The following is a 54,284-nucleotide window of genomic DNA, read 5'->3' as shown; positions in this document are numbered from 1 at the left end:
GGGGGTTTTTATGTAAGACTGATGTTAATTTGTCAAGTTGTGTAGCCTCAAAATAGTTCTTCTAATAGGTTAGGGCTCCAGCAAGGAGGCATGCTGCCTTTGAAGGGAAAGCAATAAGCAGAGCCAGAAGTAGGCAGAGACCAGAGGGCTCCAGACTTTAGACCGCCTTTTGCAAGGTCTAGACGGTAGAGTCCAACCTTTTCATGTTGTACGTGACATTGTCATCTGCAAATGTGCTGGGTCATATTCCTAGCAAGACCCGTGGGCCTCCAAGATGGACATGTCTGGACTAGCACACAATCGGTCTCAATGCAGGAAATCTCATTATTCAGCTGAACTGACTGTTGGAGTTAAGTAGTGTTCCCGAGTGTGGTTATGGGTTCTTACACACCTTACCTGCCTGAGAGGGGATGTCTTGGGGCCCTCTTTGCTAGTCTGCCGAGCACAGGACACAAAGGAAATTTACATAACACACTCCGCCCACTACCCTTGGGTTCACACAGCTTCTCGAGAAGCTTTGGGAGCACAGTAAAGAAAAAGAAGCTGAGTATAGAGGTGGGGCCTATAGCGACTGGCAGGAGCGTATTTAGAGAGCTGGTGTTAGCGAGTAGTGCCCCCTGCTGGAGGGAGGTCGCCAGACTTTGCATGAGGTGGTTTATCTGGTTTGGAGGCAATTCTTACCTTTGGGCTATTCAACATTTTTCTCCCAGCATAACATTTTTATCATTGGAGTATTTTACATCATGTACCCCAAACACACTCACTTCCCAGTCCATCCAGGTGCACCCCTCCTTTTGTGGCTCCCCCCCCCCCAAGATAATAATAATAAAAAAAAACAGTTCAATTTATGTTGTCCATACCAAACTCTCAGTGGCCAGCCCCTTAAAGAAAACTGAATTTGTATTGGTGTCCATGTCCCGTGTTGCTCTGGAGGCCATGTTGATGTCCTTGGCCTGTGCTCCGCTGAGGGCTATGATGTCATTCATTGTTGTGACTAATGCTTAGAGAACATTAATGGCCCCTGAGGAGTAGGGATGTCCAGAGCTACTCTATAAAGGGCCACCTACTAACCATGCCAGCTCTGTCATGACATAACAAACGAGAGTGGCTGTATTCAGGTAATCTGTTCGACTTTCAGAGGTGACAAGATGGACACCATATCCACTCAACTTATCACAAAATATTATTCTCTCTTGGACTTTTCTTCCCCAACCACTTAAAAACGGAAAACTTATTTCTAAGTCACAGGCTATACGAAAGGTGGTAGTGAGTGGGTGTGACTTGAGGATATACTATGTCTCCTCCAGAGTACAGACAGTGGGGTTTGGAGGGCTTCCTGCTATAGTTAATGATGGGATATGAGAATCATGAGCATGGGCCATGTTTAATAAGATACAATGGGATGCACTCACTGGTTTACCAACTCCTCATGGGCATCCATTTACTCCCTTCAATGGCAATGAGCAGTCAATCCTGTATTTGAGGTTCTGGCCCTGGCAGCTTATGTTGGTCTGTACTCTGAAGACCGCCTAAGTCAAACAGCTTAATGTAGGTCTAGGAGCTGAGTACCTCTTGCCTTCAAAGACAAAGGTGATACGACTCTGCTTTTTGGTTCAGATAACAAAAACCTACAAATACAGGATGAGGGCCATAGTGGGTTCGGGGTCTCTGTGGACTCAGTATGAGCCTGTGGTATGTGGCAGCTGAATTAAAGGTGGCACCCTTGTAAGCTAGGATAACAGAAGTAAAGGATGCAAAGGAAAGTGTGTGGTCTTCCATTTCCTCCCTGGACTGGTCAGGCTCTGTCTTAGGAATGAGTAGGTCCCTCATCTAATACCCATGCCCTGAGAGTTTTCTTTGATTGCATGAGAGGGAGGGGTGGTTTCTCGGAGACGATGTAGCAGCTCAGGCTGGCTTGCTGTCAGAGACCACTCCTAAGCTTATGATGCTGCGGTAGGAGTGAGAGGACAAAGCCAATTCAGGAGATTTGAAAGAGCGCGTGGTTGCAGAACCACAGAAGGCTCCAAAAGCATCAAGCCACGGCTGGATGAAAGGGACTATTAGAAGCCCTGTGTCCCTGGACCATAGATATTGACAACAGAATACAAAGCCATGTGGGTTCCTGGGAGGTTTTAGGCAATTCTTATTTTGTGATGAGAATCCTCAAGATGCCTGTATTATTCGCTAATGGAACTATTCATTATTTGGGAATTGCTTATGCCCATGGTATAGAGGACAATGCTTATGACTGTGACCTTGAGTCACTGAATGTGCCACTAAAGAACAAATAATGTTATTGTTGTCCTGGCACAAAGGGCATGCTGCTGTGTTGCAATTGTTTCAAAGCAGAACCATTGACATACATGTAACTTTCTGTTGAGCAGAATATTGTATTACCAAGCATCCATTGAGTCTCCAGCCAACTTAGGCGAATGGATGACATTTTTCTTCTATGTGGCTGCGGAGTGACTGGGGGAATAAGTAAAGATGGCATCTCTTTCCTCAGAACATCTGCTATTAATTTCATACCCACATCTTCTAAAAGGACCAGCAAAGTACGTGATTAAACCCCAGCTACCTGGAGACCCGGTGCATCTGACCAGCTCATAGATACTCACCTCTCTCCACGTCGGCGTTTTTGAATTCTTGTTATCTTTTCCCAAACTGTGTAGCCATTGGTTCTTTAGTCGCCCCCATCTCCCTCCCTTTCATCTCCACCCTTCTTTTCATATAAAAATTTCCCATTACTAGTATTTCACGTTTTATGAGACTTAGCAGTCATATGGCACAGCTCAATATATTGGTCGATGATAAACCACACATAGGACAGTTGTCTTGTAAGTTTACCATGAAGTCAGAAAACTCCTGTTGCCTCGTGACATTGTAGTCGACAGGCCTTCATATCCTAGCACATGACTCAAGGGCCTGTGGTAGTGTTGGCGTCAGCAAACCCACCATGCTGGCAGTTGTATAAAAGTATACTGGGTACAATTACTTAGAGAATATATTTCTTGACAGGGATAGGGGGCCACTGTGTTCCTGGGCTATGTACTAATTATACCATCCTTTTATTACTTTAGAGAAATTTTCTACTAATAAAAAAATAATTATAGGTCTGAAGAGATAGGAAGCTACAAGATCCTATGCTCTTGAAGAGGACCCTAGTTTGGTCCCCAGCACCCATGGAGTGGCTCACAACTGTTTGTTACCCCAGTTCTTGGTGATCCAACACTCTCGTCTGGCCTCTGTAGACACTACACACTTGCAGTGCACACAAACTCATGCAGGCAAACACCCATACACACAGATTAAATAAACAAACCATTTACTGTAAAGCTGGGTACCATGGGAGTGTGGGAGCATCTTGACCATTCTCATGGAGTTGATTTGATCTTTTGTCATTTGGTTCACCATAGTCCCTGGAGCAGCACATATATGAATAAATGTATGCACATATATGGGCATATGTGGAAGGCAGGAAGTTAAACAAATAGTTACACCATTCCCTGATAGACATACTATAATTTTAAAAATTGTGAGCTAGGAAAAGTATGTGTGTGTGTGTGCCAGACACATGTATACAGGCATTCATCATTATAGCCCTATATGCACAGTATCCAGGCCATCTAGGACTCTACCATGGATGTTCATACAATACAGAAATTGCCTAATGACTCATTTTTCAGAAAGTCTCCCTGTAGCTATATTTTAATGTAAACCATTCTCTCTGTGTGTGTGTGTCTGTGTGTGTGTGTGCGCGCGCGCGCACGCGCATATCTCTGTCTTCTTGTCTCTTTTCTTTCTGTCTTTCTCTGCTCTGTTTATTTCTTTCTCTTCATCCCTCTCTGTTTCTGTCTGTCTGTCTCTGTCCCTCTCTGTCTTTCTGTCTGTGGCTGTCTGTCTGTCTCTGCCTCTCTCTGTTTCTTTTTCTGTCTCTCTCTGTCTCTGTCTCTCATGCTGAGGATGGAGTCCAGGGCTTTACATGTGCCAGGTGCTCTAACATCACCCCTCATTCCTACCCTACCATTCTAGCCTTCACAAGACCCATTTAGATGACTTGGGGGCAGGGGGAGATGCAAGTTCAATTGCCCCCTTCTGGTCCAAGTCAAAATGATAATACTCTTTTACATAGAGGTTGCTTTTTCCATCTTCTATGAAAACATGATTAAGAGTGTCTTTATTTCTATTTTCTCAGGGCAAACCTCTAAGAGTAACAGCATGTGCCGATGTGCAGATCCAACCTAGAGAAGAGACTTCATGTCCATTCAAGCTAGGGTGCTGACAGAACCTCTGGGAGGGGAACCGGCATTGCTGTTCCAAAAGAGAGGGCGCTTACCTCAGTGCACCTTTGCCTTTCCTCTTGTGGTGCAGCCTCCAAGTCTCAGGCTCTGACTGGCATGCTTCCTTGCAATAGATGCTTGAGGCCTGATGCAAGTCTATTTTTATTTTGATCAAGCGTTTTGTTTGTTTCAGTTGCCAACTCAGACTCACTAAAGTTGAGTTCCTAGCTACTCTGTCAATCAAGGCCACGAGGGTTAGCCTGTACTAGGTCTAGGAGTGCAGAGACCCCATCCTTCTCCTTCCCTCCCCAGGAAGGACCACTCCACATCTTACTCCTAACACATCTTCCTTGTGACTCTCATTCTGGCTTGTTCTTTTCAGAGTTCAAAGTCTCTCTTCCAGGGTTATGGAAGCCTGGTGATAGATGATGGTGCCCTTGGTGGGTTCAGCTCTCTCCTAGTAGCCACCAAGCCACAGTCCTCAATTTCATTTGGCCCAAAGGGCTGGGGTTCTAAGTATGTGGCATTTCTCTGGAAGGTCTGGGTGACAAAGCCTGCATGGTCAGAGCTCATGGCGAGTGAGGAATGTTGGCAGGCTCCCTGAGGCACTTCGATTTTTCCATCCTGTTCTTTCTCTCTCAGCATTCGAGGTGGTTTTGGACACTTTAACCACCACCCTTTCTTCTCTGCATCTTTGGTGGAGAGATCTGTGTAGGGAGAAGTGTAAGAAGTGATACAATCCGTGGAAAGTTCCGTTTAACTGTAGCTTCTACAACCTTCACAGTCTGGTCTGGGACAAGCCACTTTCATCTGTCAGAGCCTTGCACTTCAATATGCTGCAAGGCAGCTCTGCATAGTTACAAACACAGAGGATAAAACTTGTGGTGGAGTCAGAATGAGATACTAGTATGTGTGTGTGTGGGGGGGGGGCGCGTGTGCTAACATGTGCACACGAGCATGTGGCTGCCTTTGTGTGTGTGTACCTGTGTGTACATGCCTGCATATGTGTGTATATATATATGTGCCTGCCTGCCTTTCTGTGTGTCTGTGCCTGACTCTGTATGTGTGTATGTGTGCCTGCCTCTGTGAGTGTGCCTGTGTGTGCCTGCCTCTATGTGTATGTGTGGGGGTGGGTGTATGTTTACACATGCAGATGTGTATGCAGGGGGCTCTGGAGGTTGGAGCTCTATGTTGGGTATCTTCTTCAGCTGTTCTCCAACTAATTTTTTGAGACAGGGTCTAACTGAACCTAGAAGTCATTGATTGGCTTGACTGCAGACCAGCAAGGCCCAGGGATCCACTTGTCTGCCCTCTGTCCCTGGCACTAGGCTTATGGATGCTCACCATGGGTACTAGGGATCCAAATTAGGTTCTTCTGTACAGCAAGCAGCTTTCCTGAGTCACCTCCCCAGGCCATCATGTAAGCCCTCGTGGGTGGCCAGTCAGTACTTCTCACTGGATGAAGGATGCCTGGTACCCTTCCTCTCGCCACAAAACACTGGGTAGGTGTTAATTTCTTCACCCTTCTCAAGACACTGTGGCCACCCTAGTCTGAGGACACACTTAGCCTAAAGAGCTCTGGCAATAACCTCAGAGACCATACAGCAGCCTGGATACACAGTCAGATGCATAGACACTGTCTGCCTTAAAACTTTCTAAGGAAATATTTCTAAATTATCTAAAATTTCCATAAATTACCCCACTCCTTCTCCTCCCTGCTTCCTTTCTTCCCCTTCCCTCTCTCCTCTTTCCCCTTCCTTCCTCCCTGCCTCCCTCCTCCCCCTCTCTCCTCCTTCTTCCTCCTTTCTTTCCTCCTTTATTACTTCACACCTTTGGCAAAAATCCTTTCATCCCAGGAACCCTTTATCTCCTTGTAATAAATAGTTTATGAACTCTTACTTTAATACTTATCCATAAAAGTCATATTTGTTTTAAAAATGCTTTAACCATCTCCCAAGCATAATAAAAACAATATCCAAATTCCTACTTGTCAAAGCTAGTCTTGCTGTAATTATTTTAATCTAATATTCTACATTAGTTTGTAAGATATATATATATATATATATATATATATATATATATACACATACATACTTTGGGAACTAAGTGACTGCCCAAGGGAGAGACTGGCAAAGATTTTAGTAAATGTGCAGCTAGTATTCAGGCCTTTCATACCATGGGGTTAATTTGCCTGTGGGAGTACTTAAACCAGCACTTGCCTTGCAAAACCTCAGTGGCCATAGATAGTGTGGAAACCAGGGGACACAGACAAATTTCAATAAACTTTATTTACTGTCTAGAATGTGGATGCCCTGAGTTCAGTTAAAAGAAAAAAAAAAAAACTAAACGAGGACTACAGTGTTAACTTTGTAAATTCTTATTTCATTGTTTGCCACCGTGTTCCCAGACCTTCCTTGGAACCAGACAAGAAATGGATTCCTATTCTTCCATGGAGGTCTTAGCCTTGCTTGTATAGGCCCACCTAGGACTGAGTCAGGGAATGGCCTGGCATCTCCATCAGTCAGACAGTCTGCAGCCTGTAGTACTCCAGGGATGCTGCTGCAGCACTTGTGCATATACACGTCAGCTCTGTTCACACATGGTACAGGGCCTTACTTGTGCTCACACTGGCCTTTGCCAGACAATCACTAATTTTTGCCTCAAGTCAGTGAAGTAGCACAGAGGAGCCCAGCAAAGGAAGGAGGCAGGGGGATTTGTCCAACTGTCTTCTCAGCTAATTTCTCCACTACTTAGGGGTTGGGTGCCACGGCCAAAACTCAGTTAAATCTACTTGGCAAGTTCTAGCCTGGTGAGAGAATCTCTCAAAAAAAAAAAAAAAAAAAAAAAAGAATGTGGATGATACCTGAGGTATAAGAGCTGAGGCTGGCCTCTGGCTTTTGCTCTGCATGCATCCACACAGATGTGCATGTGAGCCCCACACAGTGCATATCTTCTCCCTGCCCCCGTAAAACACACGCAAAGGATGCTCAGCAAGAATGCTGCAAAGAGTGCAAAGAGTTCACACACACACACACACACACACACAAGCAAAAACAGGGAGGGTGTGGTAGTGCACACCTATAATAACAGGAGGTTTAGGAGTTCAAGATCAATCTTAGCCATATAGTAAGTTCAAGGCTAGCCTGAGTCACATGGAACCCTGTTTCAAAAATCTAACAACACTCCCCACACACCAAAACTCCAGTACAAACAAACCCCCAACATGTTAGCTTTCCTCGAGACAGGACGACAGCCTTGAGTGACCACATGTTCTCCAGGCTGTCATGAACTGTTCCCCTTTGGCACCAGGAGTATCTCTAAGCATGTGGTGCCATTCAACCAACTGTAGTATTGAGTAAAACTCCCAGCTAGGCTTTCCAAATGTAACTGGAGATGTGGTTCCTTTTTTTTTTTTTCCAGCCTGTATCAGGGCTGTGTCAAATTCTCTGGCTGTGAACTTCAACTTATTTATAATTTATTGCCCGTGAGGAGGATTTAACTCAGGGGTTATTATACTTTGTCTTGAAAGTGATATTAAAGCAAGGAGCAGACTCCCGGCCCACCCACTCTAGGTTTGCCAAGGATAGATTCAGTTCTTACCCTTCGCACGTGTGCAGGGGTTTTAGAGGGGAGACGGCGAATGCCGGTAGAAAAATGTTAACTTAATAAAGCAGATGAAGATCAGATTTCATTCTCTGGATGCCTCTCACCCTGAATCCCTTGGTTGACTTCTTGAGACTTCCTATGATTTATACAACCCACTCCTGTAGGCCCAAGGCCTTTTGATTAAGAAGCAAACCTCAGATCCAAATCACAGGGCCAGCTGCTGTGTGAAAGAAAGGCTCAGCACATTTCCTACCATTTTTCCTGTGTGAAGAAGATACCATCTCTTTTTCTAAAAAAAAAAAAACAACAACAACAAAAAAAAAAAAACAAAAAACAAATTGTATGTGTGCGTGCATGTTAGTGTATATGTGTGCACTATGGGTGTTGATCATGGGTCCTCAGGCTTGCACACTCTATCCATGGAGCCTCTCTCCAACCTAAAACACAGGCAGGCACTCCATAGCTCTAGACAGCCCTCAACCATCACCCTTCCCCCATTTTTCTCCACATTTTGAGCCACTGAATTCTTGAGAAAGAAACTCTTTGGTCTTCTTGAATGGGAGGGAAAGTAGGTATTCTAGATTTCTTCCCATCCCAAATTAAATGTTTAAGACTCTGCAGTCTTGCTGATCATATCTTTACTTATTAGAGCTCTGATTTTTTTTAGTTTTGGCAACTACATTGAGGTCTGTGACCCTCAACCATATTAAATCTTGGAGCTAGTTGAGATGGCTCAACAGGTAAAGGCACTTGCTGCCAAGTCTGATGATCCAAGTTCCAACCCTGGATCCTCTATGGTGGAAGGAGAGAACTGCCTCCCACAAGTTGTCCCTCTGACGAAAGGGATGGTGAAGCCATCGTCCCTGCTGCTTGTCAGGCGTTCCATGGAATTTCACTTTCAAAAGGCATTGAACAAAACTAAGACATTTTCATTATCGAAGGGGAAAAGATGATGAAGGAAAGATGGAGAGAGGCCATCTAAAAGACAACCAGGCCACATGCCACAGGGAGGGGCAATGTTCAAATGTGCCTGAGAGTCTCAGGGCCTAGGTTGCCAGAAGTACCAGTACTGGAGGCCTTTCTTAGACAGACCACACATCTATGAGGCCCAGTAAATAACCCTGTCCCATTAGGAAGGGAAGACACATCAAAGCCCCACCACCTAGGGATATAAGAAGGGCATCGTGTGACCACTGAGCTTAGAAAGAAGAGCAGGCAATGTGGGGCATAGGGTAAGTGGATTGTGCTAGAGCACTGTCTGATAAATGCAACTGGTGAGTCTGGACCGTTGTCCACTGTCAATTTATGCCAAGAAAGTTGTATTGGAGTGTAGCTACATTTGTTTGTATATTTCTATGACTGCTTGGTGTTGCAGTGACATCGTTGGTTAATCAAACAGAAGCTGTATAACACTTAAACTGATGGCATTTAGTCTTTGCCTTTTAGAGAAGGATTTCCAAATGGCCCTTGAGAGGAAACAATGCGCACATTTAAACACACAGATGCCCTTTGCTGGGATGGGAAGAGGGCAGAAGAGTGTTTAGTTTGCCCACTGCTTTCCATATTGTTGAATTCTGCCATCTGAGTTTCTGTGGTTTTACCATATCATGGTGTAAGAAGATCATGGCAGTTGGCATGAAGACTGGGTACACATTTTCCCCTTGTCTGTGGACCCACACACTGGGTCAAGTGAACATGGAATCCCACATGAAACGTGTACAAAACCCTGTGTTTGAAACGACCATGGTGATGGACAGGGATGGATTCTTGCATGAGATGCTTGAGGTACTGGACCATTCTGATGCAAACAGACTGGAAAGCATCTCAGAGCTGGGCTGTTCTACAGCCACCATGTGAAAGACCGAGCACCAGCTTCATGCACACACTCACCTGCTCCCCAGCAATCCCCTGGGAGGAAGTCACCATGGCATAGCAGGAGGGTACTGCTTGGCAGCCCTGATGCGAGCTGTTTCCGAGATGGATCTCCTTGAGAGTTTGCTGTGTCCTTGGATAACGTGAGACAGGATCTTCTCACAGGTACAGCCCTCACATGTAGAATCCTGGATTGTTCTCTCCAGTGATGCTCACCCTTTTGTCAGTAGGCCTACTCCTGATACCCAGCCACACTGCAGGAGAACGAACAATCACCATGGCAACAAGAATGGAGGCTCTTGGTACAACTGTGCTCACTGGGACAAAAAAGAAATTTTACAACAAGCTCCCCTTCCCGACTGAATGACTTGGTCTCTCTTGCACCAGAAGGGGCACAGAGTGATCCCTGCTGACTTCTTTCAGGTCTTTCTACCTCCATGTTGAGGTGAATCAGCCCAGAGCTCACTTTCCATCTCATCAGGGTGACGAGGAGGAGTTCCCAGACCTTAGCTGGCCATATCTGCCAGGGCAGGTGGTAAGAGTTGGGCAGATGTGTACTTTACCAGTAACTTGTTCTCCAAACTGTATGGCCTGTGTTTGCCCTTCCTTTAAAACAGAAACCGTGTGTCCATCCACAGAAGAAAGTCAATTCTCTGAAGTCATGCCAGTGGGTTTGGAGCCTCTGGACCATCTACAGAGTTCCAACGTGTTTGCTTCCTGCCTGACAGATTGTCTTTGGTAGTGGGGGAAGGGGTAGTCATCAGCCATATATTTTGGGTCATCTTTGATCCTTGGCTCCAGGATGCCTTGGGAATGACTATCCTCTACCTGGATTTAGTCCTCACACTTATCTCCAGACCAGGGGAAGTTGCCACAGACTGGAGGACTTGCATCTTACTCTTCTTTCCCATGTTCCTGTGGGGACCATGCCATCTAGATTCCTCTGTCTCAGTAGTCTTCAAGTCTGGTATATACCCAGCAGTCCCCATACAGCGCTCCCAGGCACGCAACATGGTGATAACTACGAGTTTCTCGGCCAACAGATTAACAGCTACTTCCTCTGGAGGTCCAGGTCCCAACCTTCATCATTTAGAGTGAGCTGTGCTTGTGTTGTCTGAGAAGTGGAGATTTAAATTCCTGTCTGCCTTTTCAGGAGCACTGATGGGTGAACAACCTCCGGGGACCCCTAGAAAGATGCATAACGCTTCATGGCGGTTGTAAGTGAAGCTAGCCTGGGAGATAAGATGCAGGCTGCGAGGAGGGAGGTACAGGGCAGGAGCCAGATGCTGCTGCGTGAGTGAGGTCATCACTTCTCAGAAGACGAGGGCTATCTAGTCAAGCGCAATTGGGCAGAACAGGGAACAGGTGCTCTCTGGCGCTTTTATTGTTTTGTTATGTGTGTAATACACTTCAGCCAGAGCAAAATAAACTCATACTCTGGTTATTTAATAACAAGGCAACGGCCATACGCTAAATCAGGGTGAAAAGACAAACAGGAGGACTCTGAATCCTGTCCCTTGGCAGGTGGCAGGTACTAAGAGGCACTGGGTCCGGGGGGGGATTAAGGTAAAGCGGTTATGGGATTACGGTGAGGGGTTTAGTTGCAATAAGGAACTTTCTGGAATAGAGGTGTGACGCTGAAGGCCCGGCTGTGTGTGGAACTTCTCCTATCTTCTAACTGTTTTAAAGGTAAACAAGTCTACCTATAAGAGGGGGAGGGATCAAAGCAATGGTAGGCCCAGCTGCCTTGTGGGACAGGTGGCCTCCATCTAGTGGATAGGGGAAGGTTCAAGTAAGCTGTCAATTAGGAGAGGGTTAGAGGGCCCCTCCCAGTCACAGGGGTCATGCGTTATAAAGGGGTGCTCTTAGCTTCAAGGAATTGAGGTGAGTCAGGAGACAACAGGTGGAGCCTAGAGAGAAGGCAGCCATAAACAGGCCCGCCTGTCACCTCTTACCCCAGTCTTTTATGGGCCAGCTGTCTGTTGAGTGATAAGCAACAGGCAGAATGTCTAGGGCTGAGGTCTGTGGTCTCCACATCCATAGAGGTCACCAGGCCCTGTACATTTGCCTTGGGGTTGTCACCTGGCCTGATAAAAAGCTTTTCTTGGTGGAAACATCCCTGCCACGCCCCCCTCTCCGAAGTGGTTTGATTGACTGCTTTCTGTTTTGTGATTTGGATGATTTTAAAGACTAGTTATACTTCAAGCTCTTTTAGAGGCATATGGCTGAGGTGCCAATCATGTGTTCTTCCTGTGTGCTTAGTGACAGCGACTGGACAGAGTGATTTTCAGTCCACGGACACAGCCCTGTGTTCATCTGGTCCTCTCCTCCCCGTCACTCAAATCTCCCTAGATCCCCCACCCTTGCTTGCTCTGTAAAGTGGTTCAGAAGTTCTAGGCAGGTACATACGTGACTTCAGAGGTATGTATGAAAGGCTTCTTCATGGAACCAGAAACAATTGCTGCTAGATGAGGATAGATGCACAGAGAGATAGACACACCGATTGTCTGGCCCATCTGTGTAGCTAGAGGCTGAAGTTCCAAGAAGGCAAGACCTCTTCCCAGCGTGGAGCAGAGTATGAGAAATGCCTGAGCCAGTTCTCACTGTGGAGGCTCACACCTTCCCCATTGTGTGGCAACGTGAATAAGTGAGCCAGGGGTTCTGTGGAGAAAGGGCTGTCACTGCCATCAGTGAGCACTCTTCAAGAGTGCTCTAGAGGGTGGCTGCGACCCCAGGGACAACCCTAGTCTATATCTTATTGCTGTAATTAAATCCACAAGGCAGGATACTTTCTGAAGAAAGGCTTTCCATGGCTCAGAAGAAGAGCTGAACGTCCACAATCGAGGAGAATCGTGGGGTGAGAACTTTCTGCATTGATTCATGGCAGGTGAGATCACATGGTAGGAATGTATGTGGCAAATCACATGACAAAACAGGAAATGAGTGACTGAGAAGAGCTGGATGTTATTTTGCACCAACTGTGAAAAATGACACAGTTGAAGCCTGCAACCATCTTCGTATACCCATGACCTGCCATGACCTGCCTTTTAAGGTTCACAACTGGGGCTGAAGAGAAGACTGTAGTTAAGTGTACTGGGTGCTCTTCCAAAGGATCCAGGTTCAATTCCCAGGATCTACACTATGGTTTTTAACTAATGCCATTTAGGGGAATCCACATCCTCTTCCAGCCTCTGTGGGCATCAGGCACATACATGGTGCACATACATGGTGCACATACATGGTACACATACATGGTGCACATACATGGTGCACATACATGGTGTATTCAGATAAATACTCTTACACATAAAGGTTTAATATTTTAAAAATATTTCTTTTTAAGATTTATTTTATTTTTAATTATATGTCCTTGTTGTATGTCCGTGTGTGGCTACGTAAACGTATGTTCAGATACCTGAAGAGACCAGGAAGACTGGATCCCCTGGAGCTGGAGTTAATAGGCAGTTGTGAGCCACTTGACATGGGTGCTGGGAACTGAACTTTGGTCCTCTGGAAGAGCAGTATATGCAATTAACTGCTGAGCCAGCTCTTCAGCTCCACAGCTGATCTCTTTTAAAAGCATCTCCATCTTCATCTCTGGGTGCAGACAAAATGCAGACAAATGATTTTCCTGCACATAACACAGGTGGTCTCTAGTCCAATTTTGGATAAAAGACCATGTTTCCACCAGAAACTTTGTTATACTAGCCTTCACTGTCTGCATTTCTGAGACACTTCTGGTCTTTGGCACCGACCAGAACTTCCCACTAAGCTCTAATCATAACTTTTTAGGGCTTTTCTAATCTTAATCTCTCAACTTACCCGAATTCCTCTCACAAACTACATCTAGATGCTAAAGAACCACATAATCATATTTAATCGGAGTAGCAATCCTGTTTTTTCTCTGGCACCAGTTTATTTGATATCTCTGTGACCAAATAACAGGGAAAGCTTTGGCTCACGGTTTCAGAGGCCTTAGCCCACTGTGGCTCAACTCCATGTGCTCAGGCAGAGCATCATGGTAATGAAAGAATGCAAATGAGGAGGCTGCTCTCCTGGAGGACAACAAGCAGAGTGTGGAAAGGACCAGGCACCAGGCAGAACTTTATGAGGCACACTCTCAGTGATGGCCCACTTCTTCTGCGTGGGTCCCAGCTCTTAAAGTTTCCAGAATCTTCCCACATAGCACAACCAGCTGTGGGGGAGGGACGAACATGTGGCATGTGAACCTGGGCGAAGATTTCATATTCAAATCGTAAGAGGAACTCTATTTTACATATAGATGGAAAACATTTTGTGTATGCTTTAAATATGTATAGACTTCTGAAGGAAAGCAGATAACTGAGCACAATGATGGACTGTGACAGGACGGGGTCTTATTCAGAGTCTTCCTCTATCGTTCACTATTGCTGAAACTTAGGTCATCCACAGTTAAAGTGTTTACACATTCTGAGTTCCCCAAACAACATCCCCAAGGAGTCTTTATCTATAGCTATGAAAATGAAGTGATTACACTCTCTCTCCCTCCTCAACCGCTCTCAGCTTGCTTAAAATACTAGATATGAAACAAAGGTACCAATAGTTACTTAGTTGTCTTAGGCTTTGTCCTTTTTCTTTTTCCTGTGATAAAACACATTGACCCAAAACAATTCAGGGAGGAAATGGTTTTATTTAGCTTACAGGTCATTGGCTGTCACTGGGGAAAGCCAAGACAGGAACTTAAACAGGGCAGAAACCTGAAGGCAGGAATTGAAGCAGGGGCCATAGAGGAATGCTGCTTATGGGCTTGCTCCTCATATCTTGCTCAGCTTGCTTATACAACCCAGGAGCAACTGCCCAGGAGTGGCCCCACCCACTGTGGGCTGGGCCTTCACACATCATTCATCAATCAACCAAAGGCCCCACAGACATGCCCACAGGCCAAATTGAAGGAGGCAATCCCTCAGGTGAGGCTCCCTCTTCTTAGCTTATGTTAGATTCCAGTTTATGTTAACAAAAACTAACTGGCATACCAATTTATTTAAAATAATTATATGTAAGATTCTGGTTATTCACTCCATTTCGAGAGTAGGTGTAGCACGCACTTATATACTGAAATGGGGCAAGATGGCTTATTGGAAAGGGATGCTTGCTGCAAGCCAGTCTGAGTTCTATCCCTAGAACCCAAATGGAGAAAGATGAAAACCAGAACTGACTCCTGCAAGTTATCCTCTGACTGCCACCTGTGCATCAAGGCATGTGTGTACACATTTACACACATACAACATAAGTGAAAAATTAAAAATCTCTAAACCATCCAACTTTTTCTCTGTATGTATTTTATATTTGAAGCATGTAATTCACTTAACTTTTAAAATTCCATGTCTAGTTGTGTTACAGACCTACAAAATCCATTTCACTTGAAGAATAGGTTATCATGAAGTAGTTATTTTAAGAAAACAGTGCTGTGCACAGCTGGGCCAGGAGCCATCTGTTCCCTGAGCCTCACTGTTGCCTGACTCTCCTGTCTGGTCTGTCTGTCAGCACAGTAGCCCTGGCTCAGACTGTTTACCACGCTGGTGATTAATATTTGCGCTAAGACCTCATGGGGAGCCAGTGTCTTCAGTTTGGTTTAGCACAGGTATTATTTCCTCTGTGGTTAGAAATCAACCTTTTCAGAAATCCATGTCTCTCCATGCATCACAACCTTGAGTCCTTTGCTGAGCCCCATACTGGCTGGTGGCACTGCCACCCAGGAATGAGAAGTGACCTCTTCCAGTTATTGTTTGGGGATGGGACAGAAGAGCTCACCTGATCATTTTTTCAATTCCTGGGCTAAGAGATTCCCACTCCAGAAGGAGGTAGAATTATTGATTCATTGTGCCCCTTCTAAATCTCCGCATTCATTCCATGGTGCCGTACTGTGGAACCAGGAGAAATCACAGCTCCTCTGACACTGGAGAGGATAATGGAGCCCTTGATCATTCAAAGACACCTTTAGATTCTCTCTTGCCAGCATTGCCCAGTGAAAGGCAGCCCCCTCAAGGAATCTGCTGCCCCATCATGCCCTCCTAACACTGCACTTTGACCTTTGACCTCATAGTCCTGTGGCCAAATGTCACCAATTGTCCATTTCCATCCCAACCCTGCTTCACTGTGCAGAGTCATGCATGAGTCCCCACATGTGTGCACGGAGATGGGGCTGAGCTGAGAAGGGTGGTGTGAATGAGAGCTCTGCGTGCCAAGAACACATCCCCAAGTAGCTTCCTGCCCCCATATCTGGGGGACTAACACCCACTGGAAGGTGAATCTACTTCTGAGCTTCTGTCAGCCCCACTCTGTTTATCTGCTGCGGAGGCAGAGGTGGAGGAGTCTCCAGCCCTCTCTTCTTTCCCTCGCTCCCACTTCCATTCACCATGGGTCAAGGAAGCCCTTCCTGGAGGCGCTGTGTTGTGGGTTCATGTGCTCTATATAACTGGCATCTCTTCATGTGTGCTCACTCGCTTTTCATTCATTCACTCTACAAGAGTTTGTTAGTGTCAACCCGTGCTACATTCCTCCCTACACTCTGGGGATGCAAATCTGGGGATCAGCAAAACCACCGTTTCTTCTATAGCATCTTCCAAGTAAGTGCAAATGGTGTGAAACTTACAGAAAGTAGTGGAGAGAAGGAAGTCTGACTGAGACTAGGTGATTCAGGTGGCCATCGCCAAGGAGATGACACTAGGTTGGAGAGCTAGAAGTTGAAAATATTCCAGACAGCCAAGGAATTAGAGAAAGCACCACGAACAGAGGAGTACCAAAGGGCTCAAAGGTGCAAGGACTTGGACTCAAAGGGATCAGTGGGCCGGCCATGGTTTACCCAAGAAAAACAAAGGGATTGGGGTCTCAGAAAGTAGGTATGGAACAGGATGTGTAAAACCTGTGCTGTTTTCAATCTTGATTATTTTTAAATTCTTTAAAAATTATTTTTACGTGTGTGGATGTGTCCATTTTATGTGTATATGTGTTTGAGTATGTATGTAGCATATGTGTGTATATGTGTGCATGTGCACAGGTGTGTGCAACCATCCATACACATCCATGCTTAGACTCCAGAGGAAGATGCCAAGTGTACTGCTCTGTCACTCTTCATCATATTCCCATGAGACAGGGTCTCTCCCTGAACCTGGAGGTAGGCTGGCAGCCAGCAAGCCCCATCAATCTTCACTCACCAAAGCCCCGGGGTTGTAAATGTGCATGGCTATGCATAGTTACTCTACATTGATGATCACCCCTCAAAAGGTGAATCCTGTTTCCCTTTCCCTAAGAGAGCAGCCTGTACTGAATAAGTAGGGTGTGCTGGAAGCAATGGTATATATGTTTGAGGTTAGACAGTTCCGAGTGGAGGGACACTCTGATGTTCTCTTCTTTGGATCATTTGCTCTGGCAGGAGCCAGTGGCCATGTGGTAAAGAAACCACGCAACCCTGTGCAAAAGTACACAGTTAAGACCTTTCACTCACCAACATTTCAGAATTTGACATTAGAAACAGACCTTGCATCTCCAGTCAAATCCCAGACAGCATTCTGATTTCAGTGTCAAGGGTGACCCCAAGTCAAAAGCAGAGTGCCTGGCTCCAGAGTCCTTCACTCCCGGGAACTGTGAGATAACACAGGATTGGTGTTTTAAACTGCTAAGATTTGGGAATAATTTGTTACACCGCGTTCTCTGACCACCGCACTGGGGTTATGTCACGCTTAGAAGCATCAGCTTTTCAAGTAGAAAGGGAAGCTGCTGAGTTTATGAGGGCAACAGCATCCTGAGATTTCTTCCCACAAAGGGCTCACTTTGCTTTTTAATGTACAAAGGACCATTTGAAGAGAGCCAGAAGTTGAAGCGAGGGACACTTCTGAGATAGAAGCAGTCAGAACACACAGGGCTACATGAACCTGGACTTCCTAAGCAAAGTTTATCTGAAGAAAAAGCCCATTAAGTATTTCACCTTGTAAGAGGTCTGGGTATAAGAAGGTCCAAGGTGCAATTAATTCCATGCTAATATCCTGAGGACCCTACCTCTTTGTCCTTGCTTTGCTTGACTTACAGTATTGACTTAGTTCTCAGGATAACTTGTCTCATGGAGACCTGATGGCTGTCATGACTGCAGGTGCGACTTCCAGGAATGACAAAATCGGCTGAAGCAATGCCGACCTTTTCTTAGGATCACGGCCGTTCCTCTGAAGTTCTCAGCAAGTGCTTTCTTATACATTATTAACCCAAATTGTATTCCATGTGTTACCCAAGCATGGTGAGGGTGGAGGGGCTCTCCAGCGTAGTTCAGGCTGGGTGCCACGACAGTGTGGAGTAGGGTGGTGACAGAGACAGGAAGAAAGGGAGGCTTTAGATGTGCTACAAACATGGAGAAGACTCTCGTGCGGCTCTTAGCATTGAAGCATGAGCCAACATGGCTCTACAAGCACAGTGTTCTCAGAGGAGACACCTCGGGGGAGGCAGCTGTGGGCGATGTGGTCCGTAAAGACTTGGCTATTTTGTGTAGGCGGGACTCATCCCATTTGGCTAAGTTTACTAATTATTATCCGCACTAGCTACTCACTTTGTTGCTGTGCCAAAGCACCTGCAAGAACAACTTTAGGAAGGAGAGGTTCACTTTGGCTCCCAGTTGGGAGGTACAGTCCATCATGGTGTCGAGGGCTTGAGACAGCTGGTCACATGACATCCACTGTCAGAAAATAAGGTGAAAATTGCTGGCCATCCTTTTTATTCATTCCAGGCCCTCCGCCCAAGGCATTGCATCACTCATATTTCATGAGTGATATTTCACATAACATTGTTCTGCCTCAGTTAACCTATTCTAGCTAATCCTTCATGGGCAATGCCCAACTGTCTCTTCAATGACTAGACACTGTCAAGTTGACAATCCAGGTTAACCATCACATTATCATACACTTGAGGATACAGTACCGGGACTTCACAGATGGATCCCCTGATGATAAAGGTGTAGAGGCCAGGGGCTAGCAAGAGGAACTTTTAGTGAGGGAGACATGTTAACAGCCACCAAGCCTGTGTGACATCTTCTATGTCAGGCTTGCTTTAATTCTCTATGTTAAGGAAGGTGATCCATAGCATGAACTGTGGCTAAGATGTCAGTGGGTGTCCTTGTGCCATTTTGCAGTGAACACTCTCAGTAGCTCTCTTGGTGGCTAGATGCATGACTGTATTACTTCCATGAAGAAGAGTGACACAAGGTTTTACCTCCAGGATAAACTTTCTATTTTAAAAGCCCTTTGTCTCATTAGTAGATAGCTCCATAAACACAGAGGAGCTACAAAGGACACCCTCACCACATTTTCATATCTAATATCATGTTAAATGTGGGCAAGCCTAATGCCCCATGCAACCACTTAGTTTAACATTATTAAACATCTGTGATTCACTGAGCTCTGGCCTAGGTGCTGAGATTACAAGAACCATAGCTGGTGTTCAATTAATAGTTGACAGCTGGGACAATAAGTCTACACTTGTCAAGGAGGAGACAAAGGGGACCCATGATCCATGAAAAATGTCAGGTTTTCCTTTTTGGCATAATTTCTTCTTTCCTAAAGTAGTGGAAGAAAATGAGATTAGTCTTTGAGCCCTGAGATTTTTAAAGAAATCAACAACATGGAAGCCTGATTGGATCTTTACAACATGTTTAGATTTACATTGTGTGTGTATTTTGCCTGCACGCATGCCTGGTTCCTAACAGAGACCAGAAGACGGTATCAGATCCTCTTGGACTAGATTCACAGATGGTTGCTAATCACCATGTGGGGTCTGGGAATTGAACCTGGGTCTTCTAGAAGAGCAGCCAGTGCTCTTAACCACTAAACCATCTTTCCAGCCCCCGTAACTGAATCTTCTTAGCTACAAGTCTTATTCATGTGTAGGGTGAAATATTGCTTCTTCCCAAGGCATAGAATCTTCAATGGGTTAAGACTTGGGACCTTAAGAGTTGTGTAACCCTGAGCATAAGTTGTAATGGCCTTGAATTTGCCTAGGTGGATGTGTGGTTAAGTATGTAGATCAGCCAAACACATCCTTCCAATTTAGATATTTTTCAATTAAAGTTTTCTGAATTTATCTCTAACAATTTGAAGTACACTTATGTGCCTGCTTTTACTTTTTTTCTGTCTGGTTCATACTGGTTTACTTTGAGCACCGTGTGGCATGGTGAATGAGCTTACACATGGACGTAAGAACCCACTTGCACCTGGAGTTTTTCTGACTCTTGCCCTCTTTCCCCTGGATTTCAGTAACTTGGGATGTTGCATAGTAAGTTTTTGTTTCAGAGTTAACTACTTAAAGATGGCAATCCCAGCTTATACCAGACTCTAAGCTCTTTCCAGCCAGGGACCACATCTGAAACTTCTCTTGAAGCCAACCTCTCAAGCTAGGATGAAGGAACTCGTTGGTTGAGATAGGAGTTTGGAGACAAGGGCGATGGCACAGCTGGGAGAGTGTTTGCAAGCATAAGGAGTGGAATTCAACTCTCAAAATACATGGAAAATAAGTCAAGTGTGGTGGCACACACTCTTGTAACCCCAGTGCTGGGTGCTTGGAGACAGGCAAATCTCTGGGTGTTTCTGGCTGGCCAGGCTAGCCTGGTTGGTAACTTTCAGGCCAGAGAAAGAATCTGTCTTTAAAAACAATGAGTGGATGGCACCGGCGGTGCATAGCAGCTGGGGTTGTCCTCTGGCCTTTACATGATGCCCTCATAAGAGCACATCCAGGCACACACACCCACATTCATGCACACACACACACACACACACACACACACACACACACACACACTAGAAGGTAGGCCCAAATTCAGGAAGGACCCTCTTCCACCTATCCAGTTCCCAGTAATAGCAGAGTCATGTATCTCAGGAAGAGAAAGACATGTCTTATTTCCAAAACACAACTCAGAAACCGTGAGGTTGCTTAGTTTCTAGGCAGTGACACTTGGTACTATTTCTAATGCAGTTGTGTGCAATTGTCATTACATCATTGGCTATGTGAGTGGCTCCCACTTTATACCCATGTGAAGTACATTGTGGACTCAGGTGTGTGTGTGTGTGTGTGTGTGTGTGTGCTTTGTGAAAAAAAAACCCTCAAAGAGATAGAGAATTAAAGTGATGGCACTTGCTCTCCATCCTTGAAGGATGAAAGCGATGACACTGGGCTTGCTGGGTAGGCACAGTTGGAGGCAGGATTGCAGACAGACCTGTGTAGCCTAGTTCTGCCTGCTTTTCCCTTGAAGCTCTGTGAAATGAGTCTGGATCATTGTGATCAAAATGAAGGAGATGTGTTTGTTATTGAAGATCTCTGGGATTATTTGGCTCTCACTTTCTGTATTCAGTGTGAGACAGTGCTGACATTGTCTCCAAGGAAGCACTAAGCTCAAACACTGTTTGCAATAGATGTGCTGGCCAGAAGGCACAGCAGTTCCTAATAGCTGGATTGTCAGAAAACTGGCAAGGTCAGAATGTGGTCTGGGGGTCTCATGGATCCCACTCCCTAAAGAGACACTCAATGGAACAAGAGCCAGCATGGAGAAAAACCCTGGCTGTCTCTCAGGCAAGCTAACTCAGGCTTGGAGGAGCCCAGACAACTGTCACAATGGCTCCAGGGGTATTTTAATTTTTTAAAACTGGTTTTAGACTTTCTGAAACGTTGCTAAATTGTACAGAATTTTGACATATCCCTCATCTACTGTCTCCTGAAGTTAGCAAATTATATACATACTGTATAATGGTTAGAAGAGGACAGTAAGTGTTCATTGGCAAAGTGTAAATTCATATCCAGTTCTGCTAGTTTTTCATAGAAGGAGTAAACATTGCCCTTAGTTATTTTCCCTGAATGTTTGTCAAATTGTAACAGTCCCTCCCCTCCCCTTTCCTTCCCTTCCCCTCTCCTTCTTTCCTTTCCCCTCCTCCCTCCCTTTCTCCTATCTTCCTTCCTCTCTTCTTCTCACCCCTCCCTCCCCTTCCTTTCAGAGTTGTCTTCCTCTTGCCTCTGCCTCCAGAGAGCTGGGGTTAGAAGTGTGCACCATCATACCTGGTGATCTTGGTAATTTTGAAAATCACCAGTCAGCTGTTTTCAAGACAGTCTTTAGGCTCATCTGATAGCTTCTTATGGTGCAGTAGGGCGACACACATTTGCCAAGAATACTACAGAAACAGTTCTGTGTACCTCTCTGGGTTGCTGGTGCCTGTTATACATGAACTCGACCTTGACCTGATGGCTAAAATGTCTGCCAGTTTTCTCTGCTGTGGAGGTACTGTTCTTTCTCTTGGAGTCAGTAGATGTTTAGGGAGATAACGTGATACTAAGCAAATTCTGTTTCTCTTCTAGGGTTCTGCTATAATTTTAGCACCTACAAGGGGAGATCTGCAAAAAGTATTACTGTAGACACTGCCCATTCTTAGCACGAGTTTCCTGGTTCCCCCTCCCTCCCTACATTTTTTTCCTAATGAAATTCCCAGGAAGATCTAATAACAAGCATACTTATGAACATCAGAAAGGCAATGTGAACCCAAGGATAGTTATTTTATTGGATGAGTTATAGTCCAGTATTGTCATCACTTATTTTGTGCCTCAAGTTGCTCCTATGTTAGCTTCTAGGAGCTCCTGTGGTCTGGGTGTCCTGCTTCTTAAACAGTCTTACCATTTAAAAAAATAATCTTAAAATTTGTCATTATATAGAATTACATTATTTCTCCCTTCCTCTCTCCAATCCCTCTCTCCCCAACTCCCTCTCAAATACATGGCCACTTTTTCTTTAATTAGTATTTACACACACACACATATGTATATGTATATGTATATGTATATGTATATGTATACATACACACACAAGCACATATATTCATAAACATATAAGCAGAGCCTTCTTGGCCCGTGTGTATGTATGTGTATGCCTTTGGTGATCACCACTTGAAATTGGATAACCAATTAGGGGACTCATCCCTGGAGCTGAGCAATGCTCCCACTCTCAGCAGGCATTTGCTGTCTGGAGCCTCTGTCCAGGGATGGGCCCCCTGAGACTTCCCTCTTCCATGATAGCTTGGCTATTAATGTCGTCATATTTGAGTCTTATTTAGGCAGTGATGTTGTGGTGGGCATGACTTACCTGTCATTTTTTTTTTTTTTTACAAGACACAATTGTTCAGCAGACTTTCTGTTTCTTGGCTCTTACAGATTTTCTGACCTCTCTCCTGAGATGGTTCCCTAAGCCTCAGATACAGCAAGAGTTGTGATGGACCAGTGGGCTCCTGCAATCAGTTCCTCTCTGTATTTCGTCCAGCAGTGGCTTTCTGTGGCTGTTTCCATCTGCTGCAAAGAGAAGGTTCTTTGATGAGGAATGGGAGCTGCATTTATCATTGGGTGTAAAGATAAGTATTTAGGACGCAGATAGGTGTTATACTGGTCTACTGTCAGATGTGGGTCCTCCTCTAATCCCCATTACCTCACCACCTGTGAGTAATTGGCTGGGGTTCTAGTACCAGGCATGATTCTCCTTTTGAGCAGGCCTTACATCCAAACAGCCATTGGTTACTATCAGGTTCCGAGGGCCTCTGTCACACCTTTTTCTCTTCCCTTGGCAGGCTGGTCGCTGTTATGGTTTAGAGGCACGACAGTCGTGCAGAACTGTTGGCTACCTCCCTCCGTTGCCGCTTGCATAACACCTTCTGGTACTGTGAAAGCCAGTCCTCAGAGAGGAGGTTTTTGATGAGATCGAGCTAGAACCTGCTGAGTTCTGTGTCCCAAGTACAAGGTGTCTTCAGCAATACTTGCTTATCTTCAATCCCTGGGTGGCAACCAAGGACAATTACAATAGCTCATATTTGTTTTGGGAGTCATTTGGATGTCTCTGACCAAAAACTCAAAAGGAGAAATCTTAAGTTTGCTGCTGAAATGGTTGTCAAATGGTCTCTTCATTTAAGATTCTCTCTCTCTCTCTCTCTCTCTCTCTCTCTCTCTCTCTCTCTCTCTCTCCCACACACACACACACACACACACTTCAATGCACTGTGTGTAATTTTAGGTAAATATAAGGAATACTTCTGAGAAAACTCTGATTTTCTGTAGCCACAAAATGTTCTTGGCTTTTAAATGGTAATTATGGAATACCAGTTATCATACCTTAAGTTTCAGATCCAGTTTAGTTAGAAACCAGTGAACCCACATGAGGCTGGAAGGCCTTTTGTATGGCACCTGTATGCTATTATGAAGTATATCAAAAGATAACAATGTCCTTAAGACCATGTACCTACGTGTGAAGATTGGAGATATTTCTTAATACAGATGACAAGCCATGTCCTGGGACGATCCGAGGGAGCAATCAAGTGCCCAATGAGAGGACCTTTCTACCAGCCACAGCTTGTGTCCTCACCCAGGACTCCCTGTGACTTCTTACAGTGAACAAATTAGACACCATCTAGGCTTACAGATTCACTGCATGGATCAAATGAGCCTTGTTTGAAAATGCTTTCAAGTCTATGCATTATACAACCTGTGAAATGTTAGCGTTATGGCTTCTATAAACACTTGTTCATCAGACTGAGGCTCGCTTTAGAATGGGCCTGGCAGCCCATCCCATTTAATACCTATGTTTTGCAGGAAGTGAGGCAGACATGTTGTAGACATGTTGCTTAATGTGCCCACAGCATCAAGGGAAGTAGACCTGGCTAGATTCAATGTCCTCTAACTCCTGCAGAGGTGCTCCATTCATTACAGCAGCCACTGTTTAAGCAACGTTTTAATCACTAAGTCCGGGAACAATAGTATTATTAGAGAAAAATAATAACCTACTCTTAAAATAGAATTTAGGTAGATAAGAGTGGTGTAAAGTCAATTTTCCTTTCAGAAAATGCTGTTACTCTAAGCTTCTGTGTGTGCATTTGTATGTACATGCATGTGTGTGTGTGTTGGTCAGAGGTCAACCTCAGAAGTTATCCCCCAGGCTCTATCCACTTTGAGGGGTTTGTTTCTTTAACATATTTTAAACCTTTATTATTATTTTTTTTATGTGTATAAGTGTTTTGCCAGCCTGAATGTCTATGTACCACATGCACATGTTGGCAGTGCCAACAGAAGCCAGAAGAGGGAGTCATGCGCTCTGGGACTGGAATTGTAGCCAGATGCAAGTCATTATGTGGATACTGAGAATGAAACCCTGGTCATCTGGAAGAACAGCCAGTGCTCTTAACTGCTGGGCCATCTCTCCCTGATTTTGACACAGGGTCTTTTGCTGGCCTGGAGCTCACCAAAGAAGGCTAAGCTAACTGGCCAGAAAGCCCCAGGGATCCTCTTGGGTCTGCCTCCCCAGTGCTGAGTGCAGACCTGAACCACCACAGCTGGCTTTTTATGTGGCTTGTGGGAGACTGAAGTCAGGTCCTCGTGTTTCCCCTGTGGTAAGTAGTTGACCCACTGGGCCCTTTCTGCAGTCTCTACTCTAAGCTTTTTGTGTGTTCATTTTTACCCTTATTCTTGGGTTACTAATTAAAGCAGAGCTAATTCATTTCTGTAAGAAACAGCGCACGATAAGGTATCTCTGTTCCCAGAAAGTCGCTCTCTGAACCTGGTTCTTGGAAGTCATTCCATGTCTGTTCCTGATGATGGGGACACCCACACATGCAGTAATGCTAGACTGGTGCCAAACGTCTGGATATTTGGAGATGACAGAGACTTGCCTTCCACGCCTTCCTTTTCTCTTGCAGATGTTTGAAATCATGGATACAAAGTCTCTGTGTCCAGAGTCTCATGGGAGAAAGGTTTTATTCAAGACAAGACATGAGCATTTTCATATTACTAAGTTCTAGGCCTCCCCATATCTGAGCTGGAGGATTTATTGGAAAAGACAGGGGCTTCCAGAAGTGCATGGGCTGGGGACATGGCCCAGTTGGGAAAGGGCTCGTCATACAATCACAAGGACCAGAGCTCAGATCCTGAGCACCCAGGCAGTAAGCCAGGTGTAGTGGCATGTACCCATAAGCCTCATGTTTGGGAAGCAAAATTGGGAAGGTCCCTGAGGCTTGTTGGCCAGCCCCTTAGCCTTCTTGGTAAGATCCAGGGCAATGAGAGACACACACATGGTGCTCGAGAAGGAGCTGAGAGTTGTGCATCTTGATCTGACTGCATCCAGGAGAGACTATCTCCTAGGCAGCTAGGAGGAGGGTCTCATTGCCCACCCCCATAATGACACACTTCCTCCAACAAAGCCACATGTTCTCTAACAAGGCCATACCTCCCAATAGTGCCATTCCTTGGGCCAAACCTATTCAAACCACCACACACACACACACACATACACACACCACATACACTTATGAAAAAAAAAAGCAGTGTGCACTTCACAGGGTCCTGATTCCCAACTCTTTCTGCTGAGTCTGCTGAGGCACCTATCATAAATCTGTGTTCAGAACTCTCCTCACTATTGGTCAGTTGCCTTCTCAGGGCCTGTAGTGCTATAGGGGGTGGGGTGGAGATGGATAGAGCAGTTGTGACATCCACTTTGCCCTCTGCATGCAGAAACTAGCAAATGACAGAGCCTTTCCCATTTTGGCTTCTCATCTTTGCTCACAGTAAATGATATCCCTGAGCTGGTCTCTAGGAGTCTATAATCAAGCAACCAATTTGTATAGCAAACTGGAATAGACTTACTGCTCTTCAGTTACAAGAGTCTTGACTCATGCCAGCTCCCGTTCTCAGTGACCGTCCATTTTTGCCTGTCTAAAACACAGCTCTGGGTTTGGCCTTAAAGGTGACCAATAAATGCATCTTGAATAAGCAAGAGCCCAGGGAACAAATGAACTGTTTTTCTTCTGTTCAAGTATGAGTCTGTAGGCTTCAACTTTTTTGTTTCAATGGCGATTTATCAAAGTACTGGAGACAAGTTGGGGATGGAGAGTCTATTTTTGAATTATCAAACAGGCAGGGGTATTACTCAAAGGAATTTTAAAAAAAGAGACAGGCCAAGCAAGGATCTGAATAATTCACCAAGTGGATAATTAGCCTGGATGGTTATCGCTAGCAGAAATTGCACAGCTCAGGATCCTTTTGTCCAGCCAATAGCCATGATCTGTCTCATTTCATTACATCAGATTTTTAATGAGAAGGGAGAGGCCCTCATTTGTTAAGAGCCTTCCTGTGTCTCTGACACTCTGCTGGGCAGTGAGGCCAGCTTTGTGGGCACCAGACGTGAGTCCTCCAAGACTCTGTGCTGAGGAGGCCCCGAGCTGACGTCAGTGTTCCACTGTCATCACGTGAAATGCTTCAGAACTTTGAAACAAGGGTCTTCATTTATGCTTTTTTATATGGCCGTGAGAGTTTGCTAAACCAACACTGCTGGCCAGTTTGTGTTCTCCCTCTATTAAGTCCTCGAATGAGGGCAAGTACATCAGAGAATTACCCGCCTCTCTCCAGAAGGAGAACCTGGTTGACTGGTCAGCCTAGGGTCACATCAGAGAACCTGGAGCTGGGCTCATGTCTGTTTGCTTGGAAAGCCTCTGGCTCTCCTTCCCTGCCTGAAACAGGCACAGGACGCAGGCCTGGGTAGGAAACCTTTCAAGTCTGCTCTTCATTTATTGGGTCAGTAGTTGGTGAAGAGGGATCCGTGGGGTTTTGCCCAACACTTTGCATGCGTTTATTCATTCAACAATAGACCTTTATCAAGCTCCTGCTCAGCCTCAAGTCTGGTTTGAGGCTCTAGACAAGGAGTAAGGACAGCAAGATTTTGGCATTCATAGAGGTCACTGTTGAGTGTGTGTGTGTGTGTGTGTGTGTGTGTGTGTGTCTGTCTGTCTGTGTATGCATTGTTAGAAAACAAGAATTGATGATAAGTTATCCAACAAACTGGATGATTTAGGGTGTTATAAGTAGAATACAAGAAATATATAAAGTGCCCATTTGATCTGGGTCAGCAAAATATTCTTCTCTCCAAAGAAGCCGCTGGGGCCAGAAGAATTCAGCCACAGGGAAAGCACAGTCAGCAGCATCCTTAGGGGAGGAGCATGGATGAAGGCAAAACTCCAGGGGCTGCAAACAATCGAGCCGGTAGCACAGATCCTCAGTTCGCTCTTGGAAGCTCCGACTCATCTACGTTTTACAGATGAGAAAACTGAGACGTGAGAAGAAAAGAAACCCGGCAGAGTTTCAGCTGGTGGGGGACGGGGGTGGTGGGTGGTGGCTTTGTTGGAGGAAGTGTGTTAAACTCTATTTCTGGGGCTAATGTTACTCCACCCTGGCCTCCTTGGCATCACAATCTGATGAAGAAATTTGGTTTAGATTTCGATTGATTCCAAATTGAGACATCCCTGATCGTATAAACACACACTGCCAGTTCTTGTTATGGTTTCCATCCTGAGTTTTCTTTCCCCTTCCCCTCCCTAGTACAATTTGTATTCTATGGAGCTCACGGGTCCTAGCAGAAGCCGATGGTTTGCCTTGCGGATGGGCATTAGCACCAAGTGAAGGTGTTTCAGGCAGAATGGTGTTCTATCTCCCCTAATGAGAGGCTCTTCGCTTTGAATTTGAGAGGCTCAGCATCCCAGGAGACAAGAAGTGTTTCCTCATCTGGATGGCCAGAGTCAGCTTTGTACTAGCTGCCTCTGTTGGGGTGCTCATAGAATCCAGCTTTGAGGGGCTTGCAAGGATACATCCCATCTAGGCCATTGCCTTAGAAAGGTCCTTTCCTAGGCATGCAATGGGTAAGGAAGCTGATGGAAGACTGTAGATGGGACAATCCCATGTCTGTGTTTTAGGATTCCCCAAGTGCCATCTTGCTCTGGGTCTTGGGGGAAAAGGAAACCTTTGCATTATTCATTGCTCTGTCTGAAATGATTTGGCCCATATTTTAAAACTGGAAATAATAACTGTTATCATTACAAATATAGAAATTTAAATAAAAGAAACATTGAGCTACAGTCTTGGTGACTGTTGTCATCAAGACAATAAGGGGAGTCAATGTGCATTTACTTCTATTGCAGTTAAATACATAAAAATGGGCGTCAGTGCTTATTTCTAGCTGTGGATTTCAATGCATTATAGTTAACTTCTGGGCCCGGTCATTGCTTTATTATTCTTGGCTATTAGATTTATTAAGTGAAGCTTGAATAAATGTGATTTTTTAAAAAAAAGTCAGCTCTAAAGCTCCAGATATTGAAAAGCTAGACTGAATTTCTTCACAGAAGAATGCTGACTTTCAAGAGCTTCAGCAAACTCACTGTCTGTGATATTTCACACTCCGATGCAGCATAAACAGCGGTAGTTCCACCCTCTTGCTTCTGACTTTTGAGATAGCAAAGGTTGAAGACTAAACTATGCCTACCAGGAAGCAGTTGGTCTCTTCTGGCTTTCTCCTGGGTGAATATTAATTGGAATGTTCTTTGCAGAGTATTGAATGTGACTGCAGATCTGAGGTTCAGCTGGGAAGAGAGAGTGGTGTTCAGAACAGCCTCAGCTTGACTGATTCATCAACGTTCAGTCTGTGGCCCTCCCTCGAAGTGAGGGGACACTGTGAAGTTGTACTATCTCAGCCTTTGCTCTATTGAGACAGGTGAATGTGGGCTTGGGGACTGGGTGGTGTGTGTGTGTGTGTGTGTGTGTGTGTGTGTGTGTTTGTGTAGTATTAGTAGTTCTATTAGTGTAATTCCTCCACTGTGACATAAACATGATTATTATCAGAGAGTTTGCTTTGCATGTAGATATCTGGTCTATGCCAAAAGGAGATTACATAAACCTTATTTCTTAGTGAAAGTACCTGGCGCCAGTATCTCTGTGACTTCAGTCAATTAAAGAGTGATGTCCCCCGGCTGACCACTGTCTTGTTATTTTCTCCCCTCCCTACCTCATTTGGCTCTTCTCTAGCCTTAAGAACCTTTCTTTTATTTCATCTTATGTGCTGAGCTGTGGACTCACTCTTACTTTTTTCCATGGCGACAGTCATGAGAACCACTTCCAAGTACCCACCCCCCCCCCCTGAACTATGTTCAGGGTAATCGGGCTCTTTGTGGCTATAGTTCCAGGCTCACACCAGACAACTCCCCTGCTCGAGGTCCTTTATTGTTTCTATTTGTGAGAAATTCCTACTTGCTGGTTTTCTGTAAGATTAGGCTCCTCGACCTCAGTATCAACCCACAGCCTGGCTATTATAAACCAAAGGAAATCTGAGATGTGTCACTGGCTCTTCGCTGGCCTGAGGGAGTGCGCACAGGGGCTCTGGACTCAGCCCCTGTCAGAACCTGGAAAGTTCTGCTGAGCTGGCCCAATTAGCCTCTTCATGGAGCAAGGTGCCAACAACCACAGATTGGGTTAAAAGTAATTTCCCTGCGAGATTCTTGAGTTGCCTTCTTCTGTTTCCCAGATAAATGAGGGAAGACTTGTAATAAAAAGTGGCTGTTATTTTCACAAGCACACCTGCTCTCTCATCACACAGGCTCCAGAAATGCTGTGCTCAGCCTCCTCGGTCAGATTGCAGATGCCACGCACGCACGGGCTTTGGGGTCCTGATGAGATGTCTCCGTTCACTCTCTTCGTGGAGTTCACGTCTGAGTTACACCCACAGCAATGCTTTCCCATGGGTCCTGGTGTTTCTGGAAGAGGCCTGGTCCCACCACATGGCATCAGATAAAGGTCACTGCCTCTTGCTGTCCAAGTGCTGACGGTACCCGCATGCTTTCTGCTCCAGAGAGAACAGTTTGTTCGGATTAAATCACATTCCCTTGGGCCTCCACGTAGGTAGGCCATGGAGGAGGGGAGAGCAGCAGAGGGTCCATGGCTCTGGGTCAGTGGATGGTATCTTTTATTTGCCATGCTTGGCAGGCACCCTTGGGTAGCTACAGGAGCATAGATGTATTTGGTAATTGCAGGAAGAGCTGAAGCAATCTGTTATCGGCTTCAGCATCGCTGAGTGCACCATGTGCCTAGAGTGGCCATCTTGAATTGATTGTTCTGGCTCTCCAAGTCAGCAGCGAACTCTGTGCCAATCGCCTATGCCAGCAGATGGCTCCAAATGAGGTCATTGTTTTGACAGTTTCACAAAAGAGCCCCAAACAGACTGAAACAAGCCTCACACATGTTGGATCGCCCTGAACAGTTACGAGATAAAAAATGAACTTGGACCAAACCTTTGGGAACCTTTGGGAAAAGTAAAACACTCCGGAGGGTCCTTCATGGAGGGTCCTTCATTGACTGCTCACATCTGTGACTGTCCCTGGGGCAAGCTGGGACAGATTTGCCTCACCCCCTCTGTTCGCCTCCTGTCTCCCCTCTGCCCTGGGTGTTGGAACTGCCTGGGTGGCAGTGATTATCTCATTAGGGAGAAGACAATTATTTCAAACCTTGGTGATTACAAGCTCCATGTAGAAGCATCTTGGCAGTCTGGGGGCTGATGTTCTTGGAATAATCTCTGTCTTTTACCAACTCCCAAAGTATATGTGTAGTAAGTCACATAGCCTCAAAGAAGCATTGGCAATTCATAGAATTAGACTGTCCTCCGGGACCTCTTATCATTGGGTTGGGAAATTAAACAGGCTTTGTGTCTTGGCTTCCAGAGTATGCACTGCCACATAGCATGATCCCTTGATGGGAACTCTAGGGTCTCAAACACTACTCTCCTTTAGCTGAGGTTCTCAAGCTCAGTATAAAACAGGAAGTTATTTTCTGCTCCTTGTTTCCAATGTGGTCTCCCATCAGTGCTGGGCTTAACAGCAGGCACATTGCCCTCCTTCTTCTCAAGGCAGCAGAGAGAGCTCTGAGGTGGAGGTATATCCTCTGATGAGATGTCTCCGTTCACTCTCTTCGTGGAGTTCACGTCTGAGTGGAGGTATATCCTCTGCCCTCACATTCTAGTTCTGGAACCTCATGAAAGTGTTCTCCAAGCTTCACATCATATTAGTTCCCTAACAGAACCACAAAGTGATTGGCATGTGCACATGTGCAAGCACACACACACACATAAGTACACACACATACATATACACATATATACACATCTACACAAATGCATGTACAATATACACATCTACACAAATGCATGTACAGACACACACACACAGACACACAAGAATTGTGGAAAAGGATTTTCCCGTGGCTTAGGAGGCTGGAAGTCTGATGTCAGAGTTTCACTAGTTCTGGTTTTCCCCTGAAGGCTGACTGGCAGTTCTGTTCCAGGACCCTGTCCTTGTGTTTGCTGCTTGCTGCTGATCATGGTATTACTGAATTATAGCATCACCTCCAAACTCTGCTTCTGTCTTCCTTAGGGTTTAGGTTAGGCCCCACCCCACTCAGTGATGACCTCATCTTACTAATTATACCTGTAAAGACCCTATTCTAAAATAAAGCCACATTCACATATACCACATGTCAAGACGTGAACATATCTTCTTTTTAAAATATATTTTTCATTTTTTGATATTATAACGTAATTACATCATTTCTTCTCCTTCCCATTCTTCCTTCCAACCCTATCCGTGCAATCCTCCCCCCTTTATTCTCCTTCAAATTCATGGCCTCTTTTTAAAAAAAATCATTGCTATATATGTACACATATAAAAATCTAAATATGCAAATGCAAGCTGCTCAGTCTATATAATGTTACTTGTTAGTTGTTTTCTGGGCTGACCATTTGGTATTGGATAAGCAATTGGCGAGCTCCTCCCCGGGGAAGACCGTCCCTCCCGCTGCCAACCTTCCTTAGTTACCTGTAGTACTCTATCTAGAGCTGAGGCCTTGTGAGCAGTCTCCCTTCTGTGTCAACATGTCCTAGTGCTGTCATTGCTTAGGCCTTGTGTAGGCAGCCATGTTGGTGGTAGTTCATGGGTGTAGCTTCTGATGTTTTCAGGGGACACAGTCCCACAGCTACCTTCTGTTCCCTTGGCTCTGACAATCATCCTACCCGCTCTTCTGCAGTGATCCCTGGGCCTTAAGCTCAGGAATTATGTTGTAGATGTATCAATTGGGAATGGACTCCGTGACTCTGAATTTTTATTGGATGTGGTTTCCTTTAACGGTCTCTGTTTCTGTTGCAAAGAGAAATTTCTGGATGAGGGGAACAGACCTTCCTAAGAGAGACATGATGAAACTCCCACAAGCCGGGTTCCCGAGTTCATCCCTTCTCCTGGACACGACTCGCCTTATGTGGGCCTTTGGCAGATCAAAGGCATCCCAGGCGTTAGTTTCTTGTCTGTGGAATGAGAACACTTTGGAGAAGCTTGGGTGTGACATGGTCTTGTGTGGCATTTCTGGATATGCTCCATCACCCACCATGTGTGGGTAGGGGAGAGGGTGTTTGTGCAGAGCTCCAAAGACAGCCTTGTTTGTGGACATAGTCTATGTGCCTTAGTGTCACCAGTAGACTAAGCTGGTGGACAGTGAGCCCCAGGGATCTGCCCATCTCTCCCGCCTCAGGGCAAGGGTTACAAACATATGTCATTCTGTCCAACTGTTTTTGCTTTTGTTTTTATATAGGTTTTGGACATAGAGCTCAGGTGTTGCTTGTAAGGCAAGCACCAACCCTGTCTCCTCCCCAGCCTACCAAGTCATCTTTATCTGTGTGGACTAAATAAAGGCCAGTCCAGGAGCGACCTGTGTTTGAAATCCAGGTGCAAGTCCTTTTACACTTTTGTTCCAGAAACCAGGCCATTTGGTGGATTGAATCTTAAGCTGAAAGTCACAAGCACTGAGTTCTCAGCACCGTTCACCGGGAGACTTACTTTAGGCATTAATGGCGTGACATTTTATGAGGTGGCACACAAATGGCTTTCATTTCACTCACTGAAATGGAGTGTTTAAAGAAAAAAAAACCCACACCTCAGCAGTCATAAAGAGAGGGGTGGAGATGCTAGCTCGAACATAATCCTCACAGGCCTCCTGGGTGATGCTCAGGGAGAAAGTGGGAACTGAGAGTTGCTCGGTGGATTAAAGCTTGTGGTGAGCGACCTAGGATCCTGAACTGAAGGTCTGCCTTCTCACTCTGTGAAGCGAGGCGTCGGAAGCTTCTGCTCCAACTTTTGCTGTGCCTGCATTTTGCTCTGCAGTTTGAGAACAGAAGTGACCTACCTAGTATCTCCTCAAATGATGTCATCTCAAGAGCTTGTTTCCATGCCATCCACCCCATCCTCAGGAGTTGTCGACTCTGGATACTTCATTAAATCTAGAAGTGACTACTCAGGGTGCATATTGGCTAAGCCTACCATGCTAGCTAGATACCAGCTATACACAAAGCAATGACTGATCTGCGAGATTGAAGGAGCTGACTGTCAAAAAGGTGATAATCAGAGTACAAGATACCCAAAGCAAGGACAGAATTGTGTCTGACAGTTAGGGCAGCCCATCCTAGGTCCAGGAAGAGCCATGGGAGATGACAAATGACTTAGGGGACAAGAGAAATGATAAACAGGGTTGTTAGAATGGAAATGTATCCCACTCAGGGAAGAGAAGTGAGCGAAAGCGCGGCCAGGCCCTCAAGCTAAGTGTTGGTGGGTCTCCATGGTGCTGGAGTGCTGCCCTGTGTGGTCCAGCGGGTGGCAGGTGGCATCTTGGGCAGTTCACGGAATGCATCTTCTTTCCATTGCTTGCTTCTTGGAGAAGAAGTTTCCCAGCAAGCTAACTGCAGATCAGATGTCAGGCTAGCCTCTGTCTTGGAGTGGTCTGCTCTGATCAGTCACAGCCTTGAAGAGCCTGGCTGGGCTCACTTTAGACAGGGACAGCCTGTGGCGGGTAGGAGGCTTCACATAATGACTCTAGCCTGCCTGGGGATGACCAGAGTGCCCTGATTTCTTGGATACACAGCTCTGGGAGCAGTTTTCTTAGAAGGAATGTGCTGGCTATGCCCTTCCTACTTTCTCACCTTATCCTTGATCTTGGCAGGGACTAAATCTTGGAACTTTCCACCAGAGGGCTTTGTCTCCTTGGCAGAATGTGGAACTACAGCCTGTCCTTGACCCTACCTGCCTCCCCCACCCCACCCCCAGTCCACTACTCCTACCCGTGGAAATCCCCTTTCCTTAGAAGAAACCTTATGGTTGGCTAAGGCTCTACTCTACCCACGGATCCTTTGTGAATCTCTCCAAAAGCTTCCTGGCAGAAATTAACATGCATACCTGCGTTTAATATTCTCTCTGTGGTTTGCAGATGATGATAATGATGATGATATCAGAAAATTGGCAAGTCTGACCAAATAGCTCCTCTGATATCACTGTAGTAAGTACACACATATTCTCTGGTTATTTCCTGTCCTGCCTTCATGCAGGGAACATCATTTCTGCCGTGCTTCAGATTTACCACTCCTGGAAGCTCTCAGCCAATAACAAAGTTGCCAGAGATGCTAACGCTGAGGAATGGGGGACTGCTCTGCAAGTGGTGTTGGGCCAGGGTGCCCAAGGTTCCCAGAGAGTGTCTTAGAACTTCCAGCAGGTTGAGACTCTACGTGCTCTCTCCATCTACAACCCCTGCTCCGGTCTTCTGCATGGGTCAGATGCAGCTGGGATGGGGTGTCTTTCAAAGAGCCTTCTGCTCTCTACCCACCCTCCTCCAGGAGTTCTCATGAACAGTAATCTCCTATGTCTGCCTCTCCCGAATCCAAAACCTGCAGTAGCACTCTCCTGTCCATAACCCCATAGGACCCTAGGATTCCTGAGTGGCTCCGTCGGGAAGCTCAGTCTTTCCATCTGCCTAGCCATCTTCTCCTTCGGCTTTTGTTCCTCTTGACACTTTCCTAGCTTTCCCTGTTATTACAGTAGACCCGGGGCCTTTCAGGGCCCTTGTCATCTTAGTTACTCTTCTCACAGCAGTGACAAAATGCCTGACCAAAATAGCATCTAACAGAAGGCATGGCTTATTTTGGCTCAATGTATGAAGGTCTGGTCCATCATATAAGGAGTAGCATGGTAGTGGACATGAAGAGGCAGGTGGTCACATTGCATCTGCAGCTAAAAGGCATGGTGGGGCAAGCCTGTGTTCAGTCAGCTTTATCCCCAAGCTGGGACCCCAGCCCACAGAATGATACCGTCAACATTCAGCAGGGAGTCTACCCTCCTCTATCAATCTAATCTAGAAACTCCCTCACAAACATGCCTGTAGGTTTTCTTCCTAGACAATTCTAGGGTCTATCATATTAACAATGCCAATGGTCACAAAAGCTCCATTCCTAGCTCCTTGCTCTTCTGACTGAGTACCCAGTCACTGCTTTCTGAAGAAATGCCTCCTAATGCCTAGTCAGCCGGTCTTTTTAGATCTTGCATCTTGTGGGAAACAATGTCTTGTTCCCTTTGCCTATAGAGACTTCTCTGTGTGGCTTCCCTGTAGCCTTGTGGCCCATGTCCTGTGGGGCTTTACTGTTCCCTAGCCAACCTCTCTGTTCTGCTCCTATGTCCTCCAGTTGTCCCTGCTGACATTGTTTCAAAAGGCAGAGATGGCTAATATTGTTTATGGCATTCCTTCATACCCAGCACAGTTGAAGACATGGCTGGCATTGGGTCAGAAGGCTCTGGTTGTACTGGGTTACAGGATGCTTTCCCTTTGTCCCCAGCCCTGCTGCGGTGAGGATACTTGGACTTCAAGATGAAGTCTGTCAGCCCCCGGTGTCTGTCTATGATTTGAGGACAGAAGTTCTTAAATTTACAACCTCTTCTTGCCTGAGAAATTTTTACATGGTCCTAGGTAGACGATTCAAACATTTGCTAGTAATAAACCATAAAGAAATTCAATTGAAAACAACGCCAAGATTCACCCAGATTCAGCTCACTTAGTAAATAAAGTTCTTGTGGTTTAAGTATAAGGACCCAATTAAATCTTCAGAGTCCACAATTAAAACAAAACAAAACAAAACAAAACAAAACAAAACAAAACAAAACAAAACAAAACTGGATGTGGTTGGTGGTTTATGCTAAATCCCACACTGGAGATCCAGAGAAGTGGATCCCTGGGGCTCACTAGCCAGCGAACCTACCCTAACTAGAGAAGCCTAGGGCAACTAGAGACCTTCAAAAACAAGCAAGAGATCCAAGGTGGACTGCATCTGAAGAACAAGTCCTGTGGTTGACCCCTGACCTCTACAAGCGTGCTCATGTACTTGCATCTCTGCACACTCACACATATCCCACACACATGAAACCAAACCAGTTGTTTGGTATACATATAATCTTGCCATTTGTAAAAAGCAATTTTTTCATGCTAATGACGTGTATGTGCTTGTTTTTACATAAAGAATTAAATATTGGCTGAACGATGCTGCAGGATATAGAGCCTCTTGAACACTTTTCAGAGTTGACTGATATTTTGATTTTATAATCGCCAGTGCTGAGCATTCTCCTTTGCATTAAATACATCGTGTAAAATGGCAGATGTGTGTTTAGGACCATTTCAGAAATTGCTGGATATTCTATCCTAATCTCTAGTCAAAATTCATCTAATTTTTGGGTGTGTGTGAAATTTAAGCCGGCAACTGAAACCGTAATTTTTAAAAGAAAATATTTTACACAAGACATTCTAAGTACATACTAATCTGATACTGCTATGCTCAAACATGTCAATTTATTGAATTTTTGTTTGTCATCATTAAATCATTGTGTTTCTTTTCTTTTTTGTTAAACAGATAAATGGTGTAATTTATTTCTAATATATATTAAATTAAAATATAACTACATAATTTCTTCCTTCTCTTTCTCCCTCCTGCCCCTTCATGTCCCCCTTTTCTAACCCCTCCCAGGTTACCCCATTCGCAATGTGCTCAATTTGATAATTTCTTTTTCCTTGATTATATATATATATGTATATATATATATATATATATATATATATATATATATGCACATTTACATTTTTGTTGTTTGTATATGGTTTGCAACAGGTGACCAATTTGTATTTGATAGCCAATCCACGGGAGAGGCTAACACTTCCTCCTTAGCAGTCACTAGTTCATTTTCTGTGGCTGGGACCCCATGAGGCTTCCCCTTCCATGTAAGCTATCAATGGTCTATCAATGGTCTACCAATGGTGTCCATTGTTTATGTAGCCATTTCGGGGGGGGAGGGGGATAAAATGACAGTTGGCAATCTTTATTAATTTATCTTTATTCAATAAATAATCTATCAAGCCATTACATTAAAGTACAGTGTGCGAATGGTGATTATAATTGGGGAAGTTTTAAAATGTTTGCTTTAAATGACTGGGCTCCCCACCCAGTAGTAGCTGATCTTCGTGGAAACTCCACTCACCCCATTTTCAACCTGGAGAACTGCACCAACATTATATGATGCTGATTTCATGTAGGCTTCCTGGAGTGGCTCAAATTCAAGCATCATCTTGAGTATTTAGAACCATTAACCTTATGGTTGTGTTATAGGAGAGACATCAGAGCAAAGTCTGGAGTTTAGGCAAAATAGTATCATGAAAAGAAATGCCTAAAGAGCTTATTTTAGGTTCCAACTGACTTTAGGAAATGACTACTGATAAACTGAGGGGCTGGGGGCCCCATTCTGCAAGGAAGGGTGGGGTTTGTGTTGTAACATGAACGATATGCCAACTGCATGCTCACGGTTCTCCTTAAATCATGCTTTGGGGTGGGAGGTTATGGCTTGTTGGCCGGGCTTGTGTTTGTCACTTTTTGTCCCTGTAATACAATCTCCTAGGAAAACAATTTACAGACTTTGAGATTCTTGGATCACAGAGAGGTTTCAGTCTGTGCTTGGCTGGCTCACTGCTTCAAGCCCTGTGGCCTGGATAAGGCTGTTCAAAGGGCTGTAAATATAAGCACCAACAAGCAATACATCCTTCCCTATTGTGAGTCATTCTGCCCACACTTATGGTCCTGCAGGCAATCTTAGCTTATGGATGCAAGTGAGTATTGTGATTTTAATTGGATATATAAAACTTAAAAGCCCAAGCCTTTGTAGATGGCTTCTCTGTTCCCATGTATACACATACTGGAAAACCCCACACTGTTGGTGCTGGGAGTTGGTCCCACTCTTAGTGGGCCTGAGTGTGGCATAGTCACTTGTAACTTCAAATGACAGCTTTTTTAACACGCGCATGCACACACACACATGCACATACACGTGGGGACCAGAAGACAATGTTAAATGTCACACTCCATTGTCTTTCATCTTAGTTTTTGAGACAGGGTTTGTCACTGCACCTGGAACTTATCATTTCAGGCAGGCTGGCTAGCCTGCAAGCTCCCAGGATCTGCCTGTGCCAACTACCCGGTGATGGAGTTAAGAGAGTGTGCAACCAGGCCCAGCTTTTTATGTGGATGTTAGGTACCCAATCCCAGGCCTTCATGGTGGTACAGCAAGCATTTTACTCACTGAGCTATCTCCTCAGCTTCCAAAGCCAATGTAGTCACATATCAATCACCTATCAATCATGTCCAGTGATGGTGGATGGGAGGATGGGGGCGGGGTGCACAGAAGCACATCTGTGTGCTTAACATCTAGCCAGGCAGTTACACACAGTAGCTGGATAACTAAGCCTATCCTTGAAGTCTGCCTCAGATTCAATGCTGGGCTTCTGGTGATGATGTAAATTTGGTTAGGAAAATGCAGCCTTCTAGGTTATCCCTAGAATTAATGGTCTTATTTGACCATTAATCTAGGGTGAGGGCTTCTATGAGCTAAAGTTGCAGAGGTCAGGGAGTTGCTGCAGTAAGCCCAGGAAGCTACAACCTCAAGGATGGGGGAAGTCAATACAGACCTCATGGTCTCAAGAGCTGCCAAGGAAACTGCTGTAGTTCTCAACACATCTTCACGACAACTCCCTCCAGCTGGCTTGGTGGCCATGTGGGTGATTCAAAGGCTCTGGCTAGGAAGGCTCTGTGTGGCTCACATGTGCTCACAGAGGGTAGCCTCTGTTCCTGGCCCACCCCAAGGTCACACTGGAAAACAGACTTGAAACTGTGCAGTGCAAGGGATTATGGGAACTGTAGAGAAGGTGCAGAGGCTGATAACAATTTTTAAAGAAAACCCATAGGGGTGGTCCCTAAAGTACTTCTCAGCCATCTTCAAGTTAGCCTTTGATACCATTTTTGTTGTTGTTTTTAGAGAAACCTATACACAGACACAGGTCTGGGAAGCTGCTCTTTCACATCTGTCTTCTTTGCCCCTGTGTTTTCCCGAGAACTCTTTTCCTGCCTTCTCAGTCCAGCCCACATCTATCTGTCTTGGTTTTCGCTTCTGTCTTTGGTCTGAAATGGTGGTGCTGGGTAGCTATCTCCTGGGATGGAGCCTCCGGGTCATTGCTTTCTTTTGGGAAGATGCTTACTGAGTCTGGGGACTCATCAAGTGCCAGACACACAGTAAGTCCTCGGTAAAAGTCAGTTTCTTTCTTACCTAGGGTATAGAGTGGACCTATTCATAGGCACTCCCATTTCCCAGAACATCTCCTTGCACCTTGGGAACCATCCCTGTGTCACTCTGTGTCCATGTGTCCTGTCAGCATGGGTTGGCTCCACTTTCCCCTTCCTACATACTCCTGCACCTGCCTCAGGAGTGGTCCCATGACTAAGACGTATTTCTCTTCCCTCTGTGCATAATGGTGGACTGAGAGGTAAACGCCTGGTCATTAGGACAAGGAGAATCATACCCAAGGTTGGATGGGTTCTGAGAGAAAGAAGAGCTCAGTTTTAGACAGGGTGGCTGGGGTGGTGGAATGTGAGCCTAGAGATACCTGTGACCTCTCTGTCTCTGGCAATGAAGATCCTGCCTAAGGAGAGCCTCACACAGGAAGAACAGTCTAGAGATAGTCATGGAGTGTAACTTTATGGGCCCCTCGACTTAGAAGGGTTTAAGGCCTTCGCACAGCAACACCCCACATAACACCTTCATTCTTGATTCTCGAACTGTAGATCAGAACAGGGATCAGAGGCAGCAAATGCATTCTGAGACAGGCAAAGGCAGAGATGCAAACACAGGGTGATACACTGGCTTCTGTCACCAGGAGGAAGGGCAGGGCCATGGGAAGTTGGTCCAGACCCAAAGGGCCTGCACTAAGGCTATCATCATTTTGATTTGATCTTTCCAGAATCTTCTGAGTCTGAACTTAAAGTCTTTAACTACCTTTTACTCTTGCTTTAGTAAAATTCTTTTACTTAAAACTTGGACATTTAAAACCAGTAAAACACTATGTTCAATATTTTTGTTCTTATAATTAACGGTGTAGGAACAAGCTGGGAAATGATCTGCATCCAGGAAGACAGTGGAGGTTCTCTGTGGTTAAATGGCTCTTCTGTGCTTAAAAATGTAACTGGGGGAAAAATAGAACTCTACTACTTCTTAATGACATTTTCTATATTATAACAAGCAAAATATATTTCTTTCTCACATATTTAAGTTTATCTCTCGGGGCTATCAGAGGTCACACGTATGCCATAGAGCAGAGAGTCAGTTCTCTACCTTTAAGCTGGTCCTAGGCATTGAACCCAGGTCATCAGGCTGTTGTGCAAATCACTCTATCTGCAGAGCCATCCTGTTGCAGTCACTTTGGCCATTTGAAGTGATTATAACAAGTGTTTATTATTATATTTCTATTAATGACTTGTTTTCAAATAACTGGCCTTACGAGTAAATTTTTAGAGCCAGGCTTCTAGAATCCTGAAGAAATGCTTCTCTAGCTCAGCATTTGCTATCAGAGAGGACTCTTAATCTGGACTCAAAAGAATTTAACTTCAGAGGTTAAAGAGATAGCTCATTTGTTAAGAGCACTTGTTGTGCAAGCATGAAGACCTGAGTTCAAATCCCCAGCACCTACAAGATAATCCAGGTGTGGCTGCACATGCCTGTATCCCAAGTACTGTTGGAAGGTGGTGCCAGGAAGGTTGCTGGAGCTTGTTGGCTACTGGCATAGCTGCAGGTTTGATGAAGGAGCATTGTTTCAAAGCACCAAGTATTAGAATGACAGGGCACTTGCTTTCTTGCCCTGGCCTCTGTAAATTCACACACAGGTTTCTGCATCCCCTCACCCTAGTCCCCCACCCCCCACCCTCATACAGAGGAGGAAATAAAACTTCAAAACTTCAGTGTTTAGAAAAGTGACTGCAAAAACCCAGAGTGAGCATGTTTGTGAGATCTTATAGCGAAAGTACAGTGTTGGGCTCAGTGTGAGTGACCAACCTATGCTGGCCAGGCCACACAGAGTCCCCAGAGCACAGTCAACTGACTACACCATCCAATCATAAGTTGGGATTCTGCCATGGAACTAAATTCTAAGGACATTGATCAGCTACAGCAGTCTGGGAGGCAGTAGCAGGTTATTGGGTCATAGAGAGCCCTAGGAAACAGTGGAGGACCCACAGGGTTTAGTCTGGAGCTTGGAGAGCTGATTAAGAATAAGATCACCTAGTGGGTGACAAATCACCTTATTCTATTGGTTCTGAATGCAGAATAATACCCACAAGTGGAAGACAGAACTCCCCCTGGCCTGGCCTCCAGGAGGCTCAGAAGAATAGGATGTATCTGACCCTGAGATGGGTCATCATTTTTAAATGGACACAGTGAAGTTCCTTCTACACAGAATTATTAAAGGGGATAGCAGAAGAGAATGGAAAGTCCTCAAGGGTAGGGCTCACAGTGGGCGTGGTGCACACTCCTCAGCACCAGGTGTAGAAGAGACACTCTGTTGTTGTTTGTTGATGCCTGAATGAAAGCAGTGAATACCTCACCCCTAAAAACTCATCCATCTTTGAGTCTAGTGTCCTACTTAAAAAGGCAACATTTGGGATGGCAATATGACTCAGCAGGTAATGGTGCCTTCTGCCAAGCCTGGTAACCTGAGTTTGACCCCTGGGACCCATATGTTAAAAGGAGAGAATCAAGTTTTACAAGTTGTCTTCTGCCTTCTACACACATGTGCATGACCATGCACAACCATGCAATAAATGGATAAATACAATAATAAAAAAGAACCATATTTGCTTTTTATTTGATATATAATTACTCTATGACTTTTATGATTAAGATATGTATATATTTATATATCATATATATATATATATATATATATATATATATTTACCTATCTATATGTCATCTGTAGCTATTTATACCTATATCTTAAGAAGTGAGAAGACAGGATCCTTCTGGTTTCCACCTGCACCTGAAGCTGATCTTGTGCCAGAGTGCTCCATACCCAAATACTGCCTGGAGAGAGCTGGTCTCCCAGGAGTGCAGACATGCCAGTGAGCACAGGTAAGACTACCACTTCTGCTCAGAGGGACATGTCTGGAGCACTCAGGACACAGGAACCCAGGTTTGCAATAGGATTCTTCCTGTTTCCCTCTGTGCCCAGAGCTGATCCTGTGCCACAGCTTTCCATACCCAAATCCCTCCCAGAGAGGAACTGGTCTCCCAGGAGGTAAGACCACCACTTCTACTCAAATTCCTGGCCCAAGACGGACCTGCCCAGAGCCATCAGAACACAGGAACCAAGGAACAGCTGGGGATAGGATCCTTCCAGTTTCCATCTGCACCCTGGAGCTGACCCTGTGCTACAACTCTCCATACCCAAATCCTCCCAGAGAGAACTGGTCTCCCAGGAGTACTGACACACAGGCTTGCAGGAGGGACAAGCCATAGTCAAAGACAGCAAGACCAGCTTACACTAGAGATAACCAGATGGCGAGAAGCAGGGGCAAGAACATAAGCAACAGAAACCAAGACTACTTGGCATCATCAGAACTCAGTTCTCCCAATACAACGAGCCCTGGATATCCCAACACACCAGAAAAGCAAGACTCTGATTTAAAATCCCATCTCATGATGATGATACAGGACTTTAAAAAGGACATAAATAACTCCCTTAAAGAAATACAGGAGAATACAGGTAAGCAGGTAGAAGCCCTTAAAGAGGAAACATAAAAATCCCTTAAAGAATTACAGGAAAACATAACCAAACAGGTGAAGGAATTGAACAAAACCATTCAGGATCTAAAAATTGAAGTAGAAAAAATAAAGAAATCACAAAGGGAGACAACCCTGGAGATAGAAAATCTAGGAAAGAGATCAGGAGTCATAGATGCAAGCATCACCAACAGAATACAAGAGTTAGAAGAATATCAGGTACAGAAGATACTATAGAAAACATTGACACAGAGTCAAAGAAAATGAAAAATGCAAAAAGCTCCTAACCCAAAACATCCAGAAAATCCAGCATACAATGAGAAGACCAAACTTAAGGATAATAGGTATAGAAGAGAGCGAAGACTCCCAACTTAAAGGGCCAGTAAATATCTTCAACAAAATTATAGAATAAAACTTCTCTACCCTAAAGAGAGAGATGCCCATAAACATACAAGAAGCCTACAGAACTCCAAATAGACTGGACCAGGAAAGAAATTCTTTCTGTCACACAATAGTCTAAACACCAAAAGCACAAAACAAAGAAAGAATATTAAAAGCAGTAAGGGAAAAAGGTCAAGTACTATGTAAGTGCAGACCTATCAGAATTACACCAGAGACTAGAGACTTCACTAGAAGACTTCTCACTAGAGACTAACAAAGCTAGAAGATCAGCTAGCTTTGATAATCAGTCATCAAACAGGCCTTAACAGATACAAGAAGATTGAAATAACCCCATGCATCCTATCAGATCACCATGGACTAAGGCTGGTCTTCAATAGCAACAAAATCAACAGAAAGCCCACATACATATGGAAGTGGAACAATGCCCTACTCAATGATAACTTGGTCAAGGAAGAAATAAAGAAAGAAATTAAAGACTTTATAATTTAATGAAAATGAAGGCACAACATACCCAAACTTATGGGGCATGATGAAAGCAGTGCTAAGAGGAAAACTCATAGCTCTGAGTGCCTTCAAAAAGAAACTGGAGAGAGCATACACTAGCAGCTTAAGAGCACATCTGCAAGCTCTAGAATGAAAAGAAGCAACTACATCCAAGAGGAATAGTCAACAGGAAATAATCAAACTCAGGGCTGAAATAAGCCAATTAGAAACAAAAAGAACTATACAAAGAATCAACAAAACCAGGAGCTGGTTCTTTGAGAAAAATTAACAAGATTAACTCTTAGCCAGACTAACCAGAGGGTACAGAGAAAGTATTCAAATTAACAAAATCAGAAATGAAAAGGGAGATATGACAACAGAAACTGAGGAAATTAAAAAAAAAATCAGATCCTACTACAAAAGCCTATATTCAACAAAACTGGAAAATCTGGATGAAATGGACAATTTTCTAAACAGATACCAAATAGCAAAGTTAAATCTGGATCAGATAAACCCTCTAAACAGTCCTATAACCCCTAAAGAAATAGAAGTAGTCATTAAAAGTCTCTGAATCCCCCCCCCCCCCCAAAAAAAAACCCAGGACCAGATGGGTTTAGTGCAGAATTCTATCAGACCTTTAAAGAAGACCTAATACCAATACTCTTCAAACTATTCCACAAAGAGAAACAGAAGGAACACTACACAATTAATTTTATGAAGCCACATTTGTGCTGTGTATTTTCCCTTGGAGATGGAATGGTTTCTGCCCAATTAGCAACTTGTCACAATTTCCTTTCATAGAGGACTTCATAAGAGATCTATTTCTACTTCTATCATGTTTAATGTTCCAAATAGATTTTAAAAACTGGTTAAAAACCTACATATAATTGTGTCTTAAGATTTTTTTTAAAATGGAAAGAAAAAGTCATATATGGTAACAACTGCCTTGAAATAAGGTGACAAGGTGACATTTTAAAATACAACATCGAATTATTATTAAAGAAAGAAGTGAGAAAATTTAAAAATTAAAACACACACACACACACACACACACACACACAACCATGGAGTAGGCAAGGAGTAGCATGCCTTCACTCAGCAGAATCCCAGTAAGGACATTAATTTTCACCTCCCTTGGGTTACCTCTCCATATTCTGCTTAACTCATTGGATCACACTAGATTTAGATTTTGTATTCTGTTGGCTCTGAGGTTTTGGCTCAATGTTACATACTAATTTGGTTGCTTTCTAAAATATTTTTAAGGTTATTTCTTTATTTACTACTTCAGTGCTGTGCACCCATTGGTTACCTGCCCTGAATGAAGGTTATATAGAGAGAGATGGGTGGATGGATGGAAAGACCTTCTTACCCTCTATCTGCCAATACAAGTGACAGACCGTGTGAGCTTATGGGATCCAGTAACTAAATGTGACATAATTAACAACCCCCATCTTCAGCATCTTCACTGAAGCTCTCACTGAAAATGTGTATAATCAACAGTTGCAATGTGTCTTCTTCTACCCTTGGATGAGAAAATCTTCCCTAAATAACTATTTCCAACAATGCCTGTCTTCCCCAACCCCCACCCAGATGGCCAGGAGCTGCCAAGACACACACAGAGCTACTAAACTTGCTCCCAGACGACGCTTAATTAAATCCTTTAATTATTAGCCACTCACTGCATTTCGCATCATTCCCTAGTGCTTAGAGCCAGAATGTCTTAGGGAGGAAGCCAGACGCTTATCTGCCCAAATTACAGTCTCAGTTTTCTCAGACTTGGGCAAGTTGGAATTTTGAACCAACGATCTTTTCTTTTTCTGTTTCTGTCTCTGTCTCTCTCTCTTGTTCTCTTCCCCCCCCTCCCCATCCCCCCTCCTCTTCCTCCTCCTCTTTATCATCTGTCTCCTAGCATTCAGCTGTATGTTAGGCAAGTATTTAAGCTTTAAAATGCCCCTGTTTAACCTGACAAGTTAAACCTAGATTGCAGCTCAAACATAAATATTATATTCACTTACCCAAACTCACCAATGAGAACAGTCTCATCAAAGGTAACTAGGAAGCTATAGTTTGTACGTTGCTTTGCGAACCTGAACTCTGAGCCCTGTGGAGGACACCATCTTTGTGTCTGCATAATACAGGTTGATCCTCATTGTGAAAGTAGCTATGGAGGGAAAAAAATGACCAAAAAGTATGGAACTTCATTTTCACCTGATTGACAGGTAACTCATTAACTTTGTCAATCCCCTTGTCTGGGCCTTGGCCCTCACTTTAAAACAGGCCCACCTCCCTTCAATGGCAAGTAGACTAAATCAAGCAATAGAAGAGAAGGTGACATTTAATATTGGAAAATCAATGGAAACAAGAAAGATCCTTTGCAAGAAGTATGGCAGTCAGGAGGGAACAAGACCCCACCACACTTCTTATGAAGACAGGGACTGATACCATGTGCCTTGTTTTTGAGTGCAGGTTGAACCATGTTTTACACTTGGCAGACGTGCACAGGGATGGGCGGAGAGCCAGTGTTAAAGATATCCATTGCACAAGTTAGGAAACACCCAGATGCATGAAAAGGGCTGTGGGCATCTTGCCGCCTCTGATTGTGTCATGTCTGCCCCCTCCCCCAATAAAATACTCTAAACCATAAACCAAAACGAAGCCAGTTTTCTCCTTTTTCTTTCCATGAGAAACCAGAGCTGGGTTGGTTACTTTAGAGTCCTCCCAGAAGTTCCTTCCTCTACGTCTCCTGGGGTCACAGTCATGACTCTCTGGGAATCAGGAGACCAGGTGAAATCAAAGTACTTCACAGGAAAAGAGAAAATATTTGGCAGTGCCAAGCATGTGATGCTGAAGATAATCCTTAAATATTGAACTTCATCCTGTTTGGCTTCCATGGTCTCTGAAGCCTCTCTGTTGGCCACGTTGAAAACAGCAACCTGCTATCTTCACACATCCAGGTACCTCCACCAAGTATAAATTTTCTTATTGCACACCACCAAGGCCACCAACTAACATTCCATATTTTAGTCTGATTGTATGTTGTCACTTCTCCAGATTGGAGCTCAGCAGAGTTTGATTTTACAATATCTTCTACTGAGCACGGTGACTGGAACATAGGAGATGCTCAGAATAAGCAAATGGATGTGGCCTACTTCTAGAATGTCCCAAAGGTTGCAGCCAATGGAGTTTGTCTTAAAAGACTTTTGTGCAGACTTGTTCTAAACTTGGAACCGTGGCTTGTTTATTCTGGAAACATTTTATGGATGATGTTTATGTGTGCTGGGCACTGGGGTCTAAGACACAAGTGACAAACCCAGGTCTGTGTTCCCAGACTAATGGGCAGGACAGACAGAAAGAAGGTCGGTGCAATAGAATGGGGGCTGAATAGAGCTCAGTGGGTAAAGGGGCCTGCTGCTAAGTCTTATGACCTGAATTGGATCCTTGGGCCCTGCATGAAAAGAAAGATTTAAATTTAAAGAGGAGAAAATTAACCTCTTTAAATTGTCCTCTGATCTGCACAGACACCCACACAAATACACACACCCACACACACACACACACACACACACACACACACACACACACACACACACACACACAATGAGTAAATAAATATATGGACTAAGGGACTGGAGAGATGACTCAGTGATTAAGAGTATGCGTTGCTCTTTCTGAGGACATGAGTTTGGTTCCCAGGACCCATGTTGAGCTGTTCACAACTGGCTATAACTCCAGCTCCATGGTATCTGATTGATGTCTTCTGACCCCTACGGGGCACCTGCACTCATGTGCACACACCTGCCCACACACGTACATGTAATTCAAAACAAAGTGTCATTTTAAAATGAATAATTTAGAGTAAGTAGAACAGGCAGTGGCTACGGCTCAAAGCTACTCAGGTTTGGGAGGAGAAGCTAATGACCTATGTGGAGGGGCTGATAAAACATTTTAGAAACTGAAGGCATTCAAAGTCCTGGGAAGGCTGTCAAAAGGGGAACCTGGGCTAAAGAGTGGGGCTGGCGTGGTGCTCCAGACGTGTGCATGAGAGGAAGCACTCACACCCGTCTATGTGCAGCATGGTGGCTCTGCCAGGGAGGAGTCAAGTCCAGAGAACACAGGATCATACACAAGCACAGGAAAATAGGGCTCCATTTCATGACTGTCAGGAAATTGGTCCAAGTAGGTCTGCTTTGAGGGGATAATGTCAGATGTAAAGAGTCTTGTAAGTGAGCTTAGGGGGTGAAGCTCACTCTCTTGATCACTGAAGGTTTAGGAAAAAAAGAAGTGAAAATGAGCAGATTCGGTTTAAGTGGTCCTGGGTGGGAGGGCTGGGACCTTGGGCACTACCCCAAGACAGGGAGCTCTGGAGAGAGGGATGGCAGCTTCAAGCATGCAGGTAGGGTGCCCATTGGGTAAGTAACAGTTATGTGGAAAGATAAGGAGTGGAGATTCACAGTGGGAGGTAGGGAGGTAAGGAAGTCACCTAGTTTGGGAATCAGGGTCAGAGGAGAAGTGGTGGTCAGCGCTTCCAGTCCTCTCCTGGATCTTCAAAGGCATTGCCAGCCTCAAAATTCCTGAGCAGGCATAGTCATTTACAAACTCTGCCAAATAACTGATGGATTGATTGATCTATCTATCTATCTATCTATCTATCTATCTATCTATCTATCTATCCATCCATCCATCTATCATCTATCTATCCATCCATCCATCCATCCATCCATCCATCTATCCATCTATCATCTATATGTCTGTCTATCTATCTATCTATCTATCTATCTATCTATCTATCTATCTATCTATCTATCTATCCATCCATCCATCCACCCACCCATCCATCCATCTATCATCTATCTATCTATCTATCTATCTTCTATCATCTATCCATTCACCTGCCCACCCAACCATCCGTGCATCCATCCATCTATCCACCTATCCATCCATCCATCCATCCATCCATCCATCCATCCATCCATCCATCCTTTTGCCAGCAAAAAATTCTGAAAGGGTAAATTTTTGGAAAGATTCTCCCTACTGTGCATGTCTCACAGCCTCAAGGCAGTCAGTCATGTCCAGTTCCTAAGGTGTGCTTGCAGAGCTCAGTTATAAAAGTAAAGTTGGTCAAATGGTCTTCTCCAGGCAATGTCCACCCCAGTAGCTCTGCACCCCTGAAACTATCATGTCTCATCTACATGCACCACAGTCCTTGTTTGGGAGATCTCCCATGTTGCTCCCCAATGTGTGTGCATGCTTTTCCTTTTGCAGATAATTCTTCTCCCAAATAAACCTTTCTGTTCAATGAACTTTCGGGCCCATCTATAGATTCTTTGATCAACCACAACAAAAACCTGAACCAAAGGAGCTTGGCTACTCCAGTGGATTTTGTGTACAACAGAAGCCATATAAGAATGAGGGATTAATAATGTCCCCAAACAGATTAAAGAAAGTTACAAAAGCTACTCAGCAGTTCTAGGTGTCACGGTACAGAGAGATGGGCTGGAATCATGCCTGGACATAGATTTGGGGCTCTTCATCTACGTTGCATGAGGGTGAGTCCTCTGGAGAAAGGGCAGGTGAGGATCAGCCAGGAAGAGCTGGGTAACTGGGAAAAGCTGAAGAAATAGCAACAGGGCATTGAAAACCCACAAAATTCAGGGATCCTGGGCACCTGGAAGGCCACCTTCCCCCTGGAGTTGGAGCTCTTGAGCTTCCTCCCACGTGGCCTCCAGGTTTAGTTTCACTGCACTGGGACACAGGAACCACTATTCATGTCTCACATGTCCACGCCCATGATTCACAGTAGCTTTAAGACAGGCTACTGAAGGACATCGGGAAACAGGACAGGTAGGCTATACTGGGGTCACCGGCATGCCTTTCTCCAGCTATCTTCCTATTTGGAACACACTTTTGAAAATGTTTTCCCAAGTGCCAACTCCCACATACAAAACAGAATTACTCCCGAGTGCCCTGGAAGGTGGGTCCATCAGCAAATCTAACAACACAGGAGCCTCTTTCCTACACTAAACTGCCAGATCTTCAAAGAGCATAAACTCAGCCCTGTTCTTTTTTGTAGAACATAGTTTTGGCAGTCCATTGGCCAGATATGTCACTTTTGAACGTCAAGTTTGTAGGCAAGCTCAGACAGATGATGCCCTACTTCCGAGCATCACGGTCCTTATGGAAATTGTTCGGATTCAGTCATCTCTCTCCTCCCTGCCAGCACTGACTGCATGGGAACTGCCTGATAGGATTGTGTACCCAAGATAAAATATATTTGCTGGCATACTTTGTTTCTTTTAAAGGTTTTTAATCTGTAGTTTGAGTTCACATTTGTATGTACTTAGAACAAACACCATTGAAAAGGCAGAATAGGAAACACTTTGACAAGGTGATGGCTTAGAGTTAGAACATGTCACATGACTCCATCCTTTCTAATTGTGTGTGTGTGGTACAGGTGTATGTGTACATGCATATGTGTGTGCATGCGTGTTGCCATAGGTTGGCACTGGTTGTCGTCCTTAGATCTCTTTCTACCTGGCTCCTCTGCCTTTCATTGAACCCAGAACTCACTGACTCACGTGGTGTGGGCTGACCACCGAGACCTGGGGAATCCTGCTATCTTTTCCTCTGATGTACTAGGATTACAGGTGCACATTGCTATGTATGAGTTTTAGTTTGCCTGTGTATTGGGGACCAGGTCTTAGAGCCGCATGCTTGTATGGCAAATACTTTACTGACTGAGCCATCATTCTCATCTCTTACTCTTAGTGCTTATTTTTAATAGTTAGTGTTTGATCATGTCCATGTCCATGTGTGGGAGTGTGCACTGGAGTAAGGTGGCCACAAAGGTAATAAGAGGGTACTAGATCCCCTGGAGCTGAAGTGACAGGTGGGTTGTAAGTCCTCTGACGTGGGGACAAAGAATTGACCTCTGGTCCTTCTGGAGAGCAGTGCATGCTTTTGACTGGTCTGTCTCTCTGACACCTCCCTACTCTTTTAATTCTTATGTAATCACTTAGAGGAGATCTTGAAAATGAATAGGCGCTTGTACTTGTAGGCAAATGGCAGAAAGGATGAGAAACCATCTGCTCCAATACTGCTCCAGGACTGGGAGCCTGCTTTGGGTCACTCCCCACCCCCACTTCCCATGCCAGCAGACCTCACAGAGGCTAGTAGGTGTGCTGGGATAGGCCTCCTGTGGCTGGTCACTGCTATATCTTGGGAGGGGAGCAGCATCTAGAACTTCAGCCCCTGCCCAAGCCTAGGGAGATCTCTGTCCTCACTAGCATCATCGTTTTTCCTGTGCAGGTGTGCGAAGATGGATGAACAAACTGAGTGTTCCTGACAACGAGGGAGGAGGGAGCTGGAGCACTCAGCAGTAGTGCTGACAGTGCAGGGCTCTTCTTTCCATTCAATCAACTTGCAGGGCATCCAGTGACAGACTGGAGACATTACTGAATGTACTGGAAATTTCCAGTGCTGAAAAGGGTCTGTTATGTCCCCCTTTCCTAGACAGACACCCTCATGCTGAGCTCTCAGGTCAATCCTGGCCTCACTGCTCCTTGGACCTGACTTATAGACCAAGTCCTCTCCTGCCCACCACACTGGCATGTTGTCACTTCCGAAGCCACTGGCCTTGTATGGGTCCAGAGGCTGGTACACAGGCTCCAGTCTCAGGGATGGTAACCTGTACTGGCAGACACTTGACAGAGCTAACCCCTAGCTTGTGAGGTACTCACTCCACAGACCCAGCACTGACACTGTAGTCTTAATTCTCTTTCCACTGGAATCATTTATTTCTACTGAAAAAAAATCAGGGATTAAAAAAAACCTTCCCTATTACATAGCAACAGTGCATTTTCAGGTCTATTTTTGCTTGTTAACTTTATTTATTTTCTCATTTGTTTGTTTGCTTATTGGTTCTTTTGGGAGATAAGCCCTCAAACTTAGGATCCACCTGTCAACATCTCTTGAATGCTGGGATTACAGGCTTTGGTATCACAGCAATTACTATATTTCTATGATAAAAGATTGTCCGAAACAATTATTTGTTGACTCCTTACAAAGCAGAAGCAGTGTTTTCTGTGAGTGGATCAATCACATGATCTAGTAACAGCTGGATTGGGGTTCTGTCTCTGTGTGTGTATAGATGTTCACATCTGGGGACATTGGGCTTGAGAAAGCAAAATTGGAACCAAAATGGTATTCACACAAAGAAAGTAGGCTTCTCTAGAGGTAAGCAGGGTGTGCATTGTGGAATGATTTTAATTTCTTAGTCCGGACCAAGCATGTCTGAGGCATAGCTTCTTTTCCTGGCAAGGCTGTCTGGTAGCAAGGGCTTTCCTCTATACCTGGCTTTTATAGCATTAGATAACAAAGAGGACCATTTGAAGCCGCTTCCTTTCCTCCCGGGATCTTCGTGCTTTCTATTTATAGCTTCTTCTTCCAGCTTGCTGAGAGTGCATCTGCCTCCTAGGTGATTTTCTTGTCTTAGATTGTTAAGGAGGCCTGTTCAGTGATTTCCTGAATTAGCAGGGAGGAGACTGGCTTGGATCACTGTTACCCTGATTTAATAATAGCAATATCCTTGTGTATACGCGATAATGCAGTGGGGCAGAGTGGTACACAGCTGTATTCCCGGCTTGTGGGGAACTGAGGGTAGACTGAGGTATATGGGGCGCTGTCTCTGAAACTAAAAGAAAAGGCAAAGAGAGGAGGAAGAGAGGTGTCTTAATCAGGGTTTCTATTCCTGCACAAACATCATGACCAAGAAGCAAGTTGGGGAGGAAAGGGTTTATTCGGCTTACACTTCCATGCTGCTGTTCATCACCAAAGGAAGTCAGGACTGGAACTCAAGCAGGTCAGAAAGCAGGAGCTGATGCAGAGGCCATGGAGGGATGTTCTTTACTGGCTTGCCTCACCTGGCTTGCTCAGCCTGCTCTCTTATAGAACCCAAGACTACCAGCCCAGAGATGGTCCCACCCACAAGGGGCCTTTCCCCCTTGATCACTAATTGAGAAAATGCCTTACAGTTGGATCTCATGGAGGCATTTCCTCAACTGAAGCTCCTTTCTCTGTAATAACTCCAGCTGTGTCAAGTTGACACAAAACTAGCCAATACAAGAGGGAAGGGCAGGGAAAGAGGGAGGGAAGGAAGAAAAGAAAATTAGGTCAGGACCATGATTTATGGTCCATAATTTTATGCAGAGTACAATTTATCAGTTTGTTTATGCTCCATAATACGTTCTTGTGACCCATTCAAAAGCTTAGCTGTAGAAACATCAAAATACTCAGCATCTCCCCACCTTCTGGCCTGGAGAGACTATCTACCTGGAGGAAGCCACCAGGTTTGTGGTAAGTATAATGTAAACATCTGGGTTTGGGCATGGCATCTGAATGCTGTGCCCTGCCAGAGGCGTCAGAGCACTGACTGTGACACTCTCCTTCACACTGGCCTTAGCATTCCTGACCAGGCCTGAGTTGGGCACATTTACAGGTAAACTCCAGAGCAAGTCACCCAAGGGCTCTTGGTCTCTACCCCCTCATCTATGTCCCGGCTGCATTCAAACTAGGGATCCTGGAAGGATCGAGAACACTTGAGCCAAGAAAGAAGAAGTGGGCCGGGGAGGTAGCAAGCCATGAGGCATTTAGAGGGGATGGAAGATTCTTATAGGTAGCATGGATTTTGAACTTGGAGTTGTCGAATGTCCTGGCTTGGCATGTGTCACTGGGGAACCTCGGAAAACTGCTAGGGTGTTTTGCTCTTATCTTACTCCCCAAAGCAGGGTGAGCGTCATTGTCCCCAGGT

General features: G+C 44.8%; 1 non-coding gene across 2 annotated transcripts; it reads left to right on the top strand.

Annotated features, from left to right (window-relative positions):
• The first annotated feature begins 24,718 nt into the window (after positions 1 to 24,718).
• Positions 24,719 to 31,727, top strand: 1700102J08Rik. Of its 2 annotated transcripts, XR_869980.2 has the most exons (4): positions 24,719 to 25,177; positions 29,156 to 29,319; positions 30,199 to 31,526; positions 31,588 to 31,727. It is a non-coding gene; the product is annotated as an RIKEN cDNA 1700102J08 gene (transcript). The 2 variants fall into 2 exon arrangements; XR_869979.3 differs by having other exon boundaries at positions 24,720 to 25,177; positions 30,199 to 31,727.
• Positions 31,728 to 54,284: the final 22,557 nt, after the last annotated feature.

The sequence above is a fragment of the Mus musculus genome, chromosome 7, assembly GCF_000001635.26.
Source record: "Mus musculus strain C57BL/6J chromosome 7, GRCm38.p6 C57BL/6J".
NCBI classification, from domain to species: domain Eukaryota; kingdom Metazoa; phylum Chordata; class Mammalia; order Rodentia; family Muridae; genus Mus; species Mus musculus.
Note: the sequence above shows the minus strand (reverse complement) of the source record. Positions and strands in the feature narration are given on the sequence as shown.